Source organism: Netta rufina (assembly GCF_964035555.1).
Source record: "Netta rufina genome assembly, chromosome: 11".
NCBI lineage: Eukaryota > Metazoa > Chordata > Aves > Anseriformes > Anatidae > Netta > Netta rufina.
In genome coordinates, this window is record NC_140134.1 from 6,751,811 (window position 1) to 6,823,899 (window position 72,089).

Consider the following 72,089-nt stretch of genomic DNA (forward strand, 5'->3'; position numbering starts at 1 on the left):
ATAAGAATTCAAGCAAACAAATACTTTAGAAATAAATTAATTTTATTGAATAGGCATTATAGCTTCTCTCCGTTTCAAATAATGGAGAAGCCAACTCACACAGATTACAGAGCTATCAGTTACTTGGAGTAATCTTTCATAAAAGAAAGAAATTAAATACAGTTCTGCTATAAAAAGTGCGACAGTTATAACTGGAAGTTTTTCAAAACATAAGCAAGTTTTACTAGCTATTGCAAAAATTGGTTTAGTGCTTAATACTTTACAAAGTAACAATCCAACTGCTAAAAACAGCTCTTACACATCATCTTTGTCAAAGTATGGATCAGATTAAAAATGACATTTAAATTGAATTAGAATGAAAACTGTATGTAGAAAAGGTTCTCAAGAACTCACACGTTTCACAACAAAAAATATTAATTATCCTTTAACATTGTTTAATGCTCGCTTCATTTGAAAAATGGATTTAAACATGTGGCAGCTTAAAAATGATCAAGTGTTTTCTTTGCAGACAAAAGTGACTGCAACCAATAGCATCTTTAAATTATGAATAGGGAAGGCAATGGAAAAAGATAAATTCACTTCATTCATACACCATGTTTTGCATGAAAATTGTCAAATATGGAGAAACCTGTAAAGTCACTTCAGCTTTAAATAAATTTCTGATATATATACTTTTTTTTTTTTAAATCCAAAATCAATCTTTGCTAAAATAGTATAAACTTATAGAAGACAGTAAGAAACTCAAGCTCTGAAAAATAAGAAAGGTGGTGTGCCTACCAGAAAGTTGAATTCTGAAACCAGGACACTAGCCAACAAAAAAATAGTGAGTCTTCCTTTATTCCTTGTTAACCTTACTTAAGCTTTGGTGAGAGCCAACTATCTGTCTTTGAAACATGGACTGAAGTGACAAATACATTTATCATACATTTCTTCGGTTTTAAAAATGCTGACTTTGCTAGGTTATTAGAAAGGGTCACATTACCTGTCCTCATTTTTATAATTAATTAGCTTTGGTTATATAATTGAACAGAGACCTTTTGTTAATGAGTAAATGAACTTCTATAAACTAAGAGTGTGACATCCATGCTATTTCAAATCTTTGTGCAGACAAGCCGCTCCATATGCAAACTTAACATAGAAGAAAAATCTGCCAGAGGCTTAAAAAATATCCTGCACAAATGAGAAGAAAGAGCTTTAGGACTTGGCTAGGGAAGTAGAACGTGAAAGGAAAAATATTAGCAGGTAGCAAAATAACATACACAAGCAATTTGGGGAGGGCACATTATATAGTATAAAGTTGTGATCAAATCACTACTCATCCCTTTTGTATACCTTTTATGTAAAGTACTTTGGATTGTCCTACAAAATTTGCCCTTATCTGAGAAGCATTGGGTTGTAACAACACTGGACTGTGTAGGATGCACACATAAAAAAGTATACCGAATGTCAGAAATACATGTGAATTGCATTGATCTTTTTAATGCTTCATTCAACTGTTCCCATACAAAAATGTCAGTCACAAGAATCAAGGAGGAGGAACAAGGCCTTCCAAGGAGAACAAAGTCTTTCAGCCATGCAACAGTTAACTTCAAGATGTCACAAAAAGTTTATAACAGTAACTTACTACTTGAAATTGAACAATAAAGCTCTAGATTGATCCCAACAGGAACACAAGAGCCATACAGTTCTGAAAAACTGCATCACAGCTGAATCATGGTAAGGCTGGCACATTACAAACACAACATGGAGTTACCAGGGTAAGAACAGTGGGCTTGAAAAACACATGGAAGTAACTGCTCCTCCCCGGGAAAGAGCACAGACCTAACCTACATGATTTGGACAGAGTTTTCTACAAAACTCAAAGCTGGCCTATGGTCCCAGCTGTGGCTGGGAACTCCTCAATGTTTAGGTTTGAGTGTCTAATTCCATTCATTACTTAATCTGGGCTTAAATCTTGTTTGTTCTCCTTGGTTTATGATGAATGAACTGAGATTGGTATCATGTACATGCAAAGCTCCTTGAGAGGCTCCAAGGGAACAGCGTTTTCTGTACTGTACATGCACTTTGTGCATTATACAAAGGCTGTATTTACAGTACTCGGTATCTTGAGCAACAAAACCAAAATCATTCCTTCATTTTTGTTAGTATTAAAACATAAGTGCATACAGTTTGCAAAGTTGAGAGACGAGTGGTTCTATTACGCCCACATGGCTGTGTTTCAGTTCATACCTGATTGCAAACCCATATTGAAAGGAGACATAGGGCACACTTTTAGCCTGAGATGCTACGGTTTGCTGCAGCATCACCTGCATATTTTAACCAAAAGCATGGGGAAGAGGCTTTGTGTTACTCAAACCTAGAGGCAAATGACAACAAGGCAGTGTTCACTCCATCTGTACTGCGGAGATACTGTTTAGACACCACCATCCAGAAGGAACTGTATCTGTTTCAGCTAGGCTGGCCGTGGCTCTCAGGCTCCTGACACACTGCCAGGCTTCATTGGGCAGAATTTCTATGCCAAAGGATTCTAATTTTATTCTGTGGCAAAGCACTTTCATGAGATTTACCTCAAAAGGTGCCTTTTACCTCTCAGTTGTCTGAGAAGGAAAATGCAACTCCCGTATAACTCCATTTTCATGTTTACATTGATTTTCCACACAAACAAAGAACTGGGTCATTATCATACAAGCAACAAGCTTTTTTTCTTTTCTCTTCCCTTTTTTGAATTTCCTGCTTTAAAAAAAAAAAAAAAAATCATTTGAAAGGGGAAAAGGAAAAATTAAATACACAGCTCTCACAGAGAAGCATCTTAGGCACTAAGTCTAGTTCTAACAGTGGATCACACTTTTGCAATTTCAGATGCTCCTGCCGTTACAATAGCATTCACTTAATGAGAGAAGCAAACCTGCCATTGTTCTCTCCATTCCTCCCCAGTAGTGAGCCTCTGCATCAAAGTAAGAGGCTAGAGTAGATGCAGAGATGAACAGCAACACGTTTCTGTGCTTTCCCAGAATACAGGAAGATGTACATAGCTTCCAGTCTTCACAGGAAATAGTTTTTTGATAAAACAACTGTTTTCCCTTGTTTAGTACTTTGGTGCCATGGTTACTACACTACCCACCATTCGACTATTTTTACCCTTGTTGCTTTTTTTGACCAAGGTTTTCTGACACACTGACGGTTATCAACAAATTGTAATTTTTTTTAAATAAAAATGTCTTCAAAAATGACAGGTTATTTAGATGAGTATGCAGACCCTTATGCAGACTACAGCAGGCTAAAGTGTTTTACTCTCTTGGCTAAATGAGGAAGTGGGACGGAGGCTGCATCCAGTTAAGTGACTCTCAGTCCCCAGAGAGTCATAATTTTAAGGCTGTTTGGAACCCAGTGGCTTTTACCCATATTGTGTTTTCCACAGTGCAAAATGTGCATCAGCCATTTCAATTCACTTGGTACAGTACATGCATTCAGGTAATGGGAGAAAAAACAGCAATCAGAATAGCATATCTACTTCAGAAGGAAAAAAAAAAGTAATCATGATATCCAAGAAAAAAAGGTTTATATCCCTCCCCTGCCCCAAATCAGTGGAATACCCTAGGCCTGTTATGAATGCAGTAGTTAAACGTACAATGATATGGTGTTTTGGTAGAAAGCAAGCCTCTCCATATTCAAGCAATCACCTTAAGAACAAGCCCAATTATTTGTTCATACATGGAAAATCGCTGAAGATGAAATGTAATTTCCATTGAGTGAATGGAAGAGTAGAATATTAAAGAAAAGCTCTGAATGTGTGTTGGAGTGATGCCCACTTGATTTTCTGAAACCAAGAAAGAGCTTGTGCTCCCACAGAAATTCCTGTTCAGTAACATTAAAACCTGTATGTCTATTCATTAGGAGAAACCTAGATGCAGAATCCTAACATTAGGCATCCAGATTTGACATTTTTGGTTGCAGTACATACCTTAATAGGAAATTCTTAAAACAAACAAACACCACCCCACCCACCCACGCCCAACAAATCAAATCATAGAAGTTATGGAATTTTAAAAGCTATACCGACTCCCACCTTAACATATACATTAGTTTGCAAAGTCTTTTTTTGCACACTTCACCATTAATCAATATGTACAGTACAAAAAAATATTTAGGAATGAAATCTGAACACTTTAATCTGCAGGGAGACAACACATTTGATATATATCAAGACACAATGTATCTGCCAATTAGAGGATGATATTTATATGATCTAGAGTGATTTTCTCCCTACACATGCTAGATGATTGCACTGATTATTAATTCTTGATATTCATTTGGAAGGTATAATAAATCCACCGTTCTTTTTTTCAGAAAAGGAAAATAATCCTAATTCAGTGGATTCAGGGTGTGTTATGAACGTCCCAAGTCAATTAATATCTGCGCAGAAATGTTTCATTTGGTAAGAAAACTTTCCAGATGAATGTTTATTCAGAAGCTGCTTATAAAAGTGGCTACTTGTAGGGACTGGAAAGAAGAGTGGAAGGAGACAGGGAGCAATAGTGTTGTACCAAAATATATAAAGAAAATTTTAAAGCTTTTCAATTAAAAAAAATTGTATATTCAACTCTCATTAGACATAGATGTGCACAACAGACAGAGCACTTAGAAACAAGTACATTTTTACAAAGCTTTCTTTTCATGGTTAATTTCTACCAGCACTTTGGAAGGTAACCTACTAAAATGATGACCCTGTTTATAATAAAGGCGCAAAATATTGCTCTGTAGCATATTTTGAAAATAATATAAAAATAATTTCTATATTACAATTTAAACTTGGCTTGTAAAATTCCAACATAATACAGCCTTAAGTCTACAAACAGAACATACTTAGAAACACCTTTGTGGTTTTTTCCTCTCATTTATAACAATATAGTATTTTTAGTCATATACACTGGAAATTAATGTGCAAATTAAAATCAATATTAGTGCCTGTTATTGAAATAATTTAAATTCTATGCTGTATACCATTTGGTGATCCTCTATGTAAGCTGCCATACCTTAAAAGAAATATGCTTCAAGTACACTGACAGAGACTTAAAATACATTAAGCTGAAAAGCCATCTACAATCAGCATCAGTTATTTTGCTTTACTGGACCTACATTTATTTGAGATTATTGTGGTTTCTATCAACATACGGGTTTCTAACTGTGCAAAAACATTCCCAGTGTTATGAAGACCTTACTCCCGTACTAGCTCATACTCTATTCTCACATCCAGCTTTCAAGCTGTGCGTCTGTGAAGCACCTGGTTTAAGGCCCCCACTGCTGACAGCATTCTGTTCACAGATTTCAAAGGACAGCAGATTTCATCCAAGAGGCCTAAGGCATCCCCCTACACCTCAGGCAAAATTCTCATCGATTCTCTCACTGGAAGAGCAACAACTGGCAGCCTGAGGGGAACAAACACTGGCTAAAGGGCTCAGGCCTTGATCCCACAAACATTTATGGTAAGTTTCTTAACAGTTATGTTAAGTTTCTGAAAATGTGCAGTCTCCTTGACATCAGGAAGACTATTCATATTGGTGAAGTTGAGCACCAGTGTAATTGCTTGCAGAATCAGAGTTGGAGGGCAGTATTTTGTCAGATCCGTGCTGTGCATTTTTTGATATCTACACATTCATCATCACAAGAGAAGTAGATTACCCTGAATATGCCTGTATGTACAAGGACTGATATTGCCTCAGCAGACTGCTTCGATCTGCAGTCAAATGGTGCACAAATCCACGTTAAGCATCTCTCCTCAACGCTTTCTGTATCAAGTACCACTGCTCATCTCATGAGTTTTGCAGTTTTAGAAAAGACGACTCTGAAGACTTCACTTGGCCTAGTTAGACTTATTAAGAAGTAAGCAACACAAAACCTTCCAAATATAGCATCTTTCTTTAACTGATTCTTCTTATGCTATCTTTGACTTGGGAAGAAAGGACCAAGTGCTAAAGAAAGCTGGGTCACGCATTATATTCCATTGCACTTATAAGGCTCAATGAACTATATTAGCAAAAGATTAATCAATCATTTTAAAATCCAAAACATCTTAAGTTGGTTTTGATAATCTATGCCACCTTCTTCTGAATGAGCTGCTTGTTAGCCACTTGCAAGTGATACCCACATCTGAAAAAATACTTGTAAAGTCTGGCAATATATTTATTAACTCTTTATAAAGCATTTTAAACGAAACTTTAATATAAAGTGTGATTGAAATATATTACATACTAGAAGCCTCCTCTGTTATGAGCAGACCTTTGTATCCAAGTTTAAGAACAAAGTAAAAAAAAAAAAAAGTTTGCATTAAAAAAAAAAGTTTGCATAATAGATTTAAAGACTTTTTTAAAGTAGAAAAATTGCACACACACACACATTTGAAAAATTCCAGCTTCTTCCAACCTAAATATCTCCTAGTGATTTTGTATCTATTCTGGGAAGGAATAGCCTACCCAGGATTTAGTCTGTATTTTGGAATCTGGTAGTGTATCAAGGAGAAAAAAAAAAAAAAAAAGCACACACAATTGCAAAAAGAAGCATGTACATTGCAGCCACTTGAGCTAACAGAAGACATGAACAGGGGCTCCAAAACCAAAAGTGACTTCTGTACAGCTTGGGCAAATTGGTAACTAACAAGCTCTGAAAGGTAGAGGGGGTAGATCAGGCATGGAGATGTACTCACTGATATGCTTTCAACATAAGAAAAATTGACACAAAAGAACAGTCAAAGGTTAGCTATTTAGTGCAAGAACAAAATACATTTGAAGATTATGCTTTCTCACAGCCAGATAAGGAATGGCATGATTTCTTTCGAGGCTGGTGAATACAACTCACAAAGTTGGGAATTCTCTCTGAAAAAAACAGGTAGAAAATAGCTTTTGTAACTATAGTCTGCTTTTAATGGGACACTCCCTTCAGAAGGAAACTGTTTCTGTGTATCTGGACTGTTTAATTCCAAATATGGTGTCCCTGGTAGAAAACTGACACAAATAGAGATGCATCTGCTCAGAATTTAAAATAACAATAATAATCATCATCATCATTATCATCACAATAACTCTTGGGGGGAGAGGGGAAGAGAGGAAACAACTGAGGAAAAGACAGGTAAGATTTTAACTCAAAGAAGTTCTCAAAGCAAGCAGGAATATTAAGCAAACTTTTTATAAAGAGTTATCAAGAAAAGGACTCTGAGGAAACTGGCACAACTAAAAAGTGTTCTATCATTACATCATGTAATTATTTTTTTTTAAATGAGCAAACAGTAGTGGTTAATACTTATGGGAATATTTGAGTGACTAAGGACGAGAGTAAACGCTATCCTTTATAGAAAAGCCTATTGTTATTTGGAGGACCAATTAATTTCTCAAAATAATCTAACACAGTCACAATCTCTATTCAGTAATTTAGATGCGAGTCATAATCTAAATATTAGCCTTCTGCATACTTATTTGTTTTGGGAATATTACATCTTTAAAACATACTATAGAAACAACCCCTTTGACAAATGGGAACCAGCAAATTCTCATGGTAATTTCTTGGTTTTACATATGTGCTGTTATTTTTCTCTTCATTCAGAAAAGGATACAACTGACTCAGATACATGGGCTGGTGGAGTTTGCTGCTAATGTAATACTTCTTAAGCACAACTTCACACAGAAGCATTTCTCTGAGTATCAAATGCTACTGCTACTCTGACGGTCTAAGAATTCCTAAATACCCGAATAGTTCTTCATTTGATGTTTTATCCTGTCAATTTTATCCATCTCAGCAGCAAATACAATCAAATACGATGTTTGATTTAACATAATGTGACTTGCTTTAACATAATCTGAAATCACAGATTTCTTTGGCAATGAAAATTTGCATGTAATCACAACAGTTAACCAAAAAAGGACACTGTTTACCAGTGTTTACAACCAGAGACATGGGATTTAGAATCTGCTTACCTTAAGCAAAGAAGTCACATTGAGTTTTAACTTTTCATTAACCTCACCAAAATTGCGCTTTTATGTATGACTGCAAATTTAGTGACATCCAGTGTATGCTCACTATACTACAAGAAATATGAAGTACAGGTCTGGATTCATGGAACAGCTTTTAGGACTTCTTAGAAGTGGCTAGCAGACTTATTTTTAAAGCATTCTTCAAATCTCCCATCCAGCAGAAAACCTAAACATATGGTCAATTTTAAGCATATACTCAGTTTCACAAATTTCTGTGGTACATTACCAAACACCTATGAGCTTTTCCTGAAAGCAAGTGAGCATCAATATTAGATTGTGCATCATCTTTCACAGACTACTTCACGCTTAGCTTCAAGACTAACTCACATTAACTGGACACAAGTCAAATGGCATCACCCATGCAAAGAATAAAAATTAGGGTACAGCAGGAAAGAATGAGAAATGATTCCTGGGAAAGAATCTCTTTTGTGCAGGCCAGAGAAGTGCTATTCCATAATGTGTAAGGTAAAACTCATGTTCTGCACCTTTACTTGGCAGAGCAAGTAGTCTTGAAGGCAACACTTCACTTATTTGTGGAAAATGAGATCTTTCTCAAAAAAAAAACATAGGTAGACAGTAGATGAACCATTGCTTTCAAGTGTAACTTCTTATTATATTCTGTCAGTAGGCAGTAGAGGGGTGTAAAAACTGCATATGCTGTTATCAGGAAGACTTGCTAATTTCATACATCTACTTTAACAGTATTTCTGGTGTGTTTTACAGAAATGTTTCTATGAACAAAGTTGTATTTTCAAAGGGACTCCAAAAACTTACATAAATATTTGGTTTCAGACTTGTGCAAATCTGCACTAGGAGGATCATAGTTGGAGGTACTTTATAGCCATCTTGGAGCCTCCTGGCAGATAAAGAACTCACTGCAGGAGAAGACTAAAAAAATAGGGAGAGTCAAGTGTTGTCAACAAATGCTCAGAAGTAATTATGTCTGCAACAACTAACAAACAACGATGTTGGAAAAGGAATAAATAATGATTAAACTCATATAATGGTTAAGGGAATCCACTGATGCGATACATTTTTGGACAAGCAGTTCATTCAGCACTAAACTAATCCTAAATTTCCTAGCTAGCCATCAAATTTTTCAAACCTCATTTTTCTTATTTTAATATTTCTTCCAATTTTAATAACAATGAAAATAGAACTGAGATTCCAGTGCCCAAAACCATACTACGTGTAGGGTTTTTTTTTTGTTTGTTTTTTGTTTTTTAGGAAGTGAAGTCTTGCAGGTCATAATGTATCTTTTATAAAACTTGTTTAAAAAATCAGTAGAAATAAAATTGGCTCAAATCTACTTTTTCATGGAAACATAGAAATAACTGGTAAGAACTTAAAATTAGGAAAAGCTACAGCCTTCATGAATTCAGACGTTTCACTTCCAGTTTCCTAGAATCGTTCCAGACTAAAATTTCAGACTAAAGTACAAACATTAGTAATAATGTAATATGCTGCCATGTTAAAAATGTGCATTATGCAAAACCCACTACTCTCCTGAAGGAAAAAAAAAAAAAAAAAGCTATTAAAAATTTAACTTTTACTGAGAAAAAAAAATACTCTCATAATCACTATAGAATTTCAAATGTTTACAAGGCAGATACTACCCTACTGCAACACCACATCTCCAGTATTATGACTTTCCCCTATCATACTACTACCTGAGTGATGTCAGTGTAAATTCAGGCACCATTAGTAAATTTTTGACCAAACATATACACAGCACTGACAAAGAAGTAAACAACCCTTCAGCTTACCATTATATGTAAAAAAGACACTGACAAAATGGAAAATAATATATATATTTTTTATGATAAATTAATCCTATTATTTCCTCATTGCCCCGGAAAAGCGAAAAGCTAGACACTAATTTACTCATCAATCCTTTATTCTTTTTGTAAGGATTCCTTTTACTGCAATTCAACACTGTTTACTTTGTAAGTAAGAAAATGATAAAACTAAATAGTCACAGAAGAATCCTCAATGCCTGTGTCCCTTGCTTTCTCTCTCCCTGCGCTTCAACTCTTCTTTGTAGCAGTATGAACAGTAATTTTCAGTCTCAGGACGACCATAAAAGGAACAGTTATCCTTCTTACAGCGGTTCTGCTGGATGGGATATATTGGGCAAACTGTGCTTCTGCCTTGGTTTTTATCATTGTTCAACCAGGTCTGAGGAGCATCCTCATCAGCATATTCTAAGCAGTCTCTAATATCGCCGGTATTGAATCCATTTGTGTATGTCTGAGACTTGTGTTCAGTAGGCATGGCATAGCTCAGCGATTCCACTGTGTTCACCGTACGGATTCCAGATATCCGGGCTGGGCTGTAGCTCTGAGAAGACAGGGATCTGTTCTGCTGGGGGTACGTGGCACAGGTTTTTAAGGTGCCGACAACTGGCTTGTAGGTATCATCTTGGAAGCTCGATGGCTTGGAGTTGACATCATGCAGATGGATGACACTTTGCCTTTGAACAGGTGGTGTATGGCTATAGTGGGCAGAGACTGGGATGGGGCCGCTTCTCTTAGCACCGTTACTAGGTGAAGAAAATGACCCAGGCGTGGGACTAGTGCGATCTTTAAATTTTAAAACCAGTTGAGTTGTATGGCTTTGAGGCAAGACAGGTGATGCCCTATCCTGAGGAGATGCTTCTAACTTCTCTTTTGAATACACTTCTGGCTCCAGTTTCTTGGTAGAGGACCCATTCAGTGCAGCCTTCTTCTCAGCATCCTTTCTTTTCTGTTCCTGCTCTGCATTGAAACGCTCCTGTGCGCTGGTCAGGTAATAACCTATCATCTCCTCGTGGAACTGATGCCTATGGCTGGTCAAAAGAAGGCCAGCAAAAATAAACTTCCGTTCACCCTGCATGGCAGCTCTCAAAATATTGAGGCTGAGTTTCACATCAGTGCTGTACTTCCATGGGTCAGACTGCTTGTCGGAGAAAGATTTAGTGTTCATCTTCTCAATGGGTGAGTTGCTAGCTCTGTCAGTAGGAGATGGAGTGGTCTTTTCAGATGGAGAAGTGCTTGCAGACTGTCCAGATTCCTCTTTGCTCCCTTTTCGAGACTTAGACTTCTTCTCTTTGACTTTCTCTACGGTGTCACCATTTTTCCCATTTCCTGAATTTGCCCTGCTCATTTTACCATGCACCAGGCCTCCGAGACCACCCATATTCTTTTTCAGTTTAATTCCCAGGCTTTTACTGAGGCTTCCTATTTTATTGGCAACTGAATCCGTCCTGTTTTTGTCTTTATCTTTCCTCTGTTTGTCCTTTTCTTTTTCTTTACTGTTTTTGCCATTATTGCCGTTGGAATTACTACAGATGGAATCTCGGTCCGAGTCCATTGAGTCAGCCAGAGACTGAACATCTTCCCCAGCTGAAGCTGTAGGGGATTCTGGTTGAGCCAAAGGGGCCTGCTATGGAAAATTAACTATAATTAGGTACAGCAAAATCAGTTTCATATAAGGAGTCCATGCAAAAAAGACAAATCTAATATAGACTTTGACATTGATTTTAAAAGCCTACTTTTTAATTTACACACTGACATTTTAGACTTGTTTCTTCACTTATTTGGCTGTGCTATCTATCTTGCTTGATCCTACAATCCTGGCTCATTTCAAGCACATTTGTAGAGTAGAGGTCAGTCAGCCAGACGTTCTGTGAAAATCAGTGTCTGAATAACAGAGAGAGGCAAGTTAGTGCTCCTGTCCAGGGGTCTGCAGCTCAGCTTCCCTGGTTGCGTTGACTAGCTGAGCGGCTGGCCAGTGTATAGAGCTCAGCCACTGCACTGGAAGCATCCTCAATGCTTGCTGCCTCTCAGCCAGGCGGGAGACAGCCTAGAAAGAAACTGCTACCACTGATGGGAAGGAAGCGAGGTTCTGCTGAAAGCTGTGAGGGGGATGCAGCACACAAACTGCAGTAATATTTCAAAATTCAAAACTGTCTGCAGTAATATTTCAAAATTCACAATGTTCACAAAACAACTTACATAAATTAATGTTCAGGTTCCTGTGCATGAAAACTGAAGTTACAATGCCTCAGAGCTAAAACAACTTGCCTAACATGTTAAATATTAAACTTAAGCAAATGGACTGAAGAATACAATGACATATCTATTTGTTCTTTATCTATTTGTTCTTACTGGAAATACAATGCAGGTAAAACTGATGTAAGGAGCATGAGTTCCAAGTTACGTTTTAGGTAAGGTGATAAAGCATCTTCTTGAAAATGCAGTTACAAGGATCCTAAGAACTTTAAAATTTGGCTGCATTTATTTAGTCCTGCAAAATTTAGTCTTGCATTCAAACATCATGAAGGTATAATCTGCTGAAGTTAAGTTCAAAACATGCATACAAAACATAATGAAGTAGAATAGCTCTGGAGATGTATTTATTTCCACTACAGAAATGCGTACCTCTTGTCCCCAGGTGCTTAGATGTTGTTTCTCTAGAATCCCTGAGCACCTCGTCAACCAGCTGGGAGCAGAGCTGTCACTTGGCAAAGGTGGAAATGAATGCTGAAGTGACTTGCCCATGCTCACATGGCAAATCCAAAGCAGGGAGAGGCAACCCCAGTCCCACAGGTTTCAGGTTCACAGCTTACAATTACAGGATCATTTTGCTTCTCCTTTCTTTTTCTGATGTGGTGGCTACCACATTAGGGTGAAACTGTAGAAAAATGGATTTTTTTCCCCTCCTGCAGCTTGTTAAATCCTGTCTCCTTTTGTGTTGTGTTCCTCCTTTCAAATACCATCTGTGTAGGCTGTCTAAATCACCTCCATCCTCTCCTAGCAACCTTTTGCCTCTAGACTAACCTCTCAATCTATTCAATGTAATTTGCAGAGAAATTTGCAGCTGACAAGGTGCCAGCTGGGCACAGTTCTAAAGCAGTTTTCTGAAAGAACCAGGCTCCAGTTCAGTGCCAGTCTGCGGCCTTTTGTCAGCCACTCTACACTGGGAGCTGTCCAGGAGTCCAAATCTGTTCTCAAAAACAGAAAAGACGAGGGACTGGTGACATAACAGTGGCACCAGGAGAGCAAGCCAAAGTTCTGAGAAAACTGGTGAGAGAAGGATTGTTTTAAGGTTTTTCTGAACTGAAATAAATAAAAGAAAGATAAAGCTAGAAAATACACTTCAGAACAGAAATACGAGTTGCAAAAACGTACAAGTAACTGTTTTAAAAACAAAAACCTAGAAAAGCTGCAAGCCAGATGGCAGTGACAGCGTGCCACAAGTGACTTGTCTCTGCTGCTAGGACACTAGGTGGTTCTAGGCAGCTGGCCAGTCCATGCAGCCTACTCCGCACAACACCCTACTGTACCTTGTTATCACTGATTTGGTTTAAATTAAGGAAAAGTTTACCTTACCCGTGTCTCAGATGGTATGCGTATCCATGTTACATTCATATAGCTGTGCAGAAGATTAAGCTTTGCCTCGAGAGACAGAATCAAACTAAGGATGAAAACAGAAGGGAACAAACAGTCAAAAACACCCCAAAAGAGAAAGCAATACTTCACAGGGAGAGGCCGCACTGCTCAGCGTAACAGCAGCCTCCCACGCAACCAGAAGATATGAACAAAGCCCTCTCTGTTAGCAGTTCTCTCAATACTTAGATCAGGTATGGCTCAAGACATTTTACTGCTTAATACTGAAGTTACAGAAAGGTCTTACTTGGCCAGTCTGGTGTTATCATTGTCATCTTTTCCCCACTCCCAGTCTTTCCCAGGATCAACCGCAAAGTGCAAAGGCAGTAGCTTGTGTTCAGAGTCAGTCAGGGGGATCACCGCTGAAGTAGAGAAGAAACAAGGATTGGAGGGGAAGGAACAAACAAAAGACTTAGCTGTGAAAAGCACTTACAAATAAGAAGGATAAAGAAAAAGGCCAGAAACCAAATGTGCTGCAGAATTGTCTCATCTGTATTTAGATGCTTGTGTGATAAAGAGGGGAGGGAGGGGGTAATGCACTGATCGCTGCTTGCATGAAGGATAGTCACCAGTGGAGGAGGGGAGACCTCTGGGAGAACAACATTGCCATTTTGTAATGCACAATAAACATTTCCTGGAGACAGAACATCAGAACAGTACAAAGCAATAAAATGTTGAAATATTCCGCCCGTCCTGCCCCTCACACAAACGCTCACACATGGTAATTATTTTGCCTTTTCAGGTTAGTACCGTTTGGTTTTCCACTGTCAAAGAATAAAGATAGCAGCATTATGTGAAAAAGCAAAAAGTAGTTACAGGGCTTTGGGACTCAAACTGTGAATTAGTGTAATTGAAGAGCAAAGATCAGCATATAGATGGGCTAAGAGGTCAGGTTAAGTCTTGTCTTGCGTGCGGTGTTAGGACCATTACCGCTGTTATATCCCAGCATTACTGTCTGGGTGTTTTAGCGCTTCTGTTCTCTTGCCTCTGCTAGAGCTCTCTGCCTTTTGACATATCTTAATGACTCTGCTTTATACTCAGCATGCAGGGACTGCAGGCTGGTTTTACAGAGTGTCTATCATTCATCACCAATAAACTAAGAGAAAAGCACCATCAGCTTTAATTAAAGCCAGCAATTTGCTTCCATTTCATTAGAAAACACACTTAAAGCTGTTGAGGGACTGGGGTGGATCCTCAGCACGATGCAGGTCACTGCTGTTCCTCTGACAACCAATGAAGGAATTTAATTTTCTATACCATAGGCCTTAAGGACTTTGCCTGGGTAGTCATTCCAGTCAAGCCAAGCAGCAAAGAATCAGGGAGAAATCACCCAACAGCACGGCAGTGATTACTGAAAGTTTATTGCACTTACTGGTTATGTGTTGCTTACAGTATTTCCTGCATTTCAGAAAATACATGTTGTCAAAAACAAAGGCACAGTATTTTTGGTTAAGCATTGCTCCTCCCCTAGCAACATGCAGGAAATATAATCTGCATTTTTGATTAGTATGGTGAAGTCAGTATTAGATTCAGGCAGCTTCACAACAACTGCAGAAAATATGCTTATTTTTCATCTTCTCTGCAGGTTGGATAACGAAGCCAAAAACTCTGCAAGTGTCGGGGAAACGTTGCCCCCTACTGTTTATTGTAAGTAATTTCTGAAATATTTTCCCCCTATTAACTAACTGCAAATACAGTATAGAACAGCTGGAGATTCATCAACTACAGCTGCCCACGTTCCTTTAAGATGCGAGCACAGAAGTGAATATTGTAAGGGAATTCAGCTCCAAAGGAAACTTAATGGGAATAACAGAGTCCAACTCTATACAGTGCAAAATACACTGTAAAGCTCGCTGTCGAAGCTCAAGAGCATAAAGGTAGAGCAGGGGTGGGAACTGAATCATTTTTATTAACACTTATTAGTGTAAATTTGAGGGCTTACCCTACTGCATTCAGTGCAGTTTTTGCAGCAAAAGGGGGTGGAATAACTGAGAACACAATTAACTGATGGTGTTTCTAAAGGAAATCGGATATTCTGCCAATTAAGTTAATTATACAGAGAGCAGGTACTGACTGGATTTACCAATGACCTCACGATGCAATATATCTACCACCTAAAGGAAGAAGGCAACTTAGGAAAGCGCTGCATGGTAAGCTTACAGCCTGGCAGGGCCCTTCTGCTAGCACCTGGCCACATGGCTACAACCCAGGAGAGAACCAGAAGAGTGATCCTGGGGCAGGCAGAGGGGGCAAGCTCGGACCTAAGAACTGCCACAGAGTGTATTTGCCTGTTTGAAACAAAAGCCTTAGAAAGTCAATTTGATTTTCTTTTCTGACAGCATAACGCTAATTAGTTTTCATGTAGTTCAATAATTAATAATTTGCAGAAACAAATTTTAAAGGAATCCTTTTTAAAGCTAGCTATTTTGAATAGCTAAATGATGCTAAAAATACACCTTTTAAAATGCTTACTGATAATAAATTTTATTAAAACCTTAATTTCTAAGTACAAAACAAAGCTTAGATGTGATTGCCTATAAAGTGTCACTATTACCTTATTTGCATGCACTATTGTCTTCCTGCAAAAGGTATATTCTAAAGTAATTTTGGAGTTTCAAAATTCTAAAATTTATAATTTTAAAGTCCTAGTGCTAACAGATGGAATACGTCAAAAGTAACAACGATTATTTCCTCCATGTCAGTTTGAAGACACACACCAAGGATTTTCATGCTATTCTTAAGTTTGGTGCATTGCCTTCCATGCTGTGAAGTCACAGGGTTTCCTAGCACTCATTTTCATTGGCATGAAAATGGCATTGTTTCTCTTCTTCATAAAAGAACACTAAGTATTTCTCAAAACCCTATAAAAGCAAAATGCTGATGCAGATGGTGAAGTACTGCTGTTAAAAACCACCGTCAGGACTCTCACGCTTGTTATTGCAACCTGGCAGTGGGGAGCTGTTTCACTGCTGGCTGGCTGACAAAGGGTGGGAGTGTGGGAGGCTCTATGTTCAATGAAGCAGTCTTAGGGGAAGCTAAGAACCAGTCTTTATTTTCCATAATCAAAACTATAAAACACCTGAATAAGCAGCCTGAATATGAATATAAAAGTATTTACAGGTTTTTGATCAGATGTTAAGAGTATAAATATTGTGACCCTAAGTTATGAATGACCGGGTTATCAGAGATGTACTTCCATTTAAGAAGTCATAGCTCTACACTCTCAGCTGCATTCTGGCAGGTCAAAATCTGGCCATGTACTGTGGCACCTGTGCCATCCTATTCTGACCCCCTACTGCTGTGGCTCTCCCTTCCTCTATGCCAGAGCTGCCAAAATCTCTATGTTGGCAAGATACAAGAAATGGGCATTATTAGAGCATCCTTGTGCCAATCTATTTCCTGTCAGAGCATTTGAAGAACAACAGTAATGCTGTGTTAGCTGTTAGCAGTCTCTAACAGCAACAAGCTTTGCAGCTGAAAGCTAAAGCATTCCCTTCATCCCAGATTTAATACCAACTGCTTTGCTGCTCCACAGAATTGAAGCCTGTGTATTCAAGTCCCTGAAGTAAAAATGTGTAAAATCTGATCATACAAAACAAATACATTTTGAATCAACAGACCTCGTAATTAACTGCAATGAACTTATACATAAACAAAGCCAATAGTTGATGTTACTTATGCTGTACTGGATATTCGGGAGCTTTTTCTCTCCCAGCACCTTTCCTTCATGAATATGAGTGCAGGAAAAGCACATAAAAATTTCTAACCACAAGAAGAATATTTAAAAGTATTTACAATATTTACTGCTAGTATTTGTGGGAGAAATCAAATACGTGACCTTGTTATCAAAGATCTTATTGTGTATCATTAACAGGAATATGTGGCTTGTAATACTGGATGTACCGCTGAATGCACTGAGCAGTAGCCTTCTTCACTGTCTTTTGTCAATCGCATCACTTAGAAGATGCCACAATAGCAAAAGGTTACTAAAACAGAGTGTTATAGTATAATTACTGTTTAATTTATAGTATAATTACTATAAGTATATTACTATAATTACTATTATGCTAATAATTTATATGTAGTTTTCCTAAGGTGTACCTAGCTAAAAGAACTCCTACTGCTGATAAAGATTATTATGGTATACAAGCTTGAGAAAAATAATTTAACATGTAATTGAAGAACACAAAAAAGGTAAGCACTATGATGCCTCTGAGCAAAGAAGCCCCTGCTTACATCCAACGGTGACAACAGTTTGAGTAAGCACACCTAAGTTAGCCTTAACCTAAATAGCCTGCATGCTAACAACAATAATAATAATAAAAGAAAAGCCATTAGAACGTTAAAGCAATCTGTGAAAGCATAAATAGGCAGTAATTGAAATAACTATAGCATGACCATAATGTTCCACAAACCCTGGCAGAGATGAGTTTTTTCCTTTGTTGTTACTTTTTTAAACAAGGACGTTTCTTATTTTGCACCTACATCAGGCCTTCACTGACAACACCTGACAGCAGCATTCAGTGACCAAACGCTCTGACTAGGAAAGCCATTAATATGGCCCAAATTGACTGTAGGTCTACTTTCTTGTGGACTTCCTTGTAGACAGTGATAGTTCAAGAAGTGAAGAGTTCTTGGCTCCCAGTTTAAACCACTTAGATTTAGACTTCTAATGATGTATCAATAAAATCTGGTAGACATTGCTTCCTGTCTGATAGACAAATACACTTACAGGTTGACGAAAGTACTTTGTGCATTGTGTTCAATACAAGCATACCTTGTTCTCTCTGTTGATCTTTTTGTTCCATGGAAACAAGAGCAGAGAAATGTGCCTGATCGTAGGCTAGAACAAGGGGTGAGCAATGACATCGGTTAGGTAGAACTTCAAGTGGCAAATAAATTCCTCCAAATGGTATAGGTGCAAATGCTGCAAAGAAAAATTAGATTATTATTATTATTTTAAACTATGTCAAAGAACAAACACTTAGTTTAATTGTATTGTGTAACAGTTGTAACAGTTGTGCTACATCATTTTCAGAGCTCCAGGAGAACAGCAGAGAAGTGGAGAAATCAATTTGGGAAATGGTCATAACAACGGGTATATTTCCAGACAGTTTTATCATGAAAATTTACTAAGAACAATAATGAAACCATTCTGCCTTCACATATGTTTTCTTTAATGCAATTGTTCACTAGGAAAGACATTATGGTCTTTTAACAAAATCTTAATGATTCTTAAGTGTTTGCTGCATTTCTAAGGGCAGCAAACTCCTTTGAAAGATTCCACACTTTGTTTTATATAATTATGGGAAGAAACAGCACATTTGGGCAAAAAAAGTCTCTCAACATGCCTGTTTCTAACCAATTATTTTTCCTTTTGCTGTGAAAATACGAACCCATATTGCTGAAGTATTTCCAAAGTGAATTTTTTTTTTTTAAAGAAAAAATAGATGCAAACAACACACTGCTTTTTGTAAAGACTTTTTCTTTGAACAGGTCTGCTGTGTTCAAGCTTTGGGATGGTGAATAGTATTGTCTTTTAAGTAGTAATCTACATTTTAGTGAGCCTCCAAATTTGATGAGGTTATTAGTCTTTTGGAAAACCTATACTTTATACATACAAGAGTTAAACTGGGATAATTTGATCACCTGGTCCATGAGGCCAGCAATGAGAAGAACATTGGGATTATTGTGACAATCAGATTGTGTCAAGTAGAAAAAACTGAGCGAGTGGAGAAAACTGGGATAAGAAAAATTATGAGAAAGTTAAGTAATAGTGATTGACTCTGTTACAGCAGATAGCAATCATACAACCATTACTTGTAGTTCAAAAGTCGAAGGAATCTGGGATTACTCAGCATTTTTCCATACAAGTAAATTTCTGTAAACTGTGTTTCTCATTCCCTTTTACTTAGGCAACATACTATCATCAATTAGTTCATGGTAAAAAGTGAAAGAGATCATTGCTGCTCTGCTCAGACAGCTGACCAAGTGGTTCCACATATGAATCTAACATGTGAATGCTCACATGTGTAAACTGAATAAAACATTCTGAAATATTTGAATGAGAGGGTGGCAAAGTTAGTTAAAAAAAAAAAAAAAAGATATACACATTCAAAATTCAAATTTTCCATATCAAATTAGATTAATTTATGCAGTTTTATGTGGAACCAAAATAACACAGCAAAATTAGAACCTTGTTAGCCTAGCCCAGTAAGAAATGTATTGTGTTCCGTAATTCCTTGGTTATTATGTTAATAGGAAGTAACTAGGATAAATGGATTTTCTGTGAGACTTATATAATTACCTTGCATTTTCTACTTTGATCTAACAGGTCAAATATTTTGCTCTTTCAGAAAAAGGCAGCAGCTACCACATAAATACTCAGATATGTTACATCTAGGTCCTTTATTGTGTGTGAAAGCTTATGACTACTTCAATTTACATAGGTGTATAAAGTTACAATGAAAAAAAAAATCTTACCTTCTCCCCCCGAGTCTCGTAACATTGTGTCTGCTACTACAACAATAGGTCTTCTTAAAATATGGGCTAAGACAAAAACGTGGAACTCTTCTAAGCTCTCATATACTGGATCTTCTGAGTTATCAACTCTGGAAGACACAGAATTGAAACGTTAGTGAACCAACACACTGGAAAAGCTATTTCCTCTGCCTTGTCATTTATATTCCTACTCTTCTGAAGCACACATTCCAATTATTGAAACAGGTAACAGAAGAAATTGGAAAAGAAAAATATATTTTTGGAAATATAATAATAGCAACAGAAATAATGTTTTCACTTGCAGACTCCATACTAGTTTAGTAGTCATCAGAATTCATTATCTTCTGATATTGTTTGGTAGCCCAGCAGGAATAATAATTAAAAAAAAAAAAAAAGGTAATTCTTAAGCAAACTCCTGGTGTAAAGCTATATCCACCACAAAAAAAAAAAAAAAAAAAAAAAAAAAAAAAAAAAACATCATTTCTTGTGACACCCTTGGCAGAGAGACTTTAAAATGGAAAAATAAGTGTGTTTCTAATTCTTCTAAACAAAATACAGGTGTGTTACCTTGGCAATGTAAGAAATACTGATGTCAACCTGAGTAGGAAGAATGTAACTTAGAAAGTTGTGAGCAGAACTTTTTTCTTTTATATTATTAGCAAAATATAGTTTGTTTGTTTTTAAGATGGGGAAGGTTTCCTGTCTAAATAGCTGGTGATTCATTTTGCTGTCAGCCTTCCCAATGGGATGAATTACACTTACCTTTAGACATCTGAAATGAAAAGTCTAAGCACTTCACCTTGAATACCTCTATAAATAATTTAAGAGGGTAAGCACATCTGGAAGTAGAATCGTTCCTTCCACCTAAGCACTTGCCCGAAGATGAGATGAAAATTTTCATTTTTCTTTACAGATTACAGAAGTAATCTAGATCAGTATGTAGGGAAGTGAGACAAGGCCAAGTGTTTTCACCACTGGCACTTTGTATTTCAGAAAACTCACTGAAAGAATCAATACAGGTATCTTATATGGCAGGACTGTAGGGCATGAAAGTAAAACAGTAAGACAGCACTACAGAGAACCCCTAATTTTTTCTTTAAGTTCACCTTCTAACGGGTCTGATCCAACTACTGCTGAAATTAATGAGTCTTTCCATTCTCTTCATCTAGCTCGCACAGATACAGAGTACTTCAGAAAGTAGAGAGGTAATATTTCATTTGCAGATTAAAATAAATAGCTTACTCAGTAGTATTACAAGGGTCTAAACAGTATTAATACTCAAGCAGCTTCACAGCGATCAAGTAATTTAAAACAAAGAGAAAAAAAGTGCTATTCTTGGAAGGAATTAAAAAATTGTCGTAAAATCTAATGAGAACAATTTGAGCACTTGAAAAGTCTTCCACCTTTGTTGCTTTTCTTTTCAAAGTTTTTACATATGGCGAAGTTTTTACATGGCATAATAATGGAAATGCCTTTCCAAACCTAGTTCTCCAAGATAAGGGTATTAACTGGTAATATTTTTTAACTGACAATATAGTGTTTTGTGTCCAAACCAGCATAAATAGTCCTAAATTTCCAAGGTAGCCAAAAGGAATAGTTACCTGCTAAAAGAATTTGATAAAGTACACAGTATTTAAGAAAAAAAAGACTGAGCAATCCCAATTCTATCTGAAGCATTCTACTTCCTCTATAAAAACATAATGCATCCTAACATTTAACCTTTAGCTTTAATACCAAAAATACTTGCTTTTCTTTCTGTAATTTTCAGGGTTAAGAGCATGTTGAAAGTAGAAGTGTGAGGAGTTACTTGGTAACTTGTCCCTGAGAAAGATCTCTCTAAAGATTTTCCATGTTTGAACCACAAAGCAAAAGAAGGACTTCTGGATGCAAATTACCCTCACATTAGCATGGCAACTATATGAGAAAATATATGAGAAAACTGAATCAAATTGCAAAAAATTCTAATGGAAGGTTTCAATAATGGCATTCTACCATGCCAAAAAAGCCCCAACCAGTTGAAAACGTGGTTTGATGCTCCTATAAGCATTGTTCATTTGTACTTTTCTCCTACTGTGAAGAAAAACGAAAAGATTTTGTCATACTCCAAACTTACCCACCACCAGTGCCTCCATTTTTGCTGAAATGTGTGCGAGGCTCACTTGATGCCAGCTTAAGCAGTTCATTCCACTCCCGTTCCCATTCTTCTTCTGTATACACTAAACCTGACTATGGGAGAGAACGAACACCATTTTACTGTTATGCTGGTACAAAGTCTAAGCAGAATTCCATAGTGGCATTTGCAACCAACTTTTTCAAGCTTTATACAGGTTACAACTTATTATCTTGGGCCATTAATTGTTCAACAATTCTATTCAGGCAGAAAGAACATTAACTTACTAAAAAATATCTAAGACACCAACTGTATACTGGATTACTTTTCAAGATGTGGATCTGATCCAGCTAACACGCTGCTGGTGATCCACTATTTGAGATGCGGTTACTTGTACCCATGTGAATTCTTTGCGACCACAGTTAGCATGCTTTACTGCCCATTTCGGGAGCCTTGCTTTCTTCTCCAATACAGGGCACTGCTAGGAAAGCTCTCCTTGGCAGACCAAGAAGTGCTTCTGTGCCCTTTGCTTTCACGTAGCCTGAAGTAGCTGAATCAATGACAGCTCAGCTCTATTCTCAGTGACAGCTGCCCACAACAAGCAGGTTACAAACAAGTCACAAACAACCTGGGAGGGTTGTGGAGAGCCAGTGCTGCTGTATTCAGAGATGCCTTTATTCATATTTCCACAGAATGTATTAATTATTTTGTATAAGCTTCACTGAAAACAGATGGTGGTCCTCCTCTCTGCTTTCCAGAGAGCAAAGCAGCCCAGTAGCTCTCCATTAACATCGCATATAAGAAGAGAACAAATGCATAACAACTTTAACCTTAAAAAAAACCTTAACCAAATAGCAGTTCCCAAAAAATACATGGTGAAGTACAGCTTTTAATCAACAGTTAAGCCAAATCTACAGATGATTTTAATGTTATTTTATATATATATATATACACACACACACACACACACACACACACACACACACACACAAAATGGTTCGTCACAGCTCTAAGAATGCTAGCTCATCACTCTGGGGAAATCTTTCTTAAATGAAGTTTACTTTTTCTTTCTTTCGCAGATTCACCCACTCATTATATAAAGCTTATGATAGCTAATTTATACATTGTATTTTACAGACTAAAATTTTCTACAGGTTCCAAACACGTCCTAGACCTTTGTAGGAACAAAACAGTTCATATTTATGCCCACAAACCTACAAACACATTTGCATTCTGATGCTCAAATTCTAAGTACAAATACATCTCTCTTCCCCCATGCAAAATAGAAATGCAAGGAATTTGATGGCAACTGAAACTTTCACACCAAATTTCTTTTGTTTGTTTTATAGTAAGTGATGTTAACAAGTTTGATTTCGACAGTACAGACCTCCTTATTTTGCTGGGTCTGTTGCCATCTCCATCTTCTTTTCAGTGCTTCCCTTTCAGCTCCACTTCTCATCATAGTGTAGAGTGCTTTCCGTAAAACAAGGTCCCGGTCATGAAATCCCCACATCCCTAAAGCAGCACAAGAAGGCACTCAGTTTTATACAAGCTACAGTGAAATAGCAATGGTAAGTACTAATACAATGAATATTGCCCTGTACGCAAAAGCAGCAGAGATTATACATTATTCAAAATTCTCCTTAGCAAATCATTCATTACTTTTAAAGTTTCCTTAACAAACCAGTCATTATAGATAATACAAGGAACAATAAGAGAAAATTCTAACAAAGTTTAAGCTTTGCTTAAGGAATGACCAAGAATTTGACTTGTTTCAGTATATGCTTACATGCAACTTAAACTTTGCTGCAAGGAATGGAATATTCAACACACGGGTCTGTTCTAGCTGTAGTTGCCCACAGAGCTTGCAGACACAAGAATGCTAATGACAACTGCAGGCACTTTTGTGCATCTCAGATGATGATCGTGACACCCTCGAGCATCCACTCTTACACAGCATGATGGCAAATTTCCTTTGGCTTCAACATCCAAATAACGAGGCAAACACTCTAGATGATTGGAAGTCTAAAAATACAACTGGCCACAGACTTTCAGTCTTGTTTTAAGATAGTTCACGTATCTTCACATAATTGAGAGTAGTAACCTTGACTAAATAGCAGAGCTCTCACCAACATAGACAGTCATGTTTCAATTACCGTATTATCAGCTGCTGGCATTGAATATGCTTATTTCAGACCTTGCAAGTCAAAACACTCCTAACATTTGCTGTAAATAGTATGCAATTCCTCCTAGCTAAAAAATGGAGTAGGCAAAGATAAAAGGATCCCTGGAAACAACAATAGCTATTTTCCTACTACTACTTTCGAAAAGATCAGTCTCTTCAAATGATCAAAAACCCAGTGTTTTTGAAAAAGTCACCTTTTGGAGTTCTGCTGGCACAAGGTTTTAGCAACAAAAAACGTTTCCTCATAATAGATGATATGGAAGGCACATCAAAGGCTCTTGGCTTCATAGGTTTTTATTTATTTGATAAAATTTGAAGAAAGGCTTCAAAGATCTTGTATTAATATTTAATTAATCAACCGGAAATTATTTTTAATTCATTTCAAACTGTTTTTCACAGAGTTAAGATCTCCAAGGAATTAACAGGGATAACTAGATATTGCATCCTTGAAGATAGCAAAACAACAGTTTAACAAAGTCAGAGGAGAACAAATACAATTCCTTGCTCACAAGGAGGACAACCCTGCTTAAGCACCTGGATTTTTCTGTTTCAGTGGTGTTAGGTTGGGCTACGTAAGGAAAATGCACATCACTGGTGTTTATGATAACATGTTTTTGATGATGTTCTAATTATACTTCTGATACTACCTCACAAAATGTATACCTCTATCCCTCAAGCATGCCTACAACAAACAGTTCTGTAAGCAAAATTTGAAAATTTGAAATTTTGCTCAAAAACCAAGCTATTAATTAAAGTCTTTGCATTCCATTTGTTTCAGAGTTTTTGCTAGGGATATAAAAAAGTGGTAAATATTTTATGGCAAGAGGTTCCATGTGCAGACTTTCCCTTACCTAAAGAGGCAGCATGCAAGAGGCAGTTCCCATCACCTGTTGTCGCCAAGGGAAGAAGACGTTTACAGCTTGTACACACTGTGGACCACCAATTTAATCGCCCTGAAAAGAACGCATCTGTTAAAATGGTGTAGTGGGTACTAACCCAGGACGCGCACAGGCATACGGTGATGGTGTAATGTTGAAGGTTAACCATGAACAGCCTTTCTGCCAAGTAAAATTAAATCTAATGTTAGAAGTACAAACGGAAAGATTAGAAATAAGAAGCACCTAAACCATAACTATTATTTAAATGTACTTGAAATAAGAAGAGAAACCTTTAATTAATTTGTATCTTCTGTTCCCATATGCTGCATTCACGGGTGGACTTCTAAGTTCACTGCCTAAATACCCTTATTTCCCAGAAGTAATGAACATTGGCATCCTATATATAGGCTGTATTGCTGTAATAACATCTCAGAAGACAAAACTAGTATGTATGCGCTAATCAAAAAAAACATTGCTGTTAGGTAAGTGTATTAAGTAGATTGTTTCAGTCAGGTGAATTGTTCAAACAGATGATTCTCCTCCTTATTTGTCATAGAGTAAATCATGATTAGGCCTACAATCAACAGCTGCACATTACCAGAAAATTAAAATGAAACCAAATCCATAACTCAGTGTTTAGGAGAGCATGTAGCTTTACCCTTTGAGAACATTTAGAGAACCCCTTATGGATCATTGCTGTATGTAGCAAGCTTCACAGATTATAAAATATTGCAAAACAGACTGACTGAGGTCAGATATTTGATGTATCTAGATGAAGCAAATCAAGCCATGGAGAATATCAATGTCAAAGCCAAAACTAGAAGTCCATCATTCTTGGCACACAGATTGCCATATGGTAGTTTACTGGGGTATTAAAGTCTGGGTGAAACGTTCATGTGAATGTTTTTAACATAAAGAGAATGTGACTAATTATATGGCAACTTTGGGGATAAGGAGGAACAGATGATTAACAATGATTAGCATAGCTGGTATACTTCATAAGACTTTTGGAAAGGCTATAGGAAAGGCTATAGGTAATGTGCAATTGATACAATGAATAATGCAATAGGCAGCCCATGGTGACTCAATTTCTTTGCTAATACTCTTTGCAGACTTGTGCCTCCCCAATTCCTTTCCTCACAAGATGAGGATAGATATATTTGTACAGTAAGTCTTGCTTTTGAGGTTAAACCCCCAAAATAGAAATTGTAAGTACAAAGAAATAAGAAAAGTTTCCTCTGTTAATGTATTTTCATTACAAAATTATACTGAGGGTTATTTGTTACAGGAGGTTAATACACATTCTGAAAAAAAAAAAAAAAAAAAAAGCCTAATGATATTTTAATATGTGATTTTAAAGTACTCATTCTGACTACTAAACAAGATCTATGTCATTAAATTTCAATTAGTCAGTATAGGTTGATGGTTACTACACCATAAAGGTAAAAATGCATAGCAAATCAGTAAATAAGCACATTTGATAATCCTCATATGATTTTGGCAGCTAGTTTCTAAATGCCTGGCATCTCAGACTAGGCTTATTAAATTCTAAATTAAATATGCCTTAAAGAAGCTTAATTTAAAGTGCTATTGGACAGCCTTTGGGGAAGATAAATCTTAAATAACAAGTTTTTAGCAACTTCTGTGTCTGCGGGCTGTGCAATAACAACTTACCACCTGTTTCTTGCAGAATGCTTTGGTGATATATTCAGTATTAAGTTAAACCAAGGTGCTGCTTAAAGTATTGTTACAAGACCTAAAACAGACAGACCCGAGGAGTTAGAGGAGTAATAAGTGGCATTGCTTTGGAGATTAACTAGCAGCTATTGGCAATAAATGATACAGCCTCATGTTTATACATGATTTTAATAGCTGAGGAGATTTCTATAAAAGTTTTCTGATTTCAAGCAGATGACGCAAAACAAATTTGCGGGCTTGTTTAATATCAAGAATCTGATGGCTGGCTAAAAAAACACCAGAAATACATTGGATTATAGAAAAGGTGGTGCATTTTCATTTTTTCAAATCTAGTGGTCATAGTAGATACCTTTAGGGAAACAACAGGAATGTGGAGCTTAAATCAAAACTGGAAACAGTGGTGCCTCAGGCTTATTTCTCAATGCTCTGGTAAGACAGTATCAATAGGCAATTTCTCACTCTCCCTCCCTTGTTGGTCTCCTACTTGATTTTGCTTCTTACTTGTTCACAAAAGCTATTTAATCTTAAAAAACACAGTTTCAAGAAACATCTCTTGTTTTACAGTAAAAACGCCATGAGAATTAATACAGCCACATTCTATAGCACATGAAGATTTGATCTTAATTGTACTGCAAGATTAAAAGTCCTCTCCAGGTCTATTACCTAGCAATAAACAATTGGAGACACACAAAATCACGATATTGCCCTTTCTTTGCAAGGCACTTATGACTTAATGCCAACAGAATCTAGTATCCCTGTAGCCAAAAAGATTGCCAACTTGTATTCTGATATTATCCTAGTCCTGCACTATGTACATGTATTACACATCACATAATGCAAAGCATGTATTGGCTCTCCCTGGAGAGGAAGAGCACCACTCCCTTATTTGCAGGGCCCAACAAGAATCAAACATGCTGATATAGAAGCAGCTACACAGCATGTATTATATGCAAAGAAGGTAAGCTGTACCTCAGAGGAAGTTTTTTAAGCTTTGGAAGAAAATCACTACCTTAAAATCTAGGATCTGATGACTTCCAGGACAAGTTGCAAACATGAAAAGCTGCCCTATCACAAACCCACCACATCTATAGTCATGAATATGAACTAGCTTTTTCGACAGGTTGAAAGAGCTATAACTAGAAGAAAAGGAAATAAGAAATATTTCTCTGCCAGCTATTATGAAACACAGCTTTTGCCCAGGATGTTCCATGCTGGAGTATTATTAATAGACACTAGAAGGGTTTATGTGTTATTTCCATAAGCCTGCATATTTTATTACAAGTCACAGGTATATTGCTTCTTGTTCCAGGATTTACAGGAAGAAAAGCACCAAAAAGATTCTAGGCAGTTATATGACGTGAATGGCTCAAAAAGAAGGCAGTGGAGAACAGCAAATGCATGTCAAGCGTTAATACGGGCCAGGCTTGCTTTTAATATCAGCCCCTGCTGCCTTACATACTGGCATAAGGTAAGAATGCATGACGTCCTCTAAGCAAAACTCCATTAACAGTGTAAGCAAGAAAATAAAAATATGCAACAGAAGTTATTCTGCTTTTTGATTACCCCATAAAAATGCTCATACTGTGCTCCTTTCCCATCTACTAGGGCCAATTAAAAGTATTCATTGCCCCAGACATGCACAAGGTTGTAAGAACACACAAAAAACAAATTCAAAACAAACATTAGCTTAACATTGAAAACCTCTATAGAAATTCTGCAGAAATCCTTTGCTCCCTCTTCACTTTCTCCAGTCCATATTCTTAAAAACCTACTGTTCAACTAAATGTCTATAGAGACATTATTTATTATTATTATTTTTTTTTTTAGAATTAAAAACCGAAAAGTTACAAAGACTTAGTAAACAGCAATTTAATAAATCTCTCTTGCACAGGAAAAGGAAATCTGACAAACAACGAGCCCTCTCTCAAGCTCTGTATGACTGGGCATTCTGTTGGTCTCTTCTCAGAAATTCTACATTTCTGTATTCTACAGAAATAAAGTAGAAATTTCACAGAAGTAAAACCGAGCAATTAAGTAAGTGCTTCGCTTTTGCTGATGTGCAAACAACACAAAAGCTGCTGACCGGAATGGGAATCAAGTCATAAAATCTGATGGCACAGAAACATGGAAATAAGTGTAAGCAGCTATGGATACTGAGCTCCGGTCCAGTCTTACTAGCTTTCTCCATCTGTTTTTCTGTGACGTTACTGCATTTCATCCTACTCTGTGATACAGTATTTGTCATTCATATGAGAACTGAATTACGTAAGTGTGTATTTCAAGCCTAGAAAGGAAATGAATACAGTTCTCTTGTAATTATAGTGGTTGCTATTCTAGCACCCTGCATAGACTGTGTGAAAATCTGCTAAAAATTCTGGGACAGACAAATATTTTTACAGCCTGAAAATACACCTCTTTTTTTTTTTTTTTTTTTTTCTTCCCTTTTCTCTTTTAAATCAAAGCTTAATTTTTAACAGTTTGAAATTAAGCACTTCCAGAACTTTGAGGTATTTGTTTCTGGGGAAGTAAAACCCAGGCAATATATTACTGTTTATTTTGACCACAGCTGTATTACTTGCTTAGTAAAAAATAGTCTTCAAGTTCATACAGTTTAATATTTATAGTTACATTTCAGGAGAGCAACAGAACTTTTTTTTCTGTTCAGTACAAACCCTGTGTTAGACCACTTATTGTAGCCATCCTGCTGCCTACATTATGGATTTCTGAACTTATCAGTACAGCAGTTCTGTGCTTTATCAGTACCTCCCATCCACCCTAGCAGCTTTCATAATCTGTTAGGCTACACATCAGCTGCTCACGCTGAACACATGTATGTAAAGGAAATCAACTTCCTGCAGCAAAATATTTGGAATTATGTGATTCCTTTCATGCAGACCTCATTTAAGATTATCACCACCCGAGCCATTCTCCATGAAAGAACTACCCTGACTGCTGCAACAGCATCCAGATCAGCCTGTACACACCCTGCTGCCTGGCCTCATTGCAGGCAATAACGACCAGCTGAATTTCTATGATGCACAAAAGCCCCAAATGCTCTTACAAGTGCACTGTGAATCCTAATATATAAGAGAAAAGAATCAGAAAGCAATCGTAAATAGTAAAGCATACACTGCAGTAGCAGAGAGTAGGTAAAGCATTCTGCCTTTACTGGATCTTTCCTTGCTAATCTGACACAGCATTAATGAGTAGAACAGGAGTTTTGCTCTGTTTCTGTACAGGTAGGAAGCAACCTGAATATCCTTTTACATATAGATACAATGGCAGCAAGTGCCTGAGCATCTAAAAAGAGAATTTTAAACCTTTTTTTTTTTTTTTTTTTTTAAATAGACGCCCAGCTCATCTGGACACTTCAGACAAAATGTGCTAGTCTATTATTTTTGCTATGTTTTGTGAATAGTAAGCTACTCTGTGTTCCTAACAAAGCTCCTCCTTCTCTTGCCTAATCAGCTTTTTTTCCTCCTATTGAAATTCATGCCCTTAAACCAGAACAGAAGCACACACATCTCTTTTCCTTTAACAGTTATCTCCAGCCTTAGCTACTGAAGCTTCAAGAGCTTCAAGTCCCATTTTCTTTGTCATCTTCATCTCTCTTTTTTCTTTTTTTCTTTTTTTTTTTTTTTTTTTAAATAGATTTTGGCCCTTTGCTGGGAATGCACCTTATTCACAAATATTTTGATGTAAATAACCAAAGCATAGTCAAACTGGGCCCTCTGTTGGTAGGAGACAAAATGTCTCATTCTGAATGTCTCATTAATTCATGTTCTTCATTTCAGACAGTATGTCTATAATAGGCATGAAATTAAAGGAAAAAATATTTGCATGTCTTAAATACAGACAAGTCAGTTGTTTACGTGAAGTCTTAAACTTTTTTTTTTTTTTTTTTTTTTTTAATATTCGGTTCCTGTTTAACTAACTTGAACTGAAGAACCGCGTCCCAGAAGTTCTAATTTACTTGAATGAAATGCTCACACAAGTAAATTAAGTCCACAGAGGTTACAACAATACCTGTGATCAAAACTGCAAGCACAACAGTCAAAACAGCCTCCTCTTCAGCTTTCCAGAGGCTCTCGGAAAAAGACACCTTCACAATACAAATAGTACTGGGGGGACTCTCAAGCTTCACTCAGTGTACTAACCAGCGTCAGGATCTTGCTGATTTTCCCACTTTCATAATATTTTATAAATAGCCAACAGAAGGACTTCTGTAGTGTGAATCATAGTACTGCCCCAATTAAAGCAATGTGAAGAAATTAATAATTCATTCTAATTGTCAGAGAGATTTGAGAGGAATGCTCAGAGGCAGGGAATTCTCAGTAGTTTTCAGTGGTGTAATCTTATAAATGTGCCTGCTTTTCACCTGTTGCAGTGGTTTCGGACACAAGATCAGGAGATAAGACTGCTGCTCCCCACTTCCTTACCTGTCTTTTCTACATTAAATGCCTGATCTGCTTACGAAGAAAATCCTGGACAGCTGCATTTCAGAGTCTGATGTTTTGAGGCAAACCATCACTGACTACTGGCTGCAGACCAAAAACCTAACCTTCTCCTTTCTATCTCCTTTTGTTCTGTATTTGTAAAGTTTGTCCATTGTCCCATCTCCTAGCATGCAAGCACTGGGATCTCAGTCCTACCGCACCTGCCCACATGATTTTTTGGACCAATGCATCTGTCCCTGTATCATCCAGTCCCTAAATTATATCACACATCTCCATCCTCTGATCTGTGGTCTCTCTGCAAGTTCCACTCTTACAGGCTTAGATGCATTTAGTTACACCATTTTAAAAAGAGTCAATATTTCAGTGAATACACTGAACGTTCACTATATAGATGTGTTCATTTCATGGTTTGTTAATAAATCTTGTATTTCCTGGGGCACAGATAATATTAATTTTAACTACATTTTCTTCAAATCTTTCAAAATGACTTAAAACTTTACACTACTAATAAATCTGAATTAAAATCAGAATTTCACTTCTTTCACAGCAATAATGAAGTATTACTTTAACGATCTTCAGTTCCTTCTTATGGAACCAATAATATATGAGATGTATATTGAAAAATGTTTCTCAAGCTACAATAGAACTTGAAGATGTTTCCTTTGTTAGTCACTGCAATATAATTTCCTCATGAGCACTAGAAGCACCATCCCCCTTGACCACTCGCCTTTTTCTATTGCCCGACCTCCCCATCAATCCCTCCTTTCCCTCCTCCCACACCATCTTTGTTTTATTAAGCAGATTTGACAGTTTTCTTTATAAAGCTTTAAGAGAAATAGAGGATCAGGGTATTTGTCATTTTGCAGAGCAGACTGATTTCTTTTAGTCTCTGACATTTATTTCCCATGTGGAACGCACAAACTCCAGAAATGAGGCATCATTAGGAACATCAAAGCAAATGTCAGATTGCCCGGCTGCTGACATCTGAAGTCCTTACCCACCTGCTTGCTCCAAAGCAACCATTGTAGCCTGTTCAATTAAGTCACGTTCAATGAAGCTTCTGAAATCTTCACTGTACACGCTAAGGTCTGGTAGCTGGAATGTGTAGATGGGCATCTCCAAAGGGAACTGTTCATTGCTGCACTCATTTGCTACATGTGATCGAGCAAGAGAGACTATGGCTGAGCTGGCGTGAGAAATGCCTCTGGAAAGCCGCTTCTCTGTAAAGAAACCAGAAAGATGATACAGCCTGTGAGACTACACTGAAAACCATTCAGCACCAAAAGTCTGGTGAATGCCTATTCATTTCACTTGGGAATGTATTCTGCTTCTTGTTTGTTTCTGTTTTGGGGTTATTTCACTATGGCAAAGGATTACTTAGTCATGATTACAAATCCCTATGGCATGTCTTCTAGCAAAATAGACAAAACAGTAAAAGTAAGGACATGAAAGATGACCACTTCTATTTAAAAAAAAAAAAAAAAAAAAAAAAAAGCTGGAAAGTTTTTGTTTGTTTGTTTTTTGTTTCCAAAGATGTATCAGGAGAAACGTTTACTGGCAGATGGACAAAAATTTGAGAGTTCTAAGCATTATCTGATTGACTTGTGAATGTAAAATATAGCACTCTACAATCAGTTCATATCAAGTGCCACGCTGTTTTAATCTCAGGACAGTCTATCTGAACACAAATTTTCCATCATTATACTGAACTTAAGACAAACTCAGTTTTTAGGCATGTGTTTTGTGGTTGTTTTTTGTTTTGTTTTGTTTTAAATCCTGATCCAAGGAAAAATACACAGTTCAAAAAGAACAATGAAAATAACAAGTCTAGTATACAGGAATGATATTTTATCTAAAACACTCAATCTAATGTCTTATGATTTATTGAACTTCTTTACTGACATATGCCACATACGGAACAGCCAGTAATGGGTTGATAATGCAAAATAAGCATTGTAATGTCAAAGGGACAAAATACAACTATTGTGTCATTTTAGTTTACTGCGTGTCCTCAGTTCAGGTACCAGCAAATGGGTAACAGAAAAACTCACGTACTACATTAACACTCTGCAAGTGTTTAAACCACAAATCATTCAGTTAAAACTGAGAAATATTTTTGAACATGGGAAAACTACAAACTTGTGACAAACTACAGACACACTGTACAGTCACAACAAGTAAAAGGTTTCAGATAGCAGTTTTAAAGGAAATTAGTTAAACTTCAGAAAGCAATTTCATTTTTTAAATAGACAAATTGTAACATTGCTCGGTTTTTCTGACAAACTGCCTACTACAACAGGTGGGGGTGAACGAGATTATGGTTTGATTTGAATTGGTCATTTAATTCTTATTTTACAAGACAAGATTAGCTGTAACGTGTAGAATATTCCTCTACAAAAAAGAGTATTTCCAATTCTGCAATCAAGTGAAAGCATCATATTTTGCAAAATATTATATTGGTACCTGAGACCAACAACTTTTTTTGTTGTGTGTGGGGTAATGCCTTCAGCTAACATCTGGTTGTGTTAGCTGATAAGCATAAACTGATGACAATTCATTAAGGAGGAATAGTTGCCTTTCTTCCTTTTGTATTGTAAAGCTTCCATGGAACAGCTCTAATTCCATGAAAGCAGTTTAACTTTTGGATTAAGAAGTTTATTTAACAGTTACAATAAAAGCGGCTTATAAACTGCAAGATGCAAGCCTTTTCCTTCTTTTGCTACATGTTTTGGCCAACACCATGAAGCAGCCTTATTAAAGGATATTTATATTACTCTGTGTTCTCTGCAGGGACTGAAGCATTTCTGTTGATTGAGTCCACGTGCTGTCCTTACGCCAGCACATTTCCTTCATCACACAAGAACTCCACCCAGTTGTTCTGGGGTATCATTTCACAGTGATGCAGAAACCACTGCTAGAGCATTTCCTCAGATGCCCAGAGGAAGTTTCCCTCTGTTTAGTTTCTGGCCTGTACTCCTGTTTATATCTTTTAAAACTGAAATGAACATTTTGTACCCGCTTGGGATTTATGTTCATCAAATGCTACTGGTCTTCTCTCTCAGAAGTTTAACATTGAGCATAAAGTTTCTTTCTGCACCTGAGGAGTGGCACTCCTTAGAACCACAGTCCTGTTGCCTTTCTGTGCTTCAAAGAGACTGACCTCAGGCCTGCCAACAACTTGTACTCATTCTATCCATCCTTAACAGTGGAGATTAACCTAAACTGGTCCATCACAAGATCCTCCTTTCCCTTCACTGCTCCTCCCAGAACATCCTCCTCGCTCCAATTTCGGAGCTTTAGTCAGAGATGGCTCAATGATCATGAAGAAGTCATGAAGGATTTCAGTTATGCACCAAGGTGGTAGCAAATTTACTGTCAGTCCAGATGTTTAAAGCCAAGCTTACACCACACTGCCTACTACTGACACAAAAATTTCAAATAGACATTTCTGTGTAAGACTTGACAGTTAGATCCTAATGAGGATGGAAGCAAAGAGCTTTATCAACTACAGTGTGCTACTCTTCCTCCCTCTATCTGTATTAACTCACACTTTTAGGAGTCATAAGAAGCACTGCAGCTCCTTTTCTCCTGGTGGAATTTTGCTATTTAAAATAAAGCTTTGATGATACTTGTAATAACTGATGCCATTTCCTGTTTAATAGGAGGCAAGAGCTGGGAGAAAAAGGGAAGACTTTCTCTTCCTTCTAACGCCTGCATAGAAAGCCCTACTGAAATCACCAAGGTAGTGCTATTATGTCCCTACATGAGAAGCTGTCAGGCCTTTAGATTTACCTTAGTGCAAACTACAGTTCCTTGATAAAGTAGTATGAAAAAGAAATGCATTCCAACAGTCTGAGCAAAATAGGGGTCTGCAATAAAACCTATAAAGGAACTGCATGCAAGAAAGTAAATTCCAATGCTTATCATGCTGTACTGGAAATCAACTGCTTGAGGTAGCTGACTCACTTTTCTTCTTAAGGTTTAAGTTTCTATTTGGTGGGCTTGAGTAGGGCTGTTCTTTCTTCTGGAAAACCATAAAAGAACAAGAATTTAGAGCTGAAATTCATAGATTTCATACAGACTACTCACATACTATGAAAAAGAATGCAAAGGTTGAAATGCCAATTTAAAAATTTATTATTATTATTATTAACCTTTCTTGGTCTCATGAAGCACAGAAAACTACATCCAGTAGTGGTCTTTGACACCCTCTTATTAACTCCCTTTATGCATACCACAGGACTGCTTAGGAACAATTAATTTTTGTATGAATCGCTCATTAAAAACGTAATTTGCAGAGCTGAGGAAAAGCTCATGACAAGCAAAATGTGGAACACAGGGTCCAGTAGCAGCACTGCAAAGCCCATCACAGTGACACAGCTCACAGCCTGAAGGACGATGACTTCCAGCTCCGCACAGACAAGCACAACTCACCAGCAGACAAGCTAGAAAGCTGCTTGCCCCCAGAAGCCCCCAAGAAGAGCTCTTACCTTGAGCAATGTCATCCTGCCTCTGCAGGCAGGGCCGCTCAGCCTTTGTCACCTGAGGGGGCTGCTCTGGCTCTGGCTGCTTGCAGTGCTTGCCCTCGTTAAACACCTGTGGCAGGTTGGCGGTGTGCACCTGCCGGAGCTGCTCATAGTCACTCAAAGCAGCTGTCAGGTCCCAGTTTTTGCCTGCAAACAGCAAGAAGACATTCTGCTCATGTCTGTATGTGACCAGGCTTGGAACCTGGAAACATCTCCCCGTGCACGTAAAACATCAACTTCAACAGAGAAATCGTTCCCACGTAAAGCATCAGCAGGGAAAGAGGTTTCCTTGGATAAAAAATTTTATAGCTGCTCCTCCCCAAACAAAAATGCAGTTGATAAACACCTTGAAAGTACACAACAAATGGGCAAAGATGTGAACCTTTATTTTCTATTTTATTTTTCTTATATCTTATATCCCGTTGTGTTTTGTTTTGTTGGTTTTTTTTTTGTATGTGTTCTTGTTTTGTTTTTATTATTTATCTCTACAGAACCTGCAGCCTTCTGCAGCCATCCACTGCTGCACGTTTGCTTCAATTTTTTGCAATGCTTCAGCATTTCCATTTGCAGGGGCTGATCTGACCTTATGCTTTTCTCCAGCGCCCTGACCACACTCAGACATACTGACCGTCTCTCACTTGTGTCACATCCTTTTACATTCTTTACTGTTATTAAAAATTTCACATTCCAGAATAGATTTGTCTAAATCACTGAACAAACTAATAAAACCTCTGTGGAAGAGAATGAATTGTGTACAGACAACTCAGAAATTTAATTAAGCAGGATTTTAAACATTACCTTTTGCACAGATTTTTGATAAAACAATCCAACTAAATAACAGGGGTTGGTGAGGTGTTTTGTTTGTTTTTAGTTTCAAAGCTCTCTTGGAAAAGTTTGAGTGACCTCCTGGCAAGGTCCTGATTTCTTTCTGTCAGAAAATTTATTTCCATCTTACTCTGCATTTCAACAAGCTGATCAGCTTGAAAACTAAGATCTGAAAGAAAAGCACTAGGAACCTTGGAATTTTGCATTGCATTGGCTCAAGAATATCACCTACTGATTTTTTTTTTTTTTTTTTTTTTTTAGAACTCTCCTTCATAAAGTTAATAGAACTAGCATGACCCAGGCTTTGCAAGAGTGTTCACAGTGCTTAGACATCTTTATTCACCCTTATTTTTCTGCAATTAAAACTAGCCCAGAAATCAGGAATGGAGAAAAAGTGTCCAGTATTTTTTTTTATTATTTATTTTTTTTACCTAGTCTTTCTTTAGTCAAGTCTTCAGCTCCATTGTGCTGTAAGGACAAAGAGACCTCTTAATGCTTTACATGAGTAATCCTTGCTTGCTCCGAGTTAAGCACATGCTTCATCAGATCACACCTGACAGGCTTTACTAACAAGGATCAGGCCCCCATTCGGCAGCCTACACTTGTTGCACTGTTACTAGATCTTATGTTTTTCAGGTGATAACATTCAGGTGGCAAGACCTGAGTGACATGCTGTTACTTAGGCTTTTTTTTCTTTTCTAAAATAGCATCATTTAGTGGCATTGCAACAGTTAATAAATTCATTTTCTTTCAATTCTTAAAAACAGTCATCAGAGAAGGAGAGGACACTCATCATTAATTAGTAGGAATAGCAAGCATGCAATTACAAAGCCACACCCACAGCTTTCAAATATCCTCCTACTCCAATATGCTAAAAAGAACATTTGAAAGGTCACCAGCAATTCTTGGTACAATGATAAACAACGTGCCAGAAAGGATGCAATCTGAGAAGGAAAGATCTAAATAGGAAGGACCGCAGTGAAGGCCAACCTGCAACAACACCAACACACATGCAGGACTTCAGCAAAGGAAATTTTAAAAAGGGCAGGAAATGCAGCCTAAAGTTAAACAGGACCAAAAACATATAAGAAAAAGGATGCGGAAGGGGAAGGGAGAGGTTAGAGATAATTAAACAAATTGTGTTGACAGTTCAAGAACTGCTAGTGCCTGTATCTAAGAAGCAAAAGCAATAAAAGCATCCAGTAAGAATGAATGCGAAACTTTCACAAAACAATGAGAGAAAGTGACTTGAAAAATTACAGACGTTGTTTATATGAAAATAAAAATGAGGTCTGTAGAAGCACAAAAAGACAACACTGCTGAACTAAGCTCTGAGGAAGAGAGAGCATTGTTTTTCATAATAACAAATATAAGAAAGCAAAATTAGTATTTTAGTAAAATGGCAGTAAAACTAAAGTGAACACACCTGGGATTTATAACCATTCTAATTAAATACAGTATTTGCCCATCTACTTTACATTCAATGCCAGTTTTTTGTTGTAGTTAATGAAAAATCACATGTAAATGCAAGAGCATTTAGAAAACAAGACGACGATGACTGGAGAAATGGTACCAATAATGTAACATTTTTGCCAGCATTTCTTAAACATTTTACTGTCACTGTGCATATAATTTACTCATGAAGTTGAAAAAAAATCACAATCCCAGTAATACTAACACTAATGCAAAGCCTCCCTGCTTACAGAACAGGGTTGAAGGCTGTGAACTGCCTTGCTAGCAGACAAATCCTGTTTTCAATGGCATCCTGATCAATTCAAAACCTCCTGCAGAGTCACTACTTTGTGCCTCTCATAATCCCAAACATGCCATACCACGGTATGCAGAGGTGTTCTTGGAACAGCAGCTGTCCCACAAATGGGAAGTATCAGCTGTCAGGTGGGAGCAACAGCATCTCTTTTAGCCTGTGATTCTCAACCAGCATTTCACATGAGGCTGTTCTGTGGCTTGGTAGTAAAGCAATTAACAGGCACGTGAGCTTTCAGCAGGAATGAATGATTCATGCCGTCCTTCCCCTTATGGGGATACAAATGACCTGCACAGAGGTACAGTCTGAGATGTTTACAAATAACCAGACATAAATCCAGTGTTTGGCAGGCAGTATAGTTTTAAGTACAAAATCAAGGTTCTTATTTCATCAGTGTTCTGGGCCATCCTTCAGCTTAGATTTTGAGCAGTTAAGCATGTAAAAAGTAAAACTATTAATTTCTAAGTCATTGTCCTCGTTCCAAGAAGGCAGGCAAGAATTCTTAGCTGAAAGTGTTGACTGCAAGGCTGAGAGGAGAAATGAGAGAATTCTACCTTAAGAGCTCCTCATGAGCAACGATATGCCCACGATGGACCAATATGTGGTCAACTGCAGCAAGAGAGCAGTTTTTGTTCCTTGAGTTACATGGGTATTCAATTTCACAGGCGAATTCAAAAAGGCTGGAAGGCTGTGAACTGACTGAGCTCTCTAAAACACAGGAAACTCTTTAAAATTCTTCCTTTCCCTATCTGTCTCAACTTTGTCCTGTCTAGGTTTGATGTTAATTTCTGTGCTTGTATTACCCTGCATATTTAAGGAAATGGAAAATGTTCACCTTTGACACAATGGGAATTAAAAGCTGAGCACTGCTAGTGTATTTTGCCACAGACAGGACTTCTCCCTGAGTACTTGTATACCTGGCTGTTTTGTGAGATGCTGCTGGGAGACAGGATTCATAATTGCCAATAATTATGAGATCTTCTATCTTATTTAGGACCAAAAGGCAAAATTACAACATTTATATAACAGGCAAGACTCGGGAGCCCTTACTTAAATGTCTCAGCTGAACCATGACCAACTTCCATCTTTTTAATGCACCGTATGTTTCCAGCTGCATGTACTGGTGAAGTTACAAGAGCTATACTGAACTAGAGGAGTTCTGGCATTTTACCTTCACAGTTTTCTAGGATTTTTTTCATAGGACTCTCTCTAGATATTGTGACTTTGGATTACAGGTACAAGAGGCAAAGTTATAAGTGATATAAAAACAAACAAAATGTAATTCCAGGAACCAAGAAGTGGCTACAGAATACAGTAATACACCTTTCAACTGCAAAAGTTTTTACCTCTTCAGTTATTCCTAGCTCCTAGGAGCTCTTTTACCGGATAACAACGATTATTTATTAAACCTACAAGTCAAAAAAAAAAAAAAAAAAAAGATGAATAGATGAAAAGATGAATAAGCTAGAAAGGGTCAGAGAAATAGTAACCAATTTCTGTCCTTCCAGACTATTAACTGATTGTTAGTTTTCATTAACATAAAATGATCTTCATTTTGTGCCACTACACCAGTGGGCAATGATTAAAACTTCCCCCAACTTGACAGCCATTTAAGATGCGAAGTCCACCATCACCTTCTTTCCCCCCTAAGGAAGTCTGTTCTGCTAATAAAGCAACCCACAAGGTCAGTTCAAATCCCGTCATTTCTTCCTATTTGGCATGATGCAGGTTAGCAGAAATACTAACAGGCACACAGTAAGAGGAATTTTAGATTAGCTGTATTCCTTCTGAGAAGCTTATATGCAAAACTAGGTTAATATTAGACCATAGGATTTAAAATGAAATTTAGGTTTGTTTCTCAAATAAAATAGTGCAGCAAAGGACATTTTGTTAACATTTTTCTCTTTTCAGCTAAAATGCAAACTCACTCCAAGCTGAGCAGACAGCTGGAAATAACCATTTTGATCTCTGTGTAACAAGACATTGATAGCTGCTCAGCTTCCTCTTCCCTTTGCCAAGCCTTCCACAAGAGACTTATAAAAGGAACCGTCTGCGGGAGAGAGAATAGGAGGCTATTTTGGGGGAGTTGGTTTTGTACAACCACATGACAGTACTGTAAATTCCTCTCTCCGTTAATTACACGCTTTTCTTTGAATTCTGCTGATATACACTGTTCTCTGAGGGAGACCATCTATCTACTGCATCTCTCAATTTCCATGGGGTCAGTATCCTTTACCACAGACATTTCTTGACTAGGAAGCCAATCTCCTGATTTCTGTTAGCTGAACTACACGTTTATTACTTCAATTAAGTTCTACATAAAGCTGGAAATAAACACCAATTACTTTTATATATCTCTGTTACACTTCACCATTAAACAGTCAAGCAGAAAAACAAAGGTATAATCATTTATACAAATAAGTGCTGAAAGTGATAATTTATATAAATGAATGAAAATATTTCTACAGGTAAAAGCACAGCTTTTTAGCTAAATATACTATTTTCAATGCAGTTTGGTATCTTTCTTATTTTATATTTGAATTTCACAAATCCCTCAGTTTCTGGTAGTTGTCTATACTGTTGGCATTTTAACATACTTCCTCCTATGCGTTTTCCCTTATCACTTAAAGAGCCCTCCACATTATCAAGAGATTGTTGCTGTGCACCTGCTGCTTCTGGAAGCTAACAATATGATAACTGATTTATTTGTGATCTTCAAGTTCCTCCACACCTACACAGAAGGTCAAAATACAGAAGGTCATCATTAGAGTTTTAGATCAGACAGCCATGAAAAATTCTCCAATTATTTTTGTTTTCATACATGTAGCAGCAAAAGGCAAGTGCATGCTCCCGGCACAGTGGAAGTAAAAGACTATTTCAGATCATTGATTTATCTTCTTTTCAACTCGAATCAGAAAGGAAAACAGGAAGTATGATACGTTTTTTTCCACAGACTTCTTATGTTTTTAAAAATCCATTCTTATATCTAAGGTAAATCTCCTCATAGATCATCCCTATGCTGCAGCAGACACATTAAGAGAAAAAGCCGGCTATTGAATTCAGCAGTGAGTATCATTATTCTCACAGAATGCAACTACTAGTGCTTAAGCAGAATCATTTACGCTGATGTACATCAGTGCACAAGGAGCATACCTCTGAATGAAGTTACAGGCTCAGTACATGCTTTCGGTGATCAATCACTAAGCACTGAAAAATACAGTGGCGGAAAGGCAAGTTAGTACCAAAACCAGAGACCTGAAATTGTGGCATTGGTGACCGGTACAACCAAACAGCAAGAGAGGCAGAGTTCCCAAGTGCTGAAGATTGAGGGGACAGATTATTAACTAATCTAATGAAGACAGTGTAGGTCTTAATTACACAGAACATTTTCAGGCAGGTTGGCTGAATAAATCAGTTTTTGTTTGTGACATCCCCCCCAGCTCCTATAGTCTTTGAAAGAATAGAGACAAAATCTCAGGTTCCTAGGAGATGTTTTTGATACAGAGTGATCTGCTTCAAGCCTGAGTCCTGAACTATCTCAATGTCTAATATCAGACCCAGTTTCCATGTCCTCAGAGTCAAATGCTACTCAGAGAGCCGAGCAACTGTTACAGTCATTCTACCTACTCTGTAATTTGCTGACATATGTGGTGCTCATATATTCTCCTCAAGCCACAGTTATTTATTATCTGGTACAGTCAGCAAATATTTTTTGGTGTCCTTCTATTTCCATAGGGATACATTAATTATCCTTTACTAGTCTCTTAATTATTAACATAAAAACATCAGGATTAATGATGTCTTGGAAATGCCATGAATTTGAAGACGCTTATCTGTAGATGGCCAGGCTCTCTAAAGTTATTTCCCATTGGGTGTTTACTTCAAAGTCTCTATAAGACTAGAGAAGAAGGTACTAATTGCTGTCAAGCAAGCATCCCCCCCCCCGGAGTCCTAAACAACAAGGAGGAATACTGCTAAGTCTTGTAATCATAACCAAGCTGACGGAACAGTGCTTCCAATTTTAGTAACTCAGCCATAATAGTAGCTAAGAGTTTTACCAGTGTTGATAAAAAGCTGTTCTTGTAACTGAAAAGAATGATGAAAGTAACCTGGCTGGTCCAGAAAACACGCTGAAAACACCTTCTCTTGTTGCAAGCTTTACCCTCTGAAAAGAATGGCAGCAATGCAGATCTGCAGTGCTTGATGTAAAGGTTCCTGAGGCATAAGGACAACTAGTTAATGCAAACCAGGGAAAGTCTCAGAAAGTATTTGCCAGTCCAGTTTCCTTATTTTTAACCAGTATGCTGTGAGGTTCCTACGGATTTTTGGTTTGCAGGTGATAGCCACGTCTAATGACCTTTTACTGATCCCTCTTCACAGAACTCACCTGTTTGCAAGAAAGTTTTGAAAAACCAAAGTGTTTTGGAATAGTCAAGCTACAGCATTTACAAATGAATCAAGTCATAAACCTTGCCACTGTTATACTGAACTTGGAAAAAGGCCTTATTGTTTTCAACATTTGTACACAATTGAATTTTAAAAAACACTGAATTAATAATAACATATAGGTCTGTGACCTGTTAGAGTTTCTTAGGCAGAACTATGAAAAACAAACCCATTTTTTAATTTTAATGCGGCTTTTTTAAAGTTATTTTCAGATGCACATGGCAAAGTTCTCATACTTTGACTTTTTGTCTGTGAAATGAGAACTCCATGAAAGTTAAGCAAGTACACAGAATTCTAGAATTGCTAACTTTAGAATGTCACGGTGGGCACAGACTGACCACAAGCTTCCCGTGCAATCCCAAGGCAAACTTAGCCAAAGATACAAACAGCAGCATATGTAATGTAATTGCAAAAAGGCAAACTTTGCTCTCTATGTAACACTAGAAAGGTATATACCCACAAAGCCAAAGCATTTCTTTCTATATTGCTTTGCATGACAGAGAAAATACAGAAACAGAAAGTGAAACTTGGAAATCCATGTTTAGCTTATCAAAATTAGATAGAAAAGAAACTTAATTACACCTTTATTATTGTTTTATGATACTAATAGCTGGTAAAAAGAGCTAGACACAAATTAGAACCAAGTCAAAGTTTATAAAAATATGAAAGGATTGAAAATATCTTATTCATCTCTCTAAATCTTCATTTCAAATTAAGAATGGACACTTCATGGAGAGTGTGTCAAATCCAACAAGCAGAATGTTTTGGTCAGACAACAAACTGTGCTCAATGCAAAGCTCAACAGAAATAAACTGCAGGGATCATACCAGATTGTCTACACAATAATGGAATTCAAAAAAAAAATTCCACAAAAGTCAAAGAAAGGACACGTTATTAGAAATGGCTCTGAAAAAGAAGTGAACCTTCCATAAGAAGCACAATTTGAACATTCAGTCTGAGCACTTAGTAAGAAGAGAATTTGTGAGCAGATCAGGAAGAGGGAAGGGCTATGCGGTCCTACTAAAACTTGTGATTATATGGAAATGAAGGTCTATACAAATAATCTTTCTTCACTTAAAGTTCTCTATTACAGATGTCTGAGGAATACAAATTACAGGCAAATCTTGAAACTTCTCAAAAATGTGTACACCTGTTTTCAAATTCTTAATTGAAGTTAGTTTTCTGACATCATAATTCCAAGACCAGGCGTAGGACATTTGCAATAGCTTTGTGCACCATCACACTGGAGGTTGCCCTTCTGAATATTTTTCATCTTTACGAAGCTATTTCATGGCTTTCAGCACTGCTCAGAGAGTCCATAGCACAGAGAACACAGGTGTGCATTTCAGAGCTCTGGAAGGAAGGTCTACAACATTGCTTGGACATGACTTTGAAGTCCTCCTGACCCCAGATCAGATGCAAACCTAACAGCTCCATGAGCACTCCACAAACTGAGCTACACAAGGTTGTGACATTATCTGCATTTTATCTGGGGAAAATATATGATTCTAGCGAAATATATGATTCTGTGATTCTAATGATATCACAGTAGCCACAGTACAGCAGCATGCCAGCAAGAGGCTGTTAACTTCACACTGCAACACCTGCACACCAGGACAGCTACTTGGGACAGTAACAGTGGTGTCAGCATGGCAGTCTCTTGTGTGTCCTTTTTAGACAAGTGAGAAACCACTGGATAAATTATTGACCCACAGAATGAGACATAGCCAGCGTTAACAGCTGTTACACCAAATGCATCCATAACTACATGTGAGAAAATGTTCCTGTGAGCACATTCTTGTCCAGAACTAGCAGCAAAGCATTTTACCTTGATATATTCCTGTGTAGGAGGAAATAATTGGCACTAAATACATACGCCTATTAGCCTGTTCAGAAAATTAAATTGCTCATTCGCTATTTCTTTGTTAACATGTATGGTGTGAATTTATTAATCTCCACAAATTGAAAGTACAACACAGAAAAATACAACTATGTATTTATTTGGACTCATTATCCTTTATAGCAAGGAAAAGAAGTAACACTTCTGAATCACCTCTAATACATAGAAACGCTTTTCAAATTTTGGCAATTTTCTATCAGCCCAATAACTGACAATGTGTCGTGATACTGCTGAGAAAAACTTCATGGTGTTCCCCACAAAGAACTTCTAGCACAAATACTATAAAGTGCTTTTGCAAAAAGTAAATATATACCCAAATGTTTACCCCCAAAGTCTGCTGTGGTTGTTCAGTAATTACTTTGATTTAGCATAAAATTTCTTGAAATACACTAAGTTAAAAATCTTTCAGAGAAAAAGTCCAATGTGCATTTACCTAGCCCACAGAACTGCATGACACAGATACCACCAAATCATTTCTAACTTCCCATCCTCACAAATTTGGCTAGCTCACATCAAAAGAAATGGAAAAAAAAAAAAAAGAAAAAAAATCATTTAAAAATGCCTCCAAAATCAAAGATATTTTTCCACATTTAGAATTATAAACTTATACCAACTACAATAACATTACTAAGAACACTCAGTTATTTTTCTGATACAGCTTTTTAGATGTTTTCCAACCTAGGCATTTGACTCCCACACCAGTTCCAAACAGGCATGCGTATTAATCTGGGTCCCAAAAACATTTCTGGTTCCTTTCTCACTCTACACTAAGACCATCTCAGACTCAACTTGGCTGCTTTGCCCGGTGAGCCAAAACATTTACTGTACTTTTAGGCAGTTGGAAATTACAAAATTAAGCTACAGCCGCATTCCCTGGGTAGGATATCTTCATTTAACACATTACCATTAATATTTTTAAATTCTGCAGTCTAACACTAAGAATTTATTTTGTTAAGGCTTTTGCTGAAAACGCCTACTCTGATAAAATCTATAGTCAACTTATTAGGAGAGTTGGCTTAACTAACCAAAATACTAAGAAACGTCTGTTTCTAGAGGCTCGAGTTCTCTTTTTATTACTGGTTCTTGCTTTAAGAAAGCTGTGAAGATAGGAAATATTTGTGTCCTGAAAGCTTACCTTCCAGTAAGTCTCTTGCCAGACCCGGTTCTGCCCCTGTGGACCGAACAAAGTCTGACAGGACTGCATCCATATCAAGAGTCATGTGATCATCCAGGGATGCTGCCAGGCACGCAGCAGCAGCAGGACTCGCCGGTTGGCTAGAAGGCATCCATCTGCCATGGAGAAAAAGAAACAGAATTCGGGAATATATGCCAAATTGATGTAAATGACATTTTTCTTCTTTGCACCAAACAAAACTAATAAAAATGCTAAAACATTCAAGTTACTACATTAAAATAAACAGTATTTGTCATTCATCTCTGCCTTAGCATAGGAGCTGTTGATCACTTGCACTGTCTGCATGTTCTTCTGTTTCTGAACATTTCATATTTTTATTTTTTCTCATGTGCAGCTTCTAAGTAATTCTGCAACTCAAAGACTCCAATCCGGCAAAGCATAGGCATGGTTCATTCAAAACACAGAGATCATATCATTGCCTGTAAGGACAGAACTGTTCATATACTGAAGTTCAGCAAGCATTTAAATGTTTGACTAGTCTAGAGCTCTTTTTTGCCTTACTTACTAACATACATACAACAGAGTTCATTATCAGTTCTTTTATTTGTCTTGTCAATACCACTTCCATAATGCATAGTTTCCCCATTGCACTGTGTCTGGCTTGGATGCAGTTAATTTTCTTTACTAACTTCCAAATTTGTGACTAACATGGTGCTGATAGCACAGCAATATTCTGGGCATTGCTGAACAGCTCTTACACGGCATCACAGCTGTCTCTGTTTCCCACCCTGCCCACCCCAAGGCTGGGGGTATGCAGCCAGGACAGGTGCCCCCAGCTGACCAGAGGGATATTCCATACCCCGTAAATGTCATGCTCAGCGATAAAAGTGGAGGAGACTCTTTCCAAAGTAGCTGTTGCTTGGAGACTGGCTAGGCATCGGTCTGCTCGTGGGAGGCTTCGAGTGACAGTCTTTCCATTACTTGCTTTCCCCCCACCTCCTCTTTCCTTCATTTTAATTAAATTGCCTTTATCTTGATCCATGACTTCTTCCTCACTATTGCTCTTCCAATTTTCTCCCCCATCCTGCTGTGGGGTTAGGGACTGAGCAGCTGGTGGGTGCTCTGTTGCTGGCCAGGCTTAAACTCCAGGGCTTAATGACTGTTTCCTGCTTCTCCTCTTTACTGCGTTCTTTTCCTTACCTAGGAGACTTATAATAAAAGCAATGGCCTCAAGTCTAATCTGGTATTTGGCCCTTGTATTGCTGCCATCCCAGTACTCAGGGAACCATCTCACAGAGACAACTAACAATTACACCTTTCTGCTCTTCTCCACAAGCTATTCTGTGGGGAAGCTGCAAGTGGATGGCAACTCCCCCTTCTCCTCCAGGGTTTCCTGCCTTGTTGCAATGGCCCTCCAGTTTCTCAGACTTCCCTCTGTAACCAGAATGCTCATACTATGCAGAAACGTTACAGCTGTCATCCAGGTGAGGGAATTACCACTTGGCTGCTCTGACACTGGGATACCAAGGCCCAATCACGAATGACAGGGCCATTAGCAGCCAGCATCCTATCTAAGGGCTGGGGAATCAGCAGCAGGACCAGAAAAGGGACAACAATCTTCAGTCTCTGCAGACAGCTCCTGATGAGTGTGAAGGCAAAGTCTCCTCTCAAGGAAGACCTTGCCAACTAGCAAGGCAGATGGACCACAGCAGAGGAAGGTATCCAGCGTCTGAGGCAACTGGCAGCGCTGGAGGTGCTTTACAGCAACCGGGGCAACAACCAGTTCTCCAAGGAACCATAGGAAGTCCGTGTCACAGAAGTTTGTATGGAACACACTGACACCATCGGCCAGCCCCTAGTGCAGACACTGAGGTTCCACCTTGGTGCACGAGGCTGGCCTGCCAGCGCCAGTCAAACAGAAAATCTTCCTCCCTGAACCTGTGCGCCTGCACCTACCCACAGCTACAAGGCAGAGATTTTGGAGCACCACCCAAAGAGGTGACTCATGCTGAAGAGGACTCACTGTACAATAAGTTGTCAGAAAAAAAGAAACAATATGCTCATAACCAATGGATCCTGTTGTATTGTGAGAAACCACACAGACTAAGCTGAAGCGTTTAGTTAGTGCTTAGCTGCTGGCTGGGTCAACCCACCACACTCACTTTGTACTTTTGGATAAGGAATTCACTTTTTCTCCTGTTTCTTCCGAAATAATGCTCTGTTTCTCACATAGCATCAGCAAACAACATTTTTCAGCTTCTGCAGCAGCTTTCATTTCAGAGCACTTCTTAAAAACCTCTCTTAGAAAGCGCAGCAGTAGCGCCTTTTCCATATAATATAATGACAACCACAGTAAGAGAAAGCTGCTCCCAATCCAATGGCTATGCTCCTGTTCACCAGTGCAAGTCAAATGGTTCTGCCCAGACTGACAGATCGAAGCCCTCTCCAAAGGTACTATGAGACTGAGCTCCTGTCACTTTCTGGGAAAAACAACAGCGTGACTTTTTGCAGAATTCCTGAATCATCATAATCAACTCTGCACCAGGCTAAGACCCAGCCTGTACAAACCATGACCTGTCAGTACCTTTCCACTTTTGTGCTGGATTCCCCCTGGCCCTAGTAAATCTCAGCAAGACTCCCACAAAATAACTGTTTTGGAATATGCTGTACATTGCTTTTTAAAAAGAAAAGCTTAAGTGTACATGTATAAAGGTGCCAAGTACAAACTATGTGACTGTCATACATAGTCAATCACAGGTAAGCAGCCTTCCTCAAGTTAATAAAGCTCAGTCAGGTAATTTTCAGGCCAACAGTTCTACAGAGTACAGCGAACACCGCAGCTGAGGATCAGGTATACATCTAGCCTCCTCTAGTGCAGTATCTCTATAGCTGAATCTTCAATGGAGAAATCATCTCCACAAAGCGAATCCGCAACAAATAAAGCACTATAAACTCTTGGTCCAAAAGAGGCTTTGCTAGGAGAGGCGGAAAGGAAAGGCCTGGCAGGATTTCACTCTTCTTCTCCTGATTGATGCAATTAGAGCACTAGTTAATGCAGTTAGGGTACACAAAGGTCTTTACTGCTTTTACCCAATATTTCTACCTAATGCCAGCCCTGACCCACCCATCTATCCAGGGCTCTCTGAAGTTCTGAAGCAGTCGCTGTGTAATACCAGCTCAATCACAAGAAAAAAACAAAAACATTTTCCTGCTTCCTTGTCCAAGCAACAAGCCCCAAGGCCAAGTGATGCACTGTTTTAGCCGCTTGCTGCAAAAATCAGCACGGCACCAGTGCATCACCGTGCTGGGGGGCTACAGGGGCTCTGTGAGGAGAGGGGGGCTGCCCTGGGCCACACATAGCCAGCTGGAGCCAGCGCAGTAGCGACCCAGGGCTGGGCACAGCCGAGCCCAGCAGCCACATCGTGGTGCCTGTCTGCAAACGCTTTCCATCCAGTTAGACGGTTGGTTTTGGAAGGAAGAGGAGAGAGAACGAGAGAACGAGGTGATGTTTCTGTAACTTAGTAATTTTGCTTTATTGACAACCAATACTGTAGTTACTGTGCAATTTTCTCCTATGTTTACAAACAGTCTGGCAGGGGCAATCTTACTTACCAGGGTGCTCAGAACCACCTTCAGACCCATCAGGAAGCAGATAATTTCTTGCCTCAAGTGAAACATAACACAATGTTGGCATGGGAGCCTTTGTTGTCAAATCCAGGGCTAACAGAAACATCTACCCTATTGGAACTTGTACTTGCCTTTTTTTTTTTTTTTTTCCTGAAAAAAAAGAGAACTCTAGCCTTCTAGGCAATGTTCTCTCCAAATAACAAATAAAAATTAAAGTGGTTGCTTCAAGAGCAACTGGCGCTAGACATGCTAGTAACACAACTGACATTCAAAACCAAGTTATGCTAAAGGTATCTCTATACTTCTGCTCTGCCTGCATTGCTGTGGAAATAGTGCAAAGCAGAGCAAACAGGATCAAGTTAAATGATACATACTTAGGCAAAAGCACGGGCCTTCCTTCCAAGCTTGTTATTCATTATTGGTCACAGTTTACCTTTAAACATGAATTAGATATTTCCTGTTGACTCCTCCTCACAGGATTCCTCCTCAGCTGCAACTTTGCCAGGTGCCAAGGGTACAGATGAGCATGGAGGTTTCCTACCAGGAACAGATGATACTGGCGCTTGCTTGTAACACAGCTACAGAGAAATAAACTGTGGGAGAAAAAAAGCAAGCAGTTGATTTCGCAGTTCCCCAGAAGTAATGCAGTCCTTTCCTAGTCCATTTCCTACCGTCCATATGAACACGAGGGGATGTACAACTCCTCAGAGAGCATCTCCCTACCAAAGCTGCTCCCCCATCCCGTGCTGTAATGAAACGGCGCAAGGGATTTGTGCACACACGTGCAAAACCAGATTCCTCCGATGTTTAGTTTTGGTGACATTGCTCAAAAACAGCAACAGGACTTCTTTAAAGTACATCATATCAGTCCAATAGACCTCAAAGTACTGCAATGAGGGGGATATAGTTACCATTAGAACACTAACCTAGAGTGTCTTACAAACTGACAGGTCAAACATGACTAAGTCCTGTGATTCCTCACTTTGACCAGGGTAACAGCTGGCATACTAGCCAGTGTCCCAGCTGATGGTTGTTAACTTCTTCAGGCAAGTTAATTACCTGACTATGGTCAAACTTAGACATTGGATCCCTTAGCAATTGCTTCTTTCTGCAAGTACGTACCCAGAAAAATATCCTTCCATCTCAGGGGGAAGGGGTCCTCACCATCCTCAGCCACGAGGGCTGTGAAGTCCAACTAATTCAAGATGTCTAGGAAATGGTTATGTTTTTCACTAGCAAATCAGATTATACTGCTGTCAACTCTACCCTTTTCACAGCTGGCTCTTACATTGGTACCTCTGTATGTTTTATACTTCTACTTCACACTTCTACATTTATGTAATTTATACTTTTATGCTAATTATACCATCGCATCATTACATTGGGGCTGCACTAGGAATAGCAGGGAAGGTGATCCTTTCCCTCTCTTCAGCCCTGGTGAGCGGCATCTGGAGTGCAGTGTCAATTTCTGGCTCCCCAATACAGGAAAGCCATGGACAGACTGTACCAAGTCCAGTGAACAAACTACACATCTGGATCACCATGAGACAAGAGAGACATTTCTAATAGTTAACAAAGCCAAAGCAGTAACAGAAGGAAGTCTAGAAATACAGAAAAGGCTACTCAAAACACAATGCTGGCACTTGAGCAGAGAGTATTACCTTAGCAGATCATGGCCAAATTTGGCATCAAAGCTTTGTAGCAACTGAAGCCCTTTCTCTGTTTCGATACAAATGCAGGACAATAATGCTGCTATTATTTGATATACAGACTCATGCAGAGATCCCCTGTACTAAACTGAACCTTACATCTATGCAAAAAGACCACGAGAAATATGATCCAATGAATTTCCTTCCCAACTACAAGATAAATCGTAACCAGCATGATGAAAACATATGGATCAAGCTAAAAGAACCTGCTGCAGGTGAATGATATAAAGCATTAGCTAATTTCAGATACCATTCAGAAGTGGGTCAGTAGTATAATGACTATTGATTTAAAATGCACCAGCTGGGCACTCAAGGACAGTCCCTATGTGTGGAGGCCAGACCGCTCATGAATTTTGAAAAGCGCACATCAGTCTTTAGTCAGTTCATGAGTTGCCTCAATATCGCTTTTATTTCAATATTTTTAACATTAGAATTGAAAAGACATCCCTTTAACAGCTGAAAAGAGGACTGAGCTCCACACATCTATGACATCAACCAGCACCTCAGAATTACCTCATGGTTACATGCCCGCCAGAAGCCAGGCAGTAACCAGGCTGACAGAAGCACATCACTCTTCACCCATCCCAGCAAAGGTCATGTAAACTGCCCACGAAGATCTTTCCTACAGATGAAGCTCCTTCTGGTAATGTATATAGAAAACTGATTATATCTGTGCATTTACAGCTGATGGGATTGTGTGTAACAAAGCCAGAGACAGCACTTGCTGTTTTATTGAGAAACAACAATAAAAAATGAAATATTATGCAAGTACTATGATATAATGATAAATAGCTTTGCACTTCAAAAAAATATGCCTTGTGTTAGGTGCTAAGGAACCACACCCGATGGAGACCTCCCAAATCCATGACAGTGTTGAGGAACAGTTTCTAGCTGAACACTCCTGTGCCTGTGCACTAACACTGCATGTCTCTAGGCCCTGAGTCCTCCAGCTGTGCTTAGAGCACCTGCACAAAAATATCTATGCTATTTAATTACCCCTGCTACTCATCAAACCTAAATTAACAGCACAACACGATTTAATAGTGTTGATTCAGACAGATTTGTCTGTAAGACGGAAGGGGGAATGCAGAAACATGTTAATGAATGCCGAAAACTGAGAACTGACCCACTGCTGATTACCTGAGGTAACACTGGCTCATCGGTTTGGGCTACTTCACAATGAAATAGGACATGCAGGGCTGTGCTGACTGGAACTGGACTCCTGCACAGTTTCCTGGCAAATTCAAAATTTCAGCACTGCTGAATTAAGTACATAAGAGACAACTAAAATTTCTGCTACACGTACAACTGAGGAGCAACCTGCTGTGGAAGCTCATTCCTCGCACATGGGCAACACCTCCCAAAGTCTTTACAACATTATAAACTGGATGCGGAAACTGGAAACTACTAAACCCATAAACAGCTCTACTAAAAATCAAATTAATTAAAACAAAGTCTCTAAATGTCAAATACTAGGCCTCCTAACTACAGCAATATTTTGCTGTACTAACTATACATACAAACTGCTCCTCTTTTTTATTTCATTCATCAGATGTTACCATTTCTAGTCACAATTAGCACAGAGGCAGGTGATCTGGCTGTTACTTGAACTACCACACCATGAAAAAAAAACTTTTACAAAAATCCAAACTATGCGCGCTCTACACTGAAAACAACCTTCAGAGTTGGTAGGTTCCTCCCTTTATAAATTTGAACTAGCCCTATTTTTATTTTTTTCCCCACCGGGAAGAGCTGTTTTCTTAGCTCTCTGGGATTTAAAGGGGGGAAAAATAAAAGTCTTTCAAAAATTACTCTCTTTGCCAGAAAAGTACTATTAGCTGTGAAAACACATCCAGATGGAATAGATTGCTAAGCAAGAAAAGGAAAGAAATTCCGAGGAAGCAGGTAGGCAGTGACTCAGTGCGAGCTGGGAGCTCAGCACCAGATGGCGACCAGGCTGGCTGTTCTCACCACATGCACCACCTCTCACCTGCAAAAGCACCACACCACCACCTTTGCTGCTGGTGGCTAGTTGAAGCAGCAATGCAACTTACACCTGAAATCCAACACACCCGTGGAGCAGATCTAACACACTTCCATGTTACACCACCTGTCATCTCCGAGTATGTATGCACAGAGGCATACGTCTATGTTTGCTGTTTTCCTTTCACATGAGCCACATATGATAAACGAAGAGCACTCCGTACTGAATAGAGATGAAAACTATTTGACCCTCAAAGCACGATGGAGACCTTGGCTTTCTCTCACTCTGTAGCCTAATTTCTTCCCTAAATAATTCCATACTTATACAATGCAAATATGAGAAGTAATGAAGGGGAAACATCTGTTGCATACTGTAAGAAAGAGCATTTTGAAAGGCTTTAAAGAAGAGGGACAGGTAGATCCTAAATGTTAAGATGGGTGAATAGGACCTGAAATCAAGTTAATGGAGTCCCATACATATCTGATCTCTTCTTCCTCTTGAAGTCCTGTCTCTTAAAACAGCCACTCTTGGAAGTTCAGCCTTCATCTGAATCTAACTTTGACCTCTTCAAAATCAAAGAGCTTTATGCAGGTATACAATATAAAAATACTTTTTTTTTCCAAACAGGTGCAAACAAATAGGGCTAATTAATGAAACAAAATCAAGTATGTTGAAACAAAACCCATGCCTAAGGAATACAAAGAGCTGTTGAAACAGAGGCAAAGAAGTGAAAGGAAAGAGTTCAAGAATGGACAAACATTCAGAAAGACAATCACTAAACTGCAACTAAAATCTTCAAAGGGCGAAACAGGCATCTCCAGCAATATGCCTGAACTCAAATCTCTAGGAAGCCAGTAGAAATACACAGACTGCTTTAAGCCCATTCTGTCTGTCCCCATCCCCACCTCCCCCTCCTTTTTTCCCCATTTTTATTTCCCTCCAGTGTGACAGAGCTAAATACCCCATTAACATTACTCACTCCTCTCAGCTGGTCTGGCAACATGCAGGCTAAGTGCAGACCCCTTGTGTTGAATGTTCATGCTCCTTTGATTTTCGGTAGTTAAGTCAGAAAGACCCCATTAGTGCACAGCTCCAGACTTTGCAAGTAATTTTTCCTGACATGATGTATTTGATGTAAAATGTCATAATTCTACCACCTTGACAACATCACTAAATTGAACCAATGCACCAAATGAAGTCATTTTTATTAGTGAAACATCTAAATTCTTTGAATTACGGTTTTGCAATTTTTCATTCTTTTCTGCATGTAAAACGTATTTACTTACAGTTTCACATGGACTTCTTTTTTTTTTTTCAGTAAGCCAGAGATATTTATTAGGTTATTACATTTCTAAAGCTGCTCCACTTTTCATTAGGTAACATTTTGCCAAACGTTCATATACGAAATAAAAGTTATTGAGCAAAAAACTGTAATTAACCGAATCCATTAGAGATTTGTTTAGAAGCAGAACACCAGCTTTAAGAGGGCTGGTATTTAATGTCAAAATACGTCTCTTAAGATTGTCTGGTATGAATAGCATGTGTATGTGAAAATAAATTGTTCAAAGTGTTTTTCAACCAAGGAAAAAGTGATTAACTATAAAGATACAGGACCTGTTTGAAATATAGAAAGAAAAAAATCTGCCAAGAGCATCTGAAAGGAATTACACTGATTTATTTATTTGATTTCTTTTTTCAGCAATCAAGACACAATTTTTAAAGTAACGAACAGTGCAGTATGCCTACAGGAACACTGACCACATCCCAAACATGAAACATCTCCCTGTCCTTTACGTGGGTTAGCTTCAACACTATTTTACACAGACTCACTTCAATTCAGTAAACTTCTTGTAAGCAGCATAACACTTCAATCAGGCTTTTTTTTTCCCTCCAGTGTTTCCTGAATAGCTGGGGACATTTATCTCTAAGCACACCATGTGTATACAGATATACACATAGGTAGAGGTAAACGTCCCCAGCTATACACATACACATAATGTATATGTGTATTTTATCTTGATATAGTCAGGTCTGCATCCAAGATGTACTTGGAAAAAAAAAAAAAAAATACATACAAGCATGTTTCCATTTGGCAGTATCCAAAATAGAACTAAAAGGTAAAAATGAAAGACAGATGTTGGCAAAGCCTCTTCTGGAACACTAGAAGCAAGTTCAGTAACTCAGAAATCACTTCAAACTAAAGCAGATGAAATAAAAGGCTGCAGAGCATCAGAAGTTAAGCATTTCATCATAGGACAAGTGACCCAAAGAGCCTAGCTTGCAGATCCTAAGAAAACACAGTAGAGAACTGGGTAACTGTTCCTCATAAATGCATCAAAACACAGGAAAATACAGTCCAGAAATAAAGGCAGGGTCCCCAGTGACAGAAGTACTGGGAAGAAAATACTGAATTATTTTGTAAAAATAGGGCTACAGAAGTGCACATAAAGTACAACATAACATTCTGCAGTAATATGAAACCAGTCTGAAGAACTGGACAGTTTTTTGCAATCCTGTGGCCTATTTTTTTTTTGACATTTCTGAATAAACTAAGTTTCTAGGTAACCCTTTTAGGGGTTATTCTCAGAGGACCATAGATTAAGATGGTCCACATTCCAACATTAAAACAATTTCCAAAGGAGAAAAGCCTGTATTGAACCTTTTCCCTTGCTCTGGATAACTTCCACCTGAAAAATTATATAAGCAAGTTGCACCCATGTAGGAATTCGCTTACTTCTGCAATAGGTTACATACATATGGAACAGATATAGGTGTATATATACAAAGAGAATATAAGATTACGAGTGCGATTCTTCCTGAAAGAATTTACACTGGTGCAAAACAATACCTTAAATTTACAGCAGTATTTTATATGCCCTTGTCAAAGGTGGCAATGATTACACATGAAGAACTGGTGTAAGAAAAAAGTCTTTTCCCTAGTTAGATTTTTCTAACTAGCAAATGTGTAGCTTATATTAAAATATGGACTATACTGTAAATGTTTGTCTTCTATGTTTAAAATAGAGTATGTAATACAACATATCAATAAAAAGATGTGTGATCACTTGAACAATTTCAACTTCGTTGACAGGATGTTTTTTTCCCTCTGTAAAAATTTTATTGTCCCTTTTTAAAAAAAAAACAAAAAACAAAAAACAAAAAACATGCCTCTAGTAAAATATGCAAACACTACCGGTATGAATTCAGACATCTTAACTATGATGATGGCGATTATATTTATACACATACATGTATATATATATAGATATCAGTACATAACCACATAGCTAAGTTGTAAGCCCATTTATTTTTTTGGTATGAAACAAGCATGGTAAATGTATAGAGGTCTCAGAGTTACCAGCTGACATAACAGTAACGTTATTCTCTATGTCTGCAATTCTCTACCTTCAAGAGGAACTTAAGGCAAGTCGACCTTATTTTCCAGAATAGGTGTCTTGTTTTCTTCCTTGTCAACAAGACTTCTATTAATTTCTTATAAGAAATGAAGAATTAATACATTTTCCAGGGATAAGAATAACTGCTCAAATGTTAGACTCTAGAATTTTAATAGAGATATTGGTTCAAGAAACCAGTCACTGAAGGAAAACTGCAGAATTCCCCAGGAGCCAAGCAACGTGCACGCAACAATAAAAACCCAGTTTTATAAAACTGTAACATTATGATATAAACTAAAAATGTAACTTGAGTCACATTCATCTATACAAATCACTGTAGTAGTGTTTCAACCAACCACATAACCATGTGTTTTGCCTTTTTTTTTTTTCCTTCCCCCTTTGGTTAATTAGTATTTGGCACTTTCCTTGGTCTTTTATTCAGGACACTGTTATGAGTTAAACAGAATCTACTAGAATAATCTCGCTATTGAAATGATCACACTAATCCATCTGAAAACTTCTGTTTCTAAAAAAGTTAATGATTTTGAATTAGTGTCACATTTGACAATTGCTCCATTGTTTTTTTCTTGTTTATTTAATCTGGAAGGTTTGAATTTGGCACTGTAAGATCTGTATTTGTTTAAACAGTAGTGGATGAATACCTCTATATGAAAGCCCTTCATAAATTCACAACAGGCCCCTTAGTTCTTCTCTTCTTCATGTATATGTATACTTACAGTTAAATTAATTTTAATGCTTGCAGAAAGAACAAGTTATTTTTCTTGCTCCTTTGAATTCAAATGGGTCAGCAATTTGACAACTACATTTAACAGGAATTTGCTGTTATCTGGGACTTCAAAGGGGTTTTTAGCTGTCAGTAAGAATCTAGTATTCAGACTGTCGCAAGCCATGTGTCATTTGCAGATGCATGTATTACCTAACCAATGCACTAGAGTGATTATCAGTATTGATGTATTATTATTTCTATAAAATATATCCTTGGACGAATCTACCATACTGATTATGTTAATTCAAAACTCTAACACCACAATACCGATTTCTCAGGAGGAAACTTCAGCAGTACCTACTTCCCCAGAAAAAAAAAAAAAAAAATCTTAAGAAGTGTATATTTTTCACATATATTTGTCAAAAAGACTAAGAAGAGTTGTAAGTATAAATACGTAGAATAAAATACACTCAATCAGGAAGCATGATTTTTTTTTAACCAACTAGAAAGCTACCAGAAAGAAGAACTTAACTTCAGAGAAATTCCAAAGCAGAAGCTAGATAATGGGAAGTCCTATAGATTTCCAGCCTGACTAGCAACAGCTGAGCACAACATACTGCAATTCCCAAAATATAAAAGGAGAAATTATCTGAAACGGTACTTAACAGCATATCTAGCTATATGAAGAAAGGTGTACAAATCTGTAGTTCTTTTTTATTTTATTTATTTATGACCATCCAGTAACTGGAAGGAGGAAAATAAGCACATGGAGTTTGGGCAAAATTTGTGTCAAACAGAAGGTGGCAGAGGAAAACCCTAACATCACAGTCTAATAAAACACACAGAAATGAATTCAGACATGTGAAGTTAGGTAGCTAGTGCTACTCTACATATCACACAGTAACTTCTGGGTTTCATCTGCTGCTCCACTTTTACTTTCACAGAGTCTCCAGTTTTAGCACAGAGATTAAATGCAGCTTTTAAGCTTACATTTAGAACATATCCTAAAAAATTAAATGTGCATGTATTTACATACACACACTTCTCTTTTATTGGAGGTGAAGTAGTTCTAAACTTTGCAGTCTGTTTAGTATGACTGGACCTGTTCTGCTCACAGAACTCCAGTGAAAGATGGTGCTCAGGAAATGCCTCTGCACAAACTACTATTTAACTACCATTTAAGCTATTCAATATTTCTCCAAAATGTTTCTGAAGGCCTCTGTACTGAGCTTGGAGGACCAGCTCCTCACCCGTAGACATGGTAGAAGAAACTATACCTGTTACATACATACATACATACATATATATATATATATATATATAAACTGTGTGTATAGCTGTCTGCATGTGTATGTTGAAAAACTACTTGTCATTAATATTATGTATATGTTCTTATCATAAGATGCTTCAAGTCACAAAGACCTTCATTCAAATTAGCTGCACCTTACTGCATTCTGCTGTCAGAATGGCAAATCACTCCACTAAGAGACAATGTATAATTGCATTATAAAGGGGACATATGGTCAACACTTAAATACTATCAGAACCACACAATTCTGAAAAACCTGTTTAAAACCAAACCAAACCAAACCAAACCAACCAAACAAACAAAAAAACACACTTTAAAACATTGCTGGATGGTTGAGATCCTGAGATGTAGCTGCAGTGATGAGTTAAAAGGCATTGGCTGGAATAGCCCAAATGGTAACAAATACCTAACATACAGTAATATGCATTAGACTTGAGAGCAAAGTCATATCTTTATAAATTAGTTACAAAACGTTGATTCCAAAGACATGTAAGACGACAAGACAGCATTTAGTGACTAAGACAATTATCAGCAAATATCTTTTTTAAAATACCAGCGTTATAGGAATAAAAGGTGAAGAATGACAAAAAAAAAAAGCTCCAATAAGGCATTACTACTAAGGTTTTGTCTACACAATGCGACACAGGAAAATCAACCCAAATTAATTTAACTGGATTTGTCCAAGTCCATTAAATTCCTTTGCAAACATTTCCATCTGGGAATAAAAATGGGGCCTTAATTTGGTTTGGCTCGTCTTGCCTTTGAAGTGGATTAAACTAAATTCACTAGAGGCCACTTTAATAATGAATGGGAGAGTGCACACAGACACTTGGTGGGATTTAAGCTGTCCTCCTTACATTCCTACATTTAGTTGACTTGCATCAATTCTCCTTGGTATCTTGTGTAGATGAGCCCTGAACCGATACATTTGACACAGAAGTGGAAAAATAGACAATGCAGGAAACTGTGCTGAAGAATCCTCAGTCAACACAATGACCCCCCCGTGGGAAGCAGCAAAGTACTATTATCCAAGAGAAGAGAAAGACTGTTCACTTTCAGAAATACTATTTAAAACATCTACTACTCGTTTATTTATTTGAATTCTTTGAAGCTACAGCTACTGATAAAGGACTCCACTAAATCATCATTTGAGAATTATTTAAGAATTAGAGGTTAGGACCTTATATTTTAGGCTAAGATAAAAGAATGTAGAAAAGAAAGACTGAAAAGATCATGCTGTGCTTAAAAGCTGTGTCACACTCCCACTGAAAAATCATCATTGAAAGCTAGAAACACTCAATACATGAAAGTACCAGACTCCCCTTAAACCACCGCCAGTCACTGACAGCAAGGGGCCCAAGAGGTGCTCTACCTGCACCGTGCCGCTGCTAACAGCCTGGCCAAAAGCACAGCACCAGCCCCACTCCAGATGCGCACACAGGGGAATTAATGCACCTGCTCAGGCAGTGTTACTGCCCCTCCGTTCTGCAGGAACACTTTTACAATTTTTTCACAGAGCCTCAGAAGCATTTAGTAACACTACGGTGTTATAAATGTTATTGTCAGAGAGAAAAACCATCACAGATAAATGTTCATGGAAACAGGTCTAGAACTGAAATAAACCAACAAGCAGGAAACAGAACCTTTCCAGGTAAGGATCCTCCACATCCCTCCATCAGTATTTTTTCAGGATCAAACAACTGCATTGCTGTAATGTTTTTGTATTCATGTACAGATAAAGGGCCTGAACATAAGACAGTTACGGCATCTCCCTTACTATACTCACAAGTCCTCACTATGTCCTAATTGTATTCTGTTAGAAGGCAGCAGTGCAAGAGATAAACGTAATGCCACTGATAAAAATGGAATGTCACTAAAACAGAGCTCCATTTTAAGTCAAATTCAAGTATCAATTATTCTTTTATATGAGAGTGATAAAGAAGTAGGAAGCACATTGCACTGCTGTAGAAATACAATTTGAGGCCTCTTATTAAATGCACAATTTCATTAAGTAACCTATACCTCTTCTACTAGAACACATCTCTACAGAATATAAGGAATTAGAACACTGTAGATTTTCTCCTCATTTTGATTTTTTCCGTTATTTTTGCCTTACACATTTTACCTGATGCTGCTACAAAAAAAAAAAATACTGTTTTAAAATACTGAACGTATTCCTCTAGATTTAATCCTTTTTTCAGATAAAGAAGGTATGCTGGCCAAAGCTCTAACCGCACCATTTTCTCTAACATATACATACTACATGCTCTGCAAATACTCTGCATGCATACAATTTACTTCAGTACGTGGGGTAAAAAAAAATAATTAAAAAAAAATGCAAGATACCCAAATAATCATTATTGGAAATAACATGCAGTTTCTTTAATTTTAGTTTTTATTTTTTAAGTTCACATTGCATTAAAAATGCAACACTTAGGCCTATAGGCACCATGAAATGCAAGCAGCTCAAAAACCAACACAATGAAAAACAGCACAAACACTTGCTGTTTCTTACATTTTGAGTTAAATAGCCCACTATTTCTACATTGTGAATTCTAAAATTGTCATAGCAACGTGAATCTGAGTCTTCATTTACAATGCAGATAATCTTTTTGATTTGTTATTCATGCATAACCCCATATTGTCTGATTTGCTACATACTGCAGTAAACTTCTACTGGGGCTGTGGGGAGAGGAACAGACTACACAGGTATGACGCACTGGCATGCAGTGGTCAGGAAGTAGCTCAACCTCAACCTCTGCTTTACAGCAAGTTATTTCCTCCAATACTTTCATTTAAGAACAAACAGCTGCTGCTGAAAAGCCAGACTGCTAAGATTAGTTCTCTTGTTATGGCTGCTTGTTCTTGAGCCATAAATAGATACACAGCAGATTAGAGCTACCTTTAAGCAAGTTTTTCATTTGACTTACTTTGAACAGACTTTAAATAAGATTTCCTTGAGGCAAGTGTTGGATGGGTGTTACGCTGCTGGTTTTTGGTGAGGAAAATAATCCATTTTTGCCACAGTACAAGGTATGAATAAGCAAAATTGTGTCCCCTGAGAAATCTGGAAGAAAAAAAAAAAAAAAAAAAAAAGACAAGATATTAATCATTGCATTTATTCTGCACTATTTGAATGATACCTATCACTGTCAAGCACCAACTTTACTTTTGACACCAACAGCCTAATGGATACACTACTATCAATGCAGATAAATTACTGTGTGCAATAGTTTGCATTAAACAGATTGCTTGGACACAACCCAAAAAAATGAAGAAAAATATGAATTATGAATGTACAAAAATATCCTAATGGCTATGTATCCTACATGAAAATGGTAATTCTCACTTAAAAATTCCTCAGTTTATTTTATTAAGATTCAACAAATACAGCTTTGCAACTTTTTTTCCTCTTGTCTGTTGTATTTTTATGCATAGTGATCCAATAAACTGAAGAATGCTCCCCATATTACCACAATTTGGTCCGTGAGAAATATATAGAAATGTATACAGCATAAAATTATTAGCTATGAAAAGGTTCAGGCTGTAGAGTAACCTCATCTGCAATTATTTTTATGGGGACAAATTTAACTCATCTTAGTACATTTGTTTGGTGCCTGCAATAACTTCCACGGGAAGCTGACAAAGAAAACAAGGAAACACAGATTAAGGATGTTACATAAGTATTTCAAAAATCAGCTGAGGCCAGATAACCATGTTCTTCATTAAGAATGAATGCTTATAATAATTTTCTCATTTTTTCCCTATTTCTGTCTAATATTGGGAAGTAATCACAGCCAAGGTGCTGAAGAAGCTTCCTCCACTCTGTCTCAGTTCTCTAAGACTCACATGTAATTTTTGCCCTAAACTCAAAAGGGACCTAATGATTCAATTCTTCTGAAACAGGACCAAAACACTTCCTACCATCTTCTCTGTAGTTTAGGACCAGCAGCACAGTTCTGAAAACCTTTTCCACTATCATTGTGTTGCACCTGGATGAGCACCTCCACACAAAGACTCAAGTGTGCAGTCCCTTCCATTAGTTTTGTTTCAAGCATGGGATTTGAAGTAGTTTTAGGAGAATACAAAAGCTACATTGCCTTGGTTCTTAGTTCTAGTGAGGCTAGGCTCATTTAGCCTAAGCTCTCTATTTAGAACAAGGCTTACCTACAGTTGCAATTGCTGCCAGTTCTTTGCAAGGATAGAATTTAGTTCAAGCAACATGTGAAGGATGCACAATGCATAATAATAATGAAGCAGTAATATTTAAGAAGTGTGATTGGTAACAGACCATCTGAAGAAAGATCTGTTTAGAGTAAGGATAGTCACCATCACTACTTAGGTCTTTCTTAAATAGAAATGACAAGTTTCAAAGAACTGATTAGTCTAGCTTGAGACCAACATCTAAATGCAGCCACAGTTGCAGTGGATAGATAATCAAAAAAAAAGTCCCTGACAGTTTAAATTAATTTGTTTGAAGGACTGCTAGAACTGACAAAGTCATACCAGAGTTAACTTACAGAAGTACCTACAGAAAGTGGATTTGCAGTGCCATCTCTGACAACTAACTGTTTCCAGCAAAGCTTCAGGTTTTCTTCACTCTGGCCATTTCTTCAGCTAAAAATGCTGTTGAGGAACCAGCCTTGACAGGAAGAGGGAATGGAGTCTGCCACTGACAGGTGTCTGGCAGCATGTCTGGGTTAACTTTGGTGCCTCTGGTTTCAGTATGATCTGCTCTAAAACTGACTGAAACTTCCAGCTGGTGATTAGTAGCCTCTGGGGATGCTAGCAGTGTTAGTCCAGTTAGTATGAAGAGCATATGAAAGTTCTACACAGCTGTGAAATATTAGTATAGAAATTACTGGAGAACACAAGTGCTAAATATATATTTTTGAACCTCGTCAGCGACCTCTTACTCACAATGGGAAGAGGTGAAAACTTTCATCACTGAAGTACCAAAACAGCAAGCTTGGTCACTTCTAATTTTGTCATGTTATTAAATATTTCTTTTTTATATTATTATTATTTTAAAAAGGCAAAAGAAGTTCTGTACTATCATAATTTTGTTTTCTTTCACATTGTTTCTTCATGTTGCAACTTCTTCAGACTTAGGCCTATACATATACAGTTCAGGTCACCGGATGCAAGGAGTGTCTGAGCCTGTTGCTGCCATCGGCGGGAGGCAGAGAAACTGCGTGCGTGAGGTGCGAGCAGGTGGATGATCTGGTCCGCATGGTGGCGGAGCTCAAGGAGGAGGTGGAGAGGTTGAGGGCCATCAGGGAGTGTGAGCGGGAGATAGACTTCTGGAGTAACTCCCTGCAGGGCCTCAAGGGGAGGTGCCAAGGTGAGACTCCTCAAATGGGGGCGGACCCCCTGCCCTGTCCCCGTCGGGCAGAGGGAGGGGATCTGGGAGCTGAGGAGGAATGGAAACAGGTCCCTGCTCGACATCGCAGGCGATGCCCTCCCCTTCCGGCCCCACCTTCCCAGGTGCCCTTACGCAACAGGTTTGAGGCCCTAGAGATTGAGAGGCCAGTGTGTGAGGAAGAGGTAGCAAATGTTCCCAGGAGGATGCCTGGGGCGAGGAGGTCAACTCCGCGCCTCAGGACTGCCTCCACCAAGAAAGACAGGAGGGTTATTGTTGTTGGTGACTCGATTCTTAGGGGAACAGAGGGCCCTATTTGTCGGCCTGACCCTACCCGTAGGGAAGTCTGCTGTCTCCCTGGGGCCAGGGTCAGGGACGTTGCCAGGAAGCTTCCTAACCTGGTACACCCCTCTGACTATTACCCCCTTTTGATAGTCCAGGCGGGCAGTGATAACATCGAAGAGAGAAGCCTCAAGGCTATCAAAAGGGACTTTAGGGGACTGGGTCGGTTAGTGGATGGAGCGGGAGTGCAGGTGGTGTTTTCGTCCATCCCTACGGTGGCAGGGAGGGGTTCAGAGAGGACACGGAAAGCCCACCTGTTAAACACGTGGCTCCGGGACTGGTGCCAACGCAGAAATCTTGGGTTTTTTGATCACGGGGCACTTTACTCAGCACCTGGCCTGATGGCCGCAGACGGGTCCCTATCTTTTAGGGGAAAAAGGATCCTGGGCCAGGAGCTGGCAGGGCTCATTGAGAGGGCTTTAAACTAGGTAGGAAGGGGGATGGGGCTGAAGCTAGGATTGTTGGGGCTGTGCTAGGGGGAACAATGGCAAGGCCGGAGGATAAGGCAATGGCCCAGCTGAAGTGCATCTACACCAATGCACGCAGCATGGGTAACAAACAGGAGGAGCTGGAAGCCATCGTGCGGCAGGCAGCCTACGACTTGGTTGCCATCACGGAGACGTGGTGGGACCAGTCTCATGACTGGAGTGCTGCAATGCCTGGCTATAAGCTCTATAGAAGGGACAGGCAGCATAGAAGGGGTGGTGGTGTGGCTCTCTATATTAGAGAGTCTTTCGAGGTTGTAGAACTCGAGGTTGGGAATGACAAGGTCGAGTCCCTTTGGGTTAGGATCGGCAGAGACAACAAGGCTAGTGTCCTGGTCGGGGTCTGCTATAGACCGCCGAACCAGGATGAGGAGACGGATGAGGAATTCTACAGGCAGCTGACAGAGGTTGCAAAATCATCAGCTCTTGTACTCGTGGGGGACTTCAACTTCCCTGACATATCCTGGAAGCACAACACAGCCCTGAGAAAGCAGTCTAGGAGGTTTCTGGAGAGCGTGGAAGATAGCTTCCTGACGCAGCTGGTTAGTGAACCTACCAGGGGTGGTGCCCCGCTAGACCTCCTCTTCACAAACAGAGAAGGACTGGTGGAGGACGTGATTGTCGGGAGCTGTCTTGGGCAGAGTGACCACGCAACGGTGGAGTTCACTATTCTTGGCGAGGCCAGGAAGGGGACCAGTAAAACCGCTGTATTGGACTTTCGGAGGGCTGACTTTGAGCTGCTCAGGACACTGGTTGGTGGAGTCCCTTGGGAGGCGGTTCTGAAGGGCAGAGGAGTCCAGGAAGGCTGGGCGCTCTTCAAGAGGGAAGTCTTAATGGCGCAGGAACGGTCTGTCCCCACGTGCCCAAAGACGAGCTGGCGGGGAAGAAGACCGGCCTGGCTCAACAGAGAATTGTGGCTTGATCTTAGGAGGAAAAAGAGGGTTTATAAGCTTTGGAAAAGTGGGCAGGCCACTAAGGAGGACTTTAAAGAAGTAGCGAGGCTGTGCAGGGACAAAATTAGAAAGGCCAAAGCTCATCTGGAGCTCAATCTGGCTACTGCCGTTAAAGATAACAAAAAACGTTTCTATAAATACATCAACACGAAAAGGAGGACTAAGGAGAATCTCCATCCTTTACTGGATGCGGGGGGAAACTTAGTTACAAGAGATGAGGAAAAGGCAGAAGTGCTCAATGCCTTCTTTGCCTCAGTCTTTAGCGGCAATACCGGATGTTCTCTGGATACTCAGTACCCTGAGCTGGTGGAAGGGGATGGGGAGCAGGATGTGGCCCTCATTATCCATGAAGAACTGGTTGGTGACCTGCTACAGCACTTAGATGTGCACAAGTCGATGGGGCCGGATGGGATCCACCCAAGGGTACTAAGGGAACTGGCAGAGGAGCTGGCCAAGCCACTATCCATCATTTATCAGCAGTCCTGGCTATCGGGGGAGGTCCCAATCGACTGGCGGCTAGCAAACGTGACGCCCATCTACAAGAAAGGCCGGAGGGCAGACCCGGGAAACTACAGGCCTGTCAGTTTGACCTCAGTGCCAGGAAAGCTCATGGAGCAGATCCTCCTGAGAGTCATCACGCAGCACTTGCAGGGCAAGCAGGCGATCAGGCCCAGTCAGCATGGCTTTATGAAAGGCAGGTCATGCCTGACGAACTTGATCTCCTTCTATGACAAAGTGACGCGCTGGGTGGACGAGGGAAAGGCTGTGGATGTGGTCTACCTTGACTTCAGCAAGGCTTTTGACACCGTCTCCCACAGCATTCTCCTCAAGAAACTGGCTGCTCTTGGCTTGGACTGGTGCACGCTTCGTTGGGTTAGAAACTGGCTGGATAGCTGGGCCCAAAGAGTCGTGGTGAATGGAGCCAAGTCCAGTTGGAGGCCAGTCACTAGTGGTGTCCCCCAGGGCTCGGTGCTGGGGCCGGTCCTCTTTAATATCTTCATCGATGATCTGGACGAGGGCATCGAGTGCACCCTCAGTAAGTTCGCAGATGACACCAAGTTAGGTGCGTGTGTCGATCTGCTTGAGGGTAGGAAAGCTCTGCAGGAGGATCTGGATAGGCTGCACCGATGGGCTGAGGTCAACTGCATGAAGTTCAACAAGGCCAAGTGCCGGGTCCTGCACCTGGGGCGCAATAACCCCAAGCAGAGCTACAGGCTGGGAGAGGAATGGTTGGAGAGCTGCCAGGCAGAGAAGGACCTGGGAGTGATGGTGGATAGTCGGCTGAATATGAGCCAGCAGTGTGCTCAGGTGGCCAAGAAGGCCAACGGCATCCTGGCTTGTATCAGGAACAGTGTGACCAGCAGGGCTAGGGAGGTGATCGTCCCCCTGTACTCAGCTCTGGTGAGGCCGCACCTCGAGTACTGTGTTCAGTTTTGGGCCCCTCACTACAAGAAGGACATGGAGGTGCTTGAGCAGGTACAGAGAAGGGCAACGGAGCTGGTGAGGGGCCTGGAGAACAAGTCCTACGAGGAGCGGCTGAGGGAGCTGGGCTTGTTCAGCCTGGAGAAGAGGAGGCTCAGGGGTGACCTTATCGCTCTCTATGGGTACCTCAAGGGAGGCTGTAGCGAGGTGGGGGTTGGCCTGTTCTCCCACGTGCCTGGTGACAGGACGAGGGGGAATGGGCTTAAGTTGAGCCAGGGGAGTTTTAGGTTAGATGTTAGGAAGAACTTCTTCACTGAAAGGGTTGTGAGGCACTGGAACAGGCTGCCCAGGGAAGTGGTGGAGTCACCATCCCTGGAAGTCTTCAAAAGACGTTTAGATGTAGAGCTTAGGGAAATGGTTTAGTGGGGACTGTTAGCGTTAGGTCAGAGGTTGGACTCGATGATGTTGAGGTCTCTTCCAACCTAGAAAATTCTGTGTGATATTCGCAAACTATAAATTACACTCCATTATCAAGCAAAAATCCAGTAACATGGCCATTGTGAAACTATCTAGTGTTGAAAATGGCTCTTCATCAACATTTTATGAATACATTAAATGCTCTAAACAGCAAGAAAATCGTTTTTTCATTTAGTCAAATCAATTTGGTAACATTCTAAGTTTTCTCTCACTGCAAGTAAGAAATAGCTACCTCTGCAGTCATAACAATTGTCAACCTCTGCCTTTTAAATTTTTACTGTAATTCAGACAACTTAAAAAGTAACAATAATCATAATTAACAGGACATTTAGGTTCACCAAGAAAAACTGGAAGCTGATGCATCAAGGAAAGTGTTACAAGGAAACACACAAAACAGTAAATAACAACAAAAAAAAAAGCATTGGCAGCTAACAGATGGTCAAATTTGATTTAAAAAAGGTGCAGCCTAATTTTTTAGAGCTGTTGAGTATTTCTGAATAACTTCAACGGGATTAGTGGATATTCAGTGTCTCTAAGAAGTAGACCATTAGTTCTAATTGTCATTGTCATCATCACCTATTATTATGTACTATGAAAAGCAGGACACAGTTGGAGTTAAATATTAGTGTGTGAAACAGGAAATTTAGGAAGCCAGAAAAAAATGGAAATTGCTATTGATTGCAAAATAAGCCTGGAGGTGGGGGAACAAAAACCCTCCACCACACTGAATATTAATGTCTATGGGCAACAGTTAAAGCAAATAATAAAGGTGCCTGTTTTGTTGCTGTTGTTTTTAACATATGTACCAAGCTCACATATAAAAACAGTGCCTGTAAACTTAAACAAAGAACCGTCTCCCCTGAAAAAAAAATAGACTACTAGACAAAAAAGGAGGGGAAAATACAGAAGAAGTTGCATTCCCCTTGAGCCTAGTCATCAAACCTGATGACAACGTCACTAAGGAATTAGAACTTGTTCTGCATAGCTTACTGCAAGCTTCAGCACACAAATATCTTTCAGTTCAATCTACTGCAAAATGAATTAGTTTTAAAAATATAGATATATATCTATATATATCTATATCTTTAAAATATATATCTTTAGATATATATCTATATCTTTAAAACTATCTTAAACGTTTGGCTCCTTTTTACATTAAAAAAGCCCTAGAAAATAAACTGGAATAGATCATCATGCCTTAAAAAAAAAAAATCAAATCATTGAAGCTATCCACAGTGACATTCTCTTTCACACATTTTATTATTTTTTAAAGACATGGATCAAAACACGTGCTTAGCTGCTGAGCTGAAACTAAATGCACAGCAAAGCTGACTGGGAGTTGTTGCTGTTTATTTTTAGAAAAAAAGGTATTGTCACTTTGGATGATACGCACTGTCATTTCAACAGAAATTCTTCAAAGAAGCACAGCACAAAATTCTTCTTCCCGATTAGCAGGTCTGCTTATTCGGCAGAAAATCAAGGAAGAAAAAGAATTCCATGACTCCTGATTCATAATAAAAAGATGTGGAGGTGGAAAAGGGATGATTTCAAAGATTGTCTATAATTACAGTTACAAGTCAAACAAAGTACAAACAGCTGAGAAGGGACAGTGGGGGGGGAAGAGAAAAGCTATTACACCAGGTGGGGAGTTGGTCCCACAATACAGCAGGACTGTTTGTTACAGCAAATGCTCAAACAGGCAAGACTGTGGATCACATAGAAGAGGAAAAACAACATTTTGCTACAAACCATGCTCTTCCATCACCTTTAAAAAAGCAACTAATTGGGCTGATCAAAATGGTGGCTGAATGGATGACTGATCAGAGGACGAGAAGCAGAGAAACGGGATAGCTCGTTTCTCTGCTTCATTTCGCAAAAACCTTTTTGAAAAAAAATGTTTTTGTTGTGTATGTCAGTAAACTTTCTACTAAATCAGTCAGTTTGCCAGACAGTGATCATGTGCAATATTTCCTTATCTGAGTCAGCTGTTCTTTTATTTACAAATGCTTCGGAAAAAAACCTTTTGATTTTCACTCTGCTGAACCAGTCACTTAACTGCAAGTGTTCTCCATTTCATGACAGACAGAACAAGCCAATTTCTTGGAGCTGCAGTCAGTAGAGAGAAAAGCAAACCTATGGGCATTTCATAATGCTTTAAAATGTAAAAGGTACAGGCTGAATTTTATCTGGTTGGTAATAATTTGTTTTTTCAAGCACTAGCATCAAAGGAGAAATGGTACTGTCAGGAAAATAGGGATGTCACTACCATCAACTACTCACATGTTTAAACTTGGATCTGAACTAAGCTCATACCTCCAGTACTTGGCTTTTTTTTTTTCTAAGTAATGATACAGAGATGTATCTAGTTATATGCAACATAATGCACACCAGGTAATATTTTCTTACATGCAACAGTGATGTTTTCTATGATTAGGAACTCTAAAGACAAGACCCTTCCAATACCATGAACTAAAAATATCACCTTCACAAACAGATTTGATCCAAAAGAGACTGAGCTGCAAAAAATTTCCCTGGCAACTTCCAACAGCCCTGAATCTGACCTGCGATTTTTTTTTTTACACAGCCTATGTGATTAAATAGGCTGCATATACTCACATCTGTTTGATTAAATTAGACTGTCAGTCTCCTAAAGTAAAGCCATAGCCAAAAGGCCCAAAATTAGATAAACAACCTCCAGTAGGGGAGCTGAAAATCTGTCTCTATTTTCTCTGCAATTCAAATGATGGAATGGAAAGCTCTGCGAAGGATGCCCTCAAACAGAATGACATTCAGAGAATTTCTACTACAATTGCCATTGCTACTTACAGCAAAGCAGTCAACTTTCACATAACACCTTACCTCCTGGAGGCCAGACCCCGTTAGAACGTCACCACTGAAAGCTGACCAGGGAAGTCTTCCTGAGCAGCCAGACCTGTTCCAAACCACTTCATGAATTCACCAAGTGATGGAGTTCCTCACATTTTTCTCTGTCCTTTCTGTGAATACATCTATCCACTAAACACTAATGAGATGAAGACAGATGCATTTGTGCAAGCAACATCTTTGGTAAGGGCTTCACTTTCCATACAGAGATAAAAAATTAAGATTCTTAGTTAAGAAACCTGACTGAGGAAAGCCCCTGAACTACTAGAATAATACAACACTTGGCCTTCCTGTCATGGAAAATTAGTAGTAAAGTAATGTTCATAATGAAAGGATAGCAAGTAGGTCAATAGACTTTCACCCTGCCTTTGCTGAACACAGAGAAAATGCAGAGCATGTGTTGCTCTGGAGAGTGCTAATGGGGAGAGCAGCTAGGAACTGCAGTCACTCTTCTTTTCGTCCTCTATCTGTATTTCAAACAGTCTGAAAAAACAGCACAGAGAAGTAAAGATGAAATTTGGTTTTTAGTTTTTACAGCACTTTTGCTCCCACCTCTAGGCTTCTCAACTTTCTCCTGGTCATGACTAGCCGACGTGTATCAAACAGCACAACGTGAATTATTTGCTCTGAAGAGAGACAGTGAAGAGAAAGACCTAGCTTCAAACATCATTTGCAAATTGCTGCTTCTGTGAAGAAATAACAGCCAGTATTCTTGCAAAAGGACACTTAAAAAAAACACTTGTTGATTGTGGAAGATGAAACTCAAGTTCATTCTGAAAGCACCCCAGAAGCTGCAGTAAGAGGCACAAGTGTGATAGCAGCACAAAGTCAGTGACCTTCCGGGTCTACAAACAGCTCTAACTTTTCTGAGAAACACGAACCAGTTCTTAACACTGCAGGTGAGGATCTCTTCAGTTTTGACTGCACCCATCTATCTACCTTCAGTTAATAACACCACACAAATACTGGCAAGCTTTGAGGCACAGCTAATGTGAATTCACAGAATCAATTTGTGATGTGCGAAACTTACTTGTAAAACCCTATCAGCTTCACAGGAAGTTTTTCCTGTGAGTAGCAAAAAGAAGGAAGCTTGCTTTTTTTTTTTTTTTTTTTTTTTTTAATTTTGTTTTTTTTAAAAAAACATAATGTGTCCTTTACACCCTGAACTTCAGCCACCACCAGTACATCCCAGAGGCAGTCCAGAAACACGTGTGCATTTGACCAGCCAGACAACTGCTGTCAAAGAGCACAGAAATCAGCAAGGTTGTAATTTCCATCTTTCTTCTCCAGCAGTCACAGACTTTCACAAATTTTTAACTAATTAATCAGTTTACACAATTCTAACTATTTTTCAAATTGCACAATGGTTACAGGGAAACTGGCAACAACACATGGCCAGATGGGCAAAGTCTCATTTGTTACTAATCGAGGCTAAAAATGCTTTCCCCCTTTCATGACACTTCATACCAGTTCAAGGCTACATGCTTGTCAGTTTGCTAACATGACACTCTCCAATGACGTCTGAGTTCAAAACTTAA

The 72,089-nt window shown here is 38.7% G+C and overlaps 1 protein-coding gene across 2 annotated transcripts; it reads right to left on the reverse strand.

Moving 5' to 3' along the window:
- Positions 1 to 9,994: 9,994 nt before the first annotated feature.
- Positions 9,995 to 50,048, reverse strand: OTUD7A (OTU deubiquitinase 7A). 2 transcript variants are annotated; one of them, XM_084293236.1, is made up of 12 exons: positions 49,937 to 50,048; positions 45,877 to 46,031; positions 35,770 to 35,952; positions 32,281 to 32,499; positions 25,098 to 25,199; positions 23,449 to 23,576; positions 22,065 to 22,177; positions 19,934 to 20,061; positions 18,228 to 18,377; positions 13,698 to 13,812; positions 13,394 to 13,478; positions 9,995 to 11,441 (listed from the first exon to the last, which is right to left on the reverse strand). In XM_084293236.1, the coding sequence occupies exons 2-12, from the start codon at positions 46,025 to 46,027 to the stop codon at positions 10,011 to 10,013; spliced, it is 2,805 nt and encodes a 934-aa protein (XP_084149362.1). In that variant the 5' UTR covers positions 46,028 to 46,031; positions 49,937 to 50,048; the 3' UTR covers positions 9,995 to 10,010. The 2 variants fall into 2 exon arrangements, with proteins under 2 accessions (XP_084149362.1, XP_084149361.1); XM_084293235.1 differs by having other exon boundaries at positions 9,995 to 11,444.
- Between the last annotated feature and the right edge of the window lie 22,041 nt (positions 50,049 to 72,089).

Coding starts and splice junctions, on each gene's coding strand:
- OTUD7A (XM_084293235.1), bottom strand. CDS start 46,027: ATGCCTTCTAGCCAACCGGCGAGTCCTGCTGCTGCTGCGTGCCTGGCA. Junction 20,062..22,064: donor AATGGAGGCACTGGTGGTGG/GTAAGTTTGGAG, acceptor TGTGTCTTCCAG/AGTTGATAACTCAGAAGATC. Junction 13,813..18,227: donor AGATCAACAGAGAGAACAAG/GTATGCTTGTAT, acceptor TCTCTACTTCAG/CGGTGATCCCCCTGACTGAC.